General features: G+C 38.9%; 1 protein-coding gene across 1 annotated transcript; it reads left to right on the top strand.

Moving 5' to 3' along the window:
* The first annotated feature begins 14,973 nt into the window (after positions 1-14,973).
* On the top strand, positions 14,974-51,672 carry RFX6 (regulatory factor X6). Its single transcript, XM_075708066.1, has 19 exons — positions 14,974-15,151; positions 15,624-15,780; positions 17,323-17,446; positions 18,999-19,060; positions 27,434-27,511; positions 30,613-30,640; positions 34,970-35,077; positions 37,461-37,538; positions 37,632-37,745; positions 39,145-39,194; positions 39,981-40,140; positions 41,607-41,751; positions 43,016-43,125; positions 45,164-45,281; positions 46,377-46,499; positions 47,897-48,106; positions 48,616-49,125; positions 50,120-50,338; positions 51,506-51,672. The coding sequence occupies exons 1-19, from the start codon at positions 14,974-14,976 to the stop codon at positions 51,670-51,672; spliced, it is 2,739 nt and encodes a 912-aa protein (XP_075564181.1).
* Positions 51,673-52,562: the final 890 nt, after the last annotated feature.

Raw genomic sequence — 52,562 nt, 5'->3', positions numbered from 1 at the left:
ATTTATTTATTTTGGTTTTCTTTTGAGATCTTAAAAGACCTCAGCTCACCTTACAAGGTTTAACTGATTGTGTTATAAAAGCAAACATACATCTGCAAAGAGAGTACAGGCAGAACAGGTGACACTCATAAAAATTCCTTTCAGATAAGGACAAGAACCCCAAACAGCAAACCTGCACAAGTCACTCTGGAGACTGACTTCAATCTTCAGAGTTAAAGACTGGGGTGGGGGGCGGAATCCACAAATTAAAACCATTGGGAATGGTTCCTGCTAAAAAGTTCACTCTTAAAATCTTGTAGAATAGCATATCACTCTACAAACTTCCTACTGAACATTGTGTGCTTTTGGTTAAGGAGAGCTTACATACACAAAAATACTGCAGTTTGGCTAATGAGAAAACAGGAAACAAGACTGTGCTTTAAGTTATTTGTGTTCCCTGACAAGAAATTTTCTTTGAAGACACACCACAAGAATGGATAAAATCATTAATCTGCAGTTACATCCCCAAGCATTCTGCTTATCCACATCTTTTAGAAATACAATACAAAGTAGTTAACAGTATATAAGCCCATGATTAATCTTAAGTTTGGTATTAAATCTCTTTGCAATCACACAGCATTTAATGCTGAGGGTGGTAGAACAGCTACCATTACCTTCATTAATTGGAAGAAGAAACAAGTTGTGTCAGCAGCTATCCAAAAAGACAGCAAGAATTGACTACAATCAGCTAAGGACAGAAAGAAAAAGGCATTAGCTATGTGAATTTTTCAGCTTTTATTTTACATCTCTGCAGAGCAGATTTTCAGGCATTCAATTTCCTGCAATTTTCAGGTACTCCCATTGTGACCTATGTTGATGAAATGGTTATTGCCACACTGCAAGACAGAAATTGCGTGATTTCATAGAAAAGCAATGAAGTTTTATTTGAAAAAGAAAAAAAAAAGTTAGCATTTTCCTAGAGGTATATTTAAATATCTGTATTTTTAAAAGGTTACTTTCTTTACCAGTATTTTCTGTTAAATGGACCCACTTTAAAATCTGAAAGGGTAAGCATAAAACCTTGTACCATAAAAAAACATAAACCCACAAGTTGCTCTAAAGATTTCCCATGCTTCAACAGCAAAAGGTTTTTATATCAGCTTTATAGTCCAGAGGGGCAGAGAGAAGAAAGAGCTTCAAGAGTCTGAGGCCAGTGCATGTAGTGTTTTCCCATGTTTTGTGGTTTCTTGTTTTAAATCAGTATGGTTTCCTTCTTTTCACACATCAACTTGTTTATGTAGATTTCCATCACTCACTGGGAAGTCCTGTTTTCACTTTACTCCTAGTGATAAGAAAAATCATATTTGTGAGGCACATCAGAAACCCAAAACATAAACTTAAAAAAAGTCTTGATTTAAAGGAAACAACAGCTGTGATTTCATAACCAACAGCTGCTGAAGTTGTACTGTGAACTAATAATAACTTTAATATCCAAGTCTTTCATCTACCACAAATACATTGAAATACAGATGTTCTTTTCTTTAAACCTATAGAATAAATGTTCTTGTTTCCATGGATGCAGAATTCTTTAACATATATTTGTCTAAGTAGTTATATGTGGCCAGCAGATTCTTAGACTCATAGAATGGTTCGGGTTGGAAGTGACCTTCAAAGATCATCTAGCCCACCCATGCCTGCCATGGGCAGGGACATCTTTCACTAGACCAGGTTGCTCAAAGCCCCATCCAATCTGACCTTGAACACTTCCAGGGATGGGGCCTCCACAACTTCTCTGGCAATCTGTTCCAGTGTCTCACCACCCTCATTGTAAAAAATTTCTTCCGTATATCCAATCTAAATCTACCCTCTTACAATTTAAAACCATTGCCCCTTGTCCTATCACTACAGGCCTTGGCAAAAAGTCCTTCTCCATCTTTCTTGTAAGCCCCCTTTATATATTGAAAGATTGCACAAATGTTCTCATTGTTCTTGAGACTACATTTCGTTTTTAAAAGGTAATGTCATTATTTCTGCATCCAAGCATTCATAAATCATCAACCAGACACAATAAAAACGTGATTATGATGATGATGATGACGATGATGATGATGATAGGTAGCATTTCCATTAGTTCTCATTAGAGTCTGAATGTATCTATAGGTTAATGAAAGGTGATTCATAATTACATGATTCCAAGAAGTGAGGCAGTAAGAAAGGTCTCTGCATAGGTACCACATCTAGTCCTATCTCATTAGTGAGAAATTAGGAAACAGAAAACTAGATTATTTTCTGAATTACACCAGAGTAATTCACAGCTTAATTCTGCAGAGGTGTCTTGGCTACACTAGACTTATCTATGCTCTCCAGGACTGAACCATGACAGATCTCCAGATTAACTGTGAGACTACCACATTTAGGGATGCACCAACTTACCTTCAAATTCAAAACACTATGCAACCTGTTCACTACCAAGGTCTTTGGAGACAGTATTTTTAATATATGGCAATGTAACATGTGCATTACATTAAGATAAAAATGTTAGTGGAAGAATGAAAGAAATGAAAGTAGCTCATCTGCAAGAAATACTAGCTTTGTATGTGCATCCAAATAGCAAACAAAAAAAAAGCAGCTAGAACAAGGAAAACAATTACAGAATTATTTTTGTCATGAGTATGACTGTCTATTATATTATAGTATTCCTGACACATTGTTCAGTATATGTATGTCTAACAGTTCCTTACCCCTCCCATCCTCTGTCCTTGCATGGATCATGCATTTTGATCAAGGCTAATATTCAATTCTTGCTGGCAGACTGATTCAAAACATAAAGTAGTAGAGCAGTAGACAATGAGATGTCAAGTTTGAATGCCAGTGGAAGACTACTACTATTTGTTGTATTTAAGTATTCCAAGACTATGATGGCACCATTATTGTTTCTTATGCACAAAAAAGCAAAGCCCAAAAGAACACCAAAAAAATTCAACTATAATAGCAGGTGAATCTTCTTAGCAATTATTATACAGCCTTTATCTGGATGCCTAAATGACTAGTGTCATTTCCCTGTCAAATGGCAGGCAAAACAAATGCCCTTCCCTACCAGTACTGACAAGAAGTGCTTTAAGAATTAAATGGACTTGTTAATGACAGAACTCTTTTAAATAGTGCAGTCTTTGAAGGGAGGTAGAATGAAGAGATGGATGAACATGTGAACTTCATCTGATTTTTTCCTAATTTCCCAACATGACACTAGATACCACTGAGCCAGACAATGATTGTTGTATCACCTATCCTGCCTCTTATCAACAACAGCAAAACTCCTTCATAATAGGATAAGAAAAAGCAGCACTTATCTTGGGCCTGTTCACCTCTGGACAGTGATCTACGCTAAGAAGAGTGAAATTCTCTATAGCGGTTTTGCGCAGAAAATCCCGAACTCTGGCCCCTGGAGATTGCCCATAGTTGCGCTTCTCTAGGCTTGGAGTCATCCTGTATTTTCTGGCATAATAACCATGCAGTAATCAGAAAATACAAATTAAGGAGACATTCAAAATTAAAGGGGAATCTATTCAAACAATTATTCACTGTAAAAATAATTTTATTCTGTGAGATAAGTGAAGAGGATAAAAGGAAAACATCACTGGTTTGTGTTCACTAATTGGAAAATTATGTTTCAGAAGATTTAACACAGATGCACCATCACTGGCAATCTCTATCCTAACCCCTTTTGCACATAAGTACACAGCTTCCTCTATGCTCACATTACAGATAATATCCTTGGTTGAAGACTAACTTAGGCACAGAAATTTTAAAAGTACTTCTTCAAACTGCCTTTCCAGGACTTCATTAATGGAGGATTTGAGGAAGTTGCTGCTGTTTCAGTAGCCAGTAATGTACGTGTTGTGAGCTATATAAAATACCAGAGAAAAAAAAACATTCTTAAATGCATGTGTAGGTGCTCAACAAAAGTTTCACATGTGAATTTTAGGGTCAGAATTGTTTAATCCCATCAATCCAACACAAAGTGTTTTGAAGGAACATAATCTCCAGAGTTTCTCATTATTACTTTCATTCCCATGAGAGATCTCCTGTTCTCCCCAGGTCTAGCCCTTACTCAGTCTGTTTTATTTATGTTATTTCCCATTTGTAAACAGTGCATGTCCAAGTGCCTTGTTTTTAATGAAGTGTGGCAGTAGCATTTGATTGGAATTTAGATAAATGAGTATATAAATCCACGCCTATTTTCTGCAAGTTTATGTGCATATATATGAAAAGTTAAAAATGTAGCCAGATAAATACCAAAGGCTGTCTTTGTTACCACGGCTTATAATTTTTCACCCCAAAATAGAAAGTATTATGGGATCAACAAACTTCTTTATGGGATTCCCATTGCTGTTGAAATAAAAGTGTTATGAGATAATATTTTGTGGAGTCCTTATAAAGAATAGTAGGAGGGTTGCATGAAAAAGTCAGAAAAAACTATGCCTATAAAAAATTAAGAACTTCTTTGTGTTGTGCAAGATAATTGTAATGGCCCTTTTCATAAATATCAGCATATACTATTACTGGTAATATTTCATTTGTTTGAGACTATAAGCATATATATCATACTAGGCACTACACATGATATGAAACAGTTCTTTCCCCAAAAGATTTGCATGCTAACTGAATGCAAGGAACCACTTAATTTTATTTTACAGAAAGAGCAGGTGACTTTTCCAAGGGCAAAGCAGACATGCTGGAATCAAGCAATAAGACCTGTCTCTTACAGCACCCTTTACTGAGTACCATTATAATAACCCACCCATCACTTCGGTACACTATTAAATCGAGCACTCATTAGTTCAGATTGCAGCAGGATGTACTGCTAAATCCTCCACAAATGTTCTGTTCACTTATTCTGTTGATAAGAGACACAGCAAAGACCTTTCTGATGTTTTCAAAACACGTAGCAGGTTGAACAGGTGGTGTTGAAGGTGTTCTGGGTGAAGGAAAGGACTAGCTGAGGCTGGCTGGGGCTGAGGAGATACTCAACCTCCTTTGGCTTGGTGTGTTAAATGGAGTAGGAAATAAGCAAGCTTGCTTATTTAATGCCAGTGGTTTGGAAAGCGCCTTGCCCACCAGGAACCTGCCCATTACTGAACGGATCTAGTATCCCTTTACCAAGCAACCCGTATCAATGCTGATCTCTCAGTACTCTGCAGTGCGTGAGGCTTCATGCTGCACCCTCGCCAGGGCACGGCTGGATTTCTGTCCACTATCCCAGGTATCCCAAGGATCTTGTCTTTGGCCAGTATTTACGCTCAGCTGCTCTGAAAGCAATGTGACCACTTTGTGGCTGGAGATAAGAAATCTTTGACAATAAGCAACATCACTTCTCTGACACGGGTATCAGCGTCCATTTTCCTCCTGAGCAGATTCCAGAATCTGTTACCGGCAAGAATCTGTGGTTTCACTTAGAGCACAATACTTCTGTGACTGTGTACATGCGACAAACTAAACTTTTTGTTTACTTAGCAAATAGGGACCTAATCAACAGCCCATTGAGGGCAGTGGGCAGACTGCTAATGCCTTCAGATCAGACACTGAATTGCTCTGACATTGTCTGTCACTAAGTATAATATATATAAAAAATGCTTTAAAAAATATTGTCCAAATATACTATGTAGAAAAATGCCATAATTTTTTCTTCTGTCCCAGTATTTAAAAATAACTGGCTATAATATATCAATTTCTGGCAAGCACCATTGTGTCAGTGACAATCAGGGAGAGGTGACTGCAAACACTTGGTTCCCAACCTTATAAAACTCTTGCTGGAATTGTTATAACTCAGAGACTAGTGAGTGCCTGAATCTCTCTCCGCCCTTACTCCTGCAGCTCAATACAGACAATACACTACAAATGGGAATATGCAAAAGGGCAGACAGTAGTTTTGTTTCCAGATTAACTGAGGGCCTGAGCAACTTCCAAGTGAAAGCATTGTCTGTCCCTGAGACTTTCTGTAAACTGTGGCTAACCAATCTCAAGAAAAAAAGATTTTCCGGAGTGAAAAAAACAGAATTATCCAAAGCAACAGAACACCAGAGTCTTATACACCCAGTCATAGCACTTAGTAGATTCCTAGAGCAGCACACTTCTGTTCAGGCCTAGCAGGAAGAACATTGATAATACTCTATAAAAGATGGAAAGCCAAGCCTGGGATTAAAAAAAAAAAAAAAAAAAAAAGGAGGAGGTTAGTTATACATTACAGAACTGTAATGTTGCACAGTATCTGTGTGAGATCATTTGTTTAATAAAGGCTGCATAAATCTAATAAGCATCTTTTGCCAGATGCATATCACCTATGACAACAATGAATAGGTCTGCAGTTCCACACGCATTTCACCAGGGCTGACAGGTTATTGCTGCAGGACTGAGGACATCTTGCTCCCCTCCATTCTCACATTCTCTCCCTCCTCTACCCTACCCAGTCCTCCTTCCCTTTCTCTTAGTCCCAGTTGTACCACCACTGCCCGCCCCCCTCCCTCCCCCCCCCATATTCTGGCTCTCATCACACTCCCTGGCTGATTTAACTCATTGAAATGTCAGAAAGCCATTCATTGGGCTTTTCCTGGTCTTGTTTTCTGATATTTCAGTGACTTAAACTGACACAGAAGTGTTTGACAAGTGCTGAAGCTGGCACAAAGTTAGTAGCAGGAGTGTGTGGCAAGTAATAAGGTGGACAGAGAGACACAGAAGGGGAAAACAACCTGTTTTCAGCAATGGTGAGTTGTCTGTGAAATGCAGCGCTCTGGGGAGCTGTACCAAACTGTTAGTGGAGCCTTGAGGACTCAGCTTTACATAAATAGTCCCTTGACTTTAATGGTTTGCTTCTGTTAACACCTATTTAGCTGTTATTTGCAGATAGGCTACATATACAGGAACAAGTGTTGCTAATAGAGCTGTTTGGAGTATCTGCAGAAACTCTCAAAACCACTTTGTCAAGGGTGAACATATTCTCTAACCTCAGGTCTATTCTTGGATCATGGAGAAGAACACTGGAGATGTTTGTATAGCTGCCCAGTGAAAAACTCGGCTGGCTTCCTTACTTTTCTTTCCTGGACGCTGTCCACCAAAGCACAGTGCAAATACATGAATGGTGAAGTGGCTGTTCAGTCTGTAAGCTTGTAGGAGCATGTACTTATATGAATACAAACATTTTCTCCCAATTTGGCAGAGGAAAAAAGAATATGTACTGAAAAATGGCATTTTAAAATCGAGATAAGCAACCTGAGATAACTGTCTAACATCAACTTGAGAGAGAGGTAGTCATGGGAAATTACTAATTCCATGTAGCTACATAAGGTCAGACTATGAAGTCCCCACCTGCAGTTTACCTCAACCACCTACAGACTGTAGAGTTTCTCTGTGTTTGTAAAGGATGGAGACACGTGAACTGTGAAAGGGTTACTGTAATACAGATATATAATGTTAGTTTATTTATTTATTTTGAAATTTGCTCTTTGGGGAGAAAAACAGAAGCGTCCACTTATACAAAACAGAATGGTTTTTCATTTAAAGATCGTAAGAACAGGAGATAAGTAAAATACCCAAATATAAAGAGACAGACAGACATGTCTGGCTTCATCAGCTGGAGACAGAGCAGGAAATATATTATTAAACATCACCATCTACTGGATGCCAGCATTTGTTCCTTACAAAGGGAACTCTAAGCTTCTATGGTGAATTAACTTGTCAGACAAGCCTCTACTTTCACAGATCTGACCCTGCTCATATAGTTATTGGGAGGCCAAGGTTTGTGGGCCTTTTCAGCACCAGGTTGGGAAAAGATTTTCAGCATTATGAAAACAAACACAAAAAGTTCCGTGTGATATTGTACAGGCTGTGAAATTGTTAATAGGCCACAATGGGAACTTAAAAAAAGAAGGTGGGGGTAGTCAGGCATGGGGGCAGTAGTAATCAGTTTATTTGATTTGGGTAATCGGTTGGGTGATTTGGGTAATCAATTTATTTACTTGTGGTATGTTTGTGTAGACACACGCACAGACATGCATAACACAGAGCTGCACAGCTGTCCCCCTGGGTAGCACATGATGGCTTCAGTTCCATAGCTTTGAACATTATATGCTCACTCTCTTGGCTGCACAGATAATACTGAACCGTGTTTGTGTGATTTTACAGCACTGGAACTAGCAGCAGGGCTCACAGAGCTTGCTGAGGGCAAAAGACACTGGTGCAGGTTGCACTCCCCTGCTGCAGCTGCTGGGCTGGCCCTGCTGGGCAGTGAATGATGCTCCTTCCCTCTCCACTGAGGACAGAAGTTCCTGGCCCCACAGTTAAGGATGGCTTTTAAGGATGGCAGTTAAGGATTCTTTGCCTGTTGCCCCGCCTTTGCATCTCTCCCCACCTCCTTTTCTCTTCAAACTTCAGAGAAGTCACAGCACTGTGTGGCAGCAAGGGATGATACGTGTATCCTCCTCCGCCACCAGCACTAAATAAACTCTTTAGAGAAATTATTTTGAAAATATTGTTGAGGTATAAGCGCCTTGGGAAGGGTTCAGGAAAAAGCTGCAATAAATGTGTAAAGGCAAAGAAATTTTTCTTACAGTGAGTGATGATCTAAAGCCATCATTACAATTAGTTTATCAAAAGGAATGATTAGATAACTATTGGAAACAATAAACCTAAGATTATGGAGGATGATTCAATGCTTTGACCCTTTAATTCATAGATAGATATTTCCCTAAAGAAATTTGTGTGATTAAAAAGCTCCTTCCTGGTTATATCTTTTCAAAAAGCATTGGCAGTGACAGATCTATATGCACAGGGGCTTTTAGCTTAGTGCACTGATTCTGTTTTACTCAAGAGCAAAATACTCACAAAATGTAAACACTGAAATGTGGCAAGGACCAAAAAAAATGGGAAAGCTGTCTTGTTTGAAGTGTTGGTAGTTAAAACTGTTCCTTGTAATGAGTCACGGGAAATGAGAAATAGAGCTTTGGAAAGAGCTAGATCCATTCTATATCAAGGCAGAGAGAACAACAAAGACTGATGATAATAAGAAATCATTATTTCCTTGTGGAATACTGGTATGTACCATACTGTACTGTTGTTGTACTGGCAGCATATTTGGAAAGAAATAGGTGTTAGAGTCTACCAAATAGTCCTGACATCAACACTGTACCAGAGCTTCTATGTAGTTCATTTGTCTGGGGAGGATATGAAGTGAAACAGTTTCCAACACTTAGGTAAACATCATGAAATTACACAGGAACAGATCAATAACAAATTGTGTTTCTATTGCTGCATTTATCTTCCAGACCTTTTTTCGGTTCAACACACAGAATCCCTCAAGTAAATTGTTGCTACCAGCAAGTCACACTGATACAAGTAAAGTTGAAAACATTTTGTTTCAATGTGCTGTGTTGGCAACAAGAAAAAGGAATGTTGCAGCAAGATGACATGGTGCAATACCTGAGTGCCAATATAAAAGGTATTTCACATGTAAATTATGAACAATTCTACTGTGCTGCAGAGCACATGTATCTGAGCATTCACTCCAAGATGTATAACTGAATCTGTTGAATTTTGGTGGGATTACACCACTACCAAATTCACCTAAAACTAAGCAAAACTTCCTAGGCTCTCAGTACAGACAAGGAAGAGAAACAGATTTGCAAGAGGATGATTTGTTTCAGTAGGTAATGTGCCCAGTATGAATTATCCCTGGGAGACACCTTTTCTTCTCTACTGACTGTCAAGGGAGACTGAGGTGACCAGATTAAACGCAGAGAACTAACTCTGAGACAAAGTTAGACAAGATGTATCCCATGCTTCATGTCCAGGGACAAATGCCATGATTGCAATTAACATATATATAGAAGTGCAATTTTTGAATAGGAAAATAATAAACAGATATATGCGAATATATGTTTTAACAGTTCTGCTTCACCATTTCGATCTTACTCAGTAATGAGTAATATTGATAGGATTCCAATTCTCAATGGACACACCACCAAATGATAATAAAAATTCCTAGGCACTATCAGCGCTGTAATGTCCGTGGTACTTACAACTCCAGCTAGCCCAACTCTGCATCTGCCCCCTCCCTTCTGTCTCCCAAAGGCTGAGATCATACTTTTTGGGTGGACTGTCCACTCCAGCAGCAGGGGGTTCAAACGGTGGGTAGGATTGCCCACCTGCCTTAGCTTTTTGTGTCCCTCCTTTGCTCCAGCAAAGAGCTGAAGCGCACACAGCTGTTGCTTAGAAAGGGTGTGGTGTGTGGATCCCAAAAGAGGATTGAGGTAGGGAGAGGCTGTGTGCTGGAATAGTCAGTCTCTGAATCCCAAGAACAGAAGTGGACGTGGAGATCCCAGTGCCCTCCGGCTCACTTTATTCTGCAGCCTGAACCAAACAATAAAGTCACCAAGAACTCAAATGTGGAGTTAATGATCAGAAAAAGAAAATTATAACCCAGGCCAACACAAGCCACCCTGAGCCTCCCTGGCCTCATCTCCAAACAGTTCAGCAGTGCACAGTACTGCCTGATTCTAGTGTCAGGAAATGTTGAAACAGTGTTTCCCATCCCGGTGTCTAAGGCACTGCTTAGCAGAAACCAGCCTCTTGACTAATACAGGATGGGAGCCATGTTCCCAGATTCCCGGGAAACTTGAAACCTACCTCTTCTCAACTGTGGCAGCAAGTGTTCAAAACACAGATGAGAAGCAGATTTAGCCTTTGGGAAAGGCTATTCTTTCTTATGACATTACTAGCTTAAATTTTTTTTTAGGCAAAATATGAAATATCATGCTCTAAAATTACTGCTGCTTTGATTCCTAACACACCTATAGAACATCTACCTGTAATCAACTGAAATAAGGGGATATTCTCCTCACCTGCTGCATTATTTGTTAGATGCCGCTGTGTTGATTCGCACACAGTGCAGGGAGAAAAGCAGTCCCTGCTGCAGGAGGGTTAGTCCAAGAGTCCATTCTTCCAAGAACATCGAGGCTATAGATGGACAACAGCTTAAAACTTAAGTTAGATCCTGAAGATTCCTTTCTAACATGGAACCCATTTTGAACATTTTGGGTTTGCAGCCCAGAGATGTTTGCTAAAAAGTACTCGGAGCACTTTTTTAGCCTTGAAAGAGAGTACAAGGATAAGAACGCTAAGCGATAATGAAAGCAGCATGTTTTGTTTATATGAAATATGACCTTTCCATCAGGATGAACGCTTCTGAGATTATATCAAACAACAGAAGACTAGGAATTAACTCCTTGAGGTAAAAAGAGTGTGCTAGTTATTTTTTAAGAGACCTTTTCAGCTGCCTCAAATTAACACCTTCAATAGGTGGGTGTGAGTACTTCTCACATTTAAGGTCCAGTAAACAGAAGATGAACTCGTGTTGATTTGCTTATGCTGGAATAGGTACTTCAGAATGCATTAGTGAGGCAAAGGCTCTAGGGAAGTCAGACAAATAAACAAAAATAATAGCAAAAATGTCACTGAAGGCAGAGATGGTCTGGCTCAACAGACTGGTAAATGGACTTGAAAATGGAAGCAACATGGTACAAAGAGAATAGTAGGAACAGGATGGAAGTAGGAATGGTCTGAAAGAAGATAATGAGGGATGAAATAAGTAAGATAAGATGAAGACCAAAGGCTAAGGCAATTTTTTTAGTTCCAAGAGTGTGAAGGTATCATGATTTTTAAGGAAGTTAAAATTGCGAAGTGGCGAAGAAAATTACTTAAGGCGGCAAACCTGTGGACAGCTCCCTAGGCTGTTTTGCTGGGTTTGGCAGTCCCTCTTGGGAGTTCCGTGGTGCCAGTAAAATGCCACAGATGTACCATGCAGGTACCAGAAATACGACAATTTGAACTACTCTGAGAACTCCCTGACAGCAAAGCACGTCATGGTGACTGCTGAATAATGGAAAAGACTCTGAGGAATGGTAAAGAAATATTCCACGGTGACACAAAAAGGCAAAAATAAGTTCAAGCAAAGCAAAAAAGTAAGTCGAAAAGAGTTGGGAGGCAAGAGCAACACTGGAAGACACAAGGAGATGCAAGAAACTGGTACAGCCAATTGAATCGTACTGGTTTGTTTTTAGTAATGAAATGAGAGAGAGTCAGAGAGGAGACATGACAACAGTCCTCAAATACTAAAAAAGTGATGAAAATAGAACAAGAGTAATTATGTTCTTAGACAGAAAAAAGAAGCAATGGACACAAGCTAAAGGGAGATAGCTTGACACTAATAAACATTTTTCATTGACAGATGATCTGGGTATGATGTGACCCTTCATCACCATAGATCTTTAAGAACAAGCGAGACAAAGTTTTGGGAATCACATAGGTATAACGATACCTGTCTGTAATCCTGCTTTGTTTCCGACCTCCAACTATGGAAAAAAATTTCTATAAAGCAAAAGGATTTGTCTGTTTTATTGCTGCATGGGTGAACAGTTCAAACACCACAATTTCCCTTTGCTTGCCAGAATTAATCTTTCCATCCTGTAAATTACTTTAATTGCCATTGATTTCATATAGAACCTTTTTAAAACAATTTGAGTTTATTAAAGAGCACTGTCTGTCCCCTCTCAGAGGACAATATTTTGTTTAATTTATTATATGTTACTTATTAAAAAAACCCCTTATTTCTATTAATTATAGAGTAGATATGTTTGCTCACATATTGGCACTGGATGATGTACCTGTTCTTGTGCATGCTTTAAACGTTATGTGTTTACTTAGGAGTGCTGGCCTATCCACTTTTCTTTCTTTACTACTGCAAACATAAGCTTAGTTTTATGCAAAGCTGGTAACACCACACAACAATCTTTCACTGGCTTTGAAAGAACAAGTAAGGGACAGTTTGTATGAGCCAGAAAAGTTTACTAGGTCCAAGGAGAACTTCTGTTTACTGAAAAAGCTCTGAAAATCATCATCAGTTTTAAGCAAAGGTAATTAAATCAGTGCCTGGCTCTCAGAAGGGACAAAAAGGGACTACAAATGGTTGCTGCCCCAGGGTGGAAACTAGCTGGTCCCTGGACCGGACCCCTCACTCAGTTAATCCCTGTGTTGATGGTGGCTAGAATTCATTAGTGTCACTGAGGATATTGTGATATCATAGCAAAGGTGAATCCTGTTCTTACACAATAAATATCGACATTTAGCTCCATATTACTAAAAAGACAATGGCACACTGGATTTTGCTCACAAAAGATTCAACACAACAATTAGTAGCTGGAAGGTTTTATTATACCATAGAAATACTGATCCTCATGGGCTAAATTCTGAAGTACTTGGGTCAGCCAAAAGTCACAGAGAAGTCTAAGGGTCAAATGCAATTTTACCGTAACCTCAAACCAAAGCCATTGAAACCAGAAGCTGAACTGTCGCAGTGAGTTATGCTAAGAACTGATGCACTGACAAGGTCGTATATAGACATAGGCATATGGATGAAGTCATGTATAGCATCACATATGAAGTAAGAAGGGGATATGGGAGCATGGAAGAAATGTGTGAATAGAGTAACCAGTAAGGAAGGAAATATATTTTACACGGTTAAGGGAAGAGGTGTAAGTAGAAGCAGCAGAAAGTTCAGGCTAAATGTCATTTTTGACTCTGGGACTCTCTCACACATCTTCCTCGTTTCTGAAGTCCATCATTCATACTTGTGATGCAGTTTTGGGCCTTTTGGCAGATATGGGGCTTTGTTAAATACAGATGCAATAGGTAATAGCTGGTCTGATAATGCATCTGTGCAGGAGTGGAAGTGGTAATATTCTGCTTCTTTGTACTGCTGGTGGGATCAATGACTTGAGGTGCAACAAAAGATTGGAAAAGAGTAGAAGGAAGAACAGCTCTTCACAAGCTTTGTGTCTGTGACTACTTGACGGTTAGAAGAATGCCTCAGACATTCATCTGATACAGCGTTTCAGGGCTGCTTGCCACCACAAGCCATACTACAACTTTCCAGCCCTTACCTGGGAGGAGCACAGTGCCCAAGATTTTGCTTTAATGAGGACACATTAAAAGAGTGGATGTTGCAGCGATGAGGCTAATTTTCCATCCTATTGACAACCTCGCTCTCTGGAAAAAGCAGGGACCATCTTTCTGTGATCGTCCCCCACCACCTCTCTCGCTCAGCGCGCTGAAATGGAGCAAAGCAAAGACACGTCCGCCAGATCGACGTGATTTATTCGTGCACAACCAAGACGTTTTGTTCCAACACCCACACAATGACCCTAGGAAATAACAAAATACCGACGGTAACAGGCGGTGCCCGGGAGGGTCCCGCAGCCTGCCAGCCACCGCCGGCTGCCCGCCTCGGCCTGGAGGCTGCTGCGAGGAGCCGAGCGCCCGTGGGCCACCCCTGGCCCTCCGCCGGCGGGGATGAGGGGAGCCCCGCGGCCGCCCCCTCGCCTCCGCCGCGGCGGGCCCGGAGCTGCCCCCCGGCACAAGCGGGAGCCGCCGCCGGCCGGAGTTAATCATTAAGTCCCCGGCAGATCCGCTGCGGGCCGGCTCACCTGAGCCTCCCGGGCCGCCAGCCGTGCCCCGTCCCCTCCCGGCCAGCCGCCGCCAGCCTGCCTGAGCGCCGCGGCGGGCGGGGAGGCGGGAGGCAGGGACGGGGAGACCTCACCCGACGGACCCCGTGCCAGGCGGAGCCCCCTCCGGCGAGCTGCCGCGGGGAGGGAGTGGCGCCCACCGGGCCCGGCCGCCTCTGCCCGCCCGCACGGCGGCCATGCAGCCTCCCTGGAAGGCGCCCTAGGGCACACCTGCCCCCGCCGCCGCCCCCGCACCGCCTCTCCTCCCCTCACGCTGCCGGCGCCTGGGCTGACAGCGTCTCCGGGCGGGGTGCCGCAGCCCCGCACAAAGGGCCGGCGCCCCCCGCCGCCCTAAGGCCGCCGCGCCCGCCCCGTCCCGTCCCCTCCCGCCGCCCATGGGCGCCGCCTGCGCCGCGGCGGGGCAGAGGAGGCGCCGGTGAGGAGCATGGCCACGGCACCCGAGCCAGAGGACGCCTTCCTGCAGCTGCCGGCCGCGCAGGAGGATCGCGACGCCGACTTGGCGGGGCGAGGCTTGCCGCCCTGCGCCGAGGAGGGGCTGCGCGCCGCGGCGGGCGCCCAGCGGGGGCTGCCGGAGCCGGCGCTGCCCGCCGGCATCAAGGCAGGTGAGAGGCGGGGTGCCGGCAGCCTTCCCTGTTCCCGCCCGCCCGCAGGGCAGGTGCGGGCAGCCGGGGCGAGGCGCGGCAGGCGCCCGAAGGGCGGCTCGGGAGCCGGCGGGGACGCCAGGTAAGGCGGCTGCGGCGGCCGGGCCCGCCCGATCCCTCAGGCGGCGGCGGCGGGCAGGGCGGCCGGGCCCGCCCGATCCCTCAGGCGGCGGCGGCGGGCAGGGCGGCCGGGCCCGCCCGATCCCTCAGGCGGCGGCGGCGGGCAGGGCGGCCGGGCCCGCCCGATCCCTCAGGCGGCGGCGGCGGCGGCGGGCAGGGCGGCCGGGCCCGCCCGCCCGCCCGTCCGTCCTCTCAGGGCGGCCCGGTTACCCGGGCGGCTGCGGGGCCGCAGAGGCGTCGTGAGGAGGCGGCGTCCTGCCTGGCGGCAACCGTGCCCTCGGGTTTCTCTTCTTGTTCCCCCGCCGGCGCTCAGAAACGCACTTTAACAGCGAAGCCCTCTCCTCGGAAGAAGAGGATGCGGACAGCGGCGGCGGGGCGCTGAAAGCGGCGGAGCGGAGCCCGTCTGCCCAGAAGAGCATCACGCAGATCATGAAGGACAAGAAGAAGCAGACGCAGCTCACCCTGCAATGGTAGGGCTCCGGCGGCGAGACCCCGCCGCCCGCCCCCGCCCCGGAGGGTTACACCTCACAGCCTTTTTAGAAATACTTGTCGTTTTTGGGTTTGGTGGGGTTTTGGGGTTTTTTTTTTTGTTTGGTTGGCTTTTGGGGTCCCCCTCCCAGGTAAGCTTCATCTACAAATGAGGATACCCACCCACAAATTTCTCATTTTTTAAATTAGCAGAGGTTTGTCAGTTAACAGAAATCTATATCAGAGTCTCGCAACTGTTGATGAAATGTAGAAAATTGATGAAATGTATCAAAAAAGGTTAGAAATGAAACATTGCTTAAGAATGACGTTTCTGAATGGATGTTTTAATTGTCCTTTAAGGCTATGAATGTTAGATTTTCACTGTCTTATAATGGTTTTTTTGTGGTTTTTTTTTTTTTTTTATATTACATTCTACCATCCATAGAAGCCCTAACTTTACTTCGTTCTATCTGGGCAAAAAAATTAACCAAATAAGAGGTCAAATTCTGTAGACATTAATTGATAAATGTTTCTATTAAAGCACACTTGAAATTAGGGAGGAGTGCTGTTGAATTAAATGGGAACTTAGTTACCAAATGCAAATCTAGATAATTTTTTTTTTCCTTCTGACTGAAAAATGAGAGTAATCCAAATTTCCCGGTTTCTTGGTCTAGTTTACATCTGACTTCTGAGGACAAATTGTAAGGATTTGACTCTGATGAGTCAGTGCAAAATTATTCAGTATGCAGCATTTACTACACAGTATTTTCTTGCAGATTTGTTTAATTTGACAAATAAATTTATTGCACATCGTCCCAGGAGTAGCAAGTAATGTAGACTGATAAAGAAAAGAAACAGGACAACAGTGAAATGCCCAGCTGTTACCAAGAGTTCAGTTCAAGTGAAGACAACTGGTTTTTTACTTCAGTTTTTAAAATTTTACTTTAATGACAGTCACTAGGCACTTGTATTCTGTAAACTGATTGGGAAGCTACATAAAAATGTATCCCCTTTAGAAAAAGCCAGTTCTTTGCTTTTCAGTATGGTTTTGTCAAGAAACAATTTCAGGTCCAGCATGGAAATTAAAAAGCAAAAATAGGAAGAATAGAGACATTAGTCCAGATTCAGTGGGACAGAAGATGCAAGTTCAAGCCCCTGCTCTGTTCGAAGGACAGACTTAAACCCAAGTCTTTCACAGTGTAGTTAGTGCTCTTATTTTCAGAGCAAGGCTGGCTCTTAGGTGATGATCATTTAATCATTTATAGAAAGCAGAAAAGTCCAGCCATTGAAAAAAGACTCATTAGGAAAAGGGACCTGTCCCCAGGTTTTCTGTATTCTGCAGCTACCCTAAGTACCAAGTGTGGAGTCAGTCTGTAGTGTCTGTCTTGTTCCATAGAAACTCATCTGTGTGCTCTCATGGAAATCTGCAGTAAAATTAAAAAAAAAAAAAAAAAAAAGAGGGCAGTACCAAAACCCAGAAGAAAACTAAAATGCAGAGACGTGGCATGTTGCTTCTTACTCTGCCGGTTTCTTTCTCTATGCAGGCTGGAAGAAAACTACATTGTCTGTGAAGGAGTTTGTTTACCAAGATGCATCCTTTATGCACACTATTTAGACTTCTGCAGAAAAGAGAAGCTGGAACCTGCCTGTGCTGCAACTTTTGGGAAGGTAAAGAGTAAATGTCTTCAGAATTTGTTAGCCTAATTCTTTGATAGAATGACAATTTAGTACACCTGTGTCAAAATGCATCTCAAATTCACATGTTTTCTACTGCTAACGTATATGGAATCAAGCTAACTACACTCTTCCGTATGAAGGGATTTCATGACACCACCTTATAGGAGAGTGAAGCTGAAATTCCCTTTGATTTATTGTTATTTCATTTAAAAAAAAAAAAAAAAAACAACTTCCCCCCCCCCCCCCTTTTCCCTTCTTTTTGACAATGACATTAATAGGGTTCTTTCCACAAAACCAGATCTGATATAGAAGACACTTTTAATTATACTAAAGGCAGTGTAAAGTGAGATGTGACACAAGAAGCAATACAAGAAGGGGAATAAAAATTAATAACACAAAGAGCTCCTGAATGAAAAAATTGTTGATTCATCCTCTTTTCTACCCTTCCTTACAATTAATCCTGAAATCATTTAATGAAAGGGAGATGTGAACTCTCCAAATTAAATCCTGAGTAGTTAGTGAAACAGGAAACCAAAAATGCTTCAAGGATCATCTTTTTTTAAACACTGCTGATCTAGTCATTGTTCATACATAGCAAAATGCATTAATTTAATTAAATAATAATAATGGATTTAAAATCCAGTTCATAAAATGTTCACTTACTTATTCTTTTCCTCTTGAATTTGATATACTGAGAAAGTGTATGCCTAATTTTCATTACACAGTTTCAGTATAAATGAGGAAAACAATAGCTTTCCACTTAAATGTTGTTTTGACAGTGATCTATTAGATGTATCTATTGGATCTACCTCTATTACTGAATTACTTTTTTACCTAATAAACCTTTTGCCTTAAGCATCATTCTTTACAGGAAAGGTAGGATGTTTTTAGGGCACTAATCTCAATCTCTGGAGTCCAGTGACAGAATGTTTTGCTTGACTTGGATTAAATCACATAACATGAATTCTTTATGTGCAACATATAACTAACAGAAGCTTTCATAAGTTTTCAGTGAGCATAAATAAGTTTAAGACTGTCCAGCACTTTGGTAGTGGAGGACACAGAAATACCTGCAAGACAAATATTTGCTTGCTTTCAGATCACACTTTTCAAATAAAAAATCAACTTATTTTTAGTTGTTTGACTTTGAAAACAGAATAGCTAGAGGGAAGATCTTTCCCTGGTTCTGTTTAGATCTCTGAAGCAAAACACACTGTTGTGCTTTAAAGACATGAATGAAACAGGATCCTGGTGAAGAAAATTAGATTTTAAGTTGTAGAGTGAAAACAGAAAGGAAGAACAGGTGGGAAGAGTGCGAATGAGTTTATGGATGGGAAAACTGGAGATACACAGAAAGATGGACAAGGATGGAAGGACCCCTGCAGTGTAAAACATGCTTAATTGTTTATGTTTTGACATAAGTATCACGATTATTTATTCATGGGCTACATTAGACCATATATTTACACTACGATTTTTCTATGAACAGATTGCCAAGAAAGTATACTGGTGTTAGAAATTAATACAGTTATTTTCTCTTTAGACCATTCGCCAGAAATTCCCTCTCCTTACCACAAGGCGGCTTGGAACAAGGGGACATTCAAAGTAAGGCACAATTATTTGTGTATCCACTTACAGAATACATTCTAGGAATTGCATGTATTTCCATGTCTCCATAATATATACTAATTGGCAGGGGGGTTTATTCAGGTGACAAGCTGCAAGTGATAATTTTCATGTACTTGATGAAACTGATATGGAGTTTGAGTTTGAAAACATTACTGCAGGCATAATTTCTAAAATTAAACTAATTAAGCTTCTAAAACTTGTCGTTATATTCATAAAGCCATGCATTTGTTGCAAATGTCAAAATGTTATATATAAAACCCATTATATAATACATATATCTTTGTTACAGCTGTTCCTCTTTCTATAAATAATGTGCAATTTAACTGTGATTTTATTTGCCTTTTGCAAATATAACAACTTCCATTGTGTTCTCTATGTAACCATATGGGTCAATTTAAAGACCCTAGAAAAAAGCATTGTCTTAAATTGAGAAGAAGGTACAAGGCTGCTGTTTGTTGTGAGTAGTTTATAAAAAGTCTGAAAAGTACACAATCTACAGTGCAGTCATTTCTTAAGTAATGTATCCAATTAATTTGTATATTTGATCTGTGGAATATTAGGCTGTGGGAATAGATCCCAGATAATTATATATCAACTGTCGTGAATTTTTTATTCATTCTGCTTCTGGCACTATGCTTTTGGCCATGATAAAGTTATTGTAAAACTGTGGTGAACAGTGGCAACAACATATTCCCTTACATCCACCCTCCCTCCTATGTCCTGATTCCAAGACTGCTGAGGAAGGACTGACGAATTGTACCCAATCTGATTTTGTTTTTTAATAAGGGAATGCTACTTCTTAAGGAAATGAAAAACTGTGTGGTGTATCGATGTAAAGAATGTAGAGAAGTCAAAATAATGCTGTAGGATATTGCTAGTGTCAAGCTATGAGTTAGGTAATTCTAGGAAACTTCTATCCCTGTTTGGGGAATCACAAATACAACAGTTGTCTGTATTGCCTGAAACCAAGACTGGCTCTGAGCATTGTGATTTAAACTGTTATTTCAGTGTTTATCAATATCAATTATCAATAAAAATATTTAAACCTAAATAACATGCCCATACCATTCTACATAAAATAAGATTAGTTAAATAATTTTGTTCTTTTAAAGTAACTATCAAAAAACTTAATGGTTTTCAATCCTAAATCAAATTTAGACCAGATCCTTATCTGTATATTTCTATTGATTTCAAAACAGGTTTTCCTAAAAATAAGACATTGCTATGAGGAGCAAATTAGGATAGATATTGTGTCCAGCTTTCTGTGTATACACAGAAATTAAACATTTATTATTAATGCCTATATTTTAGGAGATGCCTACCTTTATGTGAGTAGCCCTAGGATTTTTCTCATGCTGTCGTGGTTTAGCCCCAGCCAGCAACTAAGCACCACGCAGCCGCTCGCTCACTCCCCCTACCCCGATGGGATGGGGGAGAGAATTGGAGGAGTAAGAGTGAGAAACACTCCTGGGCTGAGATAAGAACAGTTTAATAATTGAAATAAAGTAAAATAGTAATGCTAATAGTAACAGTATAATAAAGATAATAATAACAATGATACACGAAGCAAGTGATGCACAATGCAATTGCTCACCACCCGCCGACCGATACCCAGACAGTTCCCGAGCAGCGATCGCTGCTCCCCGGCCAACCCCCCCCAGTTTATATACTGAGCATGACGTCATATGGTATGGAATAGCCCTTTGGTCAGTTTGGATCAACTCTTCTGGCTGTGCCCCCTCCCAGTTTCTTGTGCGCCTGGCAGAGCATGGGAAGCTGAAAAAGTCCTTGACTAGCATAAGCAGTACTCAGCAACAACTAAAAACATCAGCGTGTTATCAACATTCTTCTCCTACTAAATCCAAAACACAGCACTATGCCTGCTGCTAGGAAGAAAATTAACTCTATCCCAGCCGAAACCAGGACACATGCTTAAAATTACAAATGTGTTTGTGTACTTACTGAATAAGATTCATGGAACTATCCTTGACTTATAGAAGAAAGAACAAAGAGTTGATGGTTTACTGAAACAAAACTAAACCCCGGAAAATAATCAAAGAAATATTTTGCTAATGAATAAGATAGAAAACCAGAATACTGGTAGGAACAGAAGAAACTCAAATTCTGTTTGTTTGGGAAAAATCTTTATTTTAAACAACTTAGCCTTGAAAGACAAAGTTACTCTTGTCTTTCAGTAATTTGTAAGCAAAACTCAAAACAGAAGGAGACTGAAAAGGAAAAAAGCCTACAAGACTGTGGTTTTGTTAAGTGCTTTGCAATACATTAAGAATGTCTGAAAGATGCATTGTTTACTACTTTAATTCTGGAGGGTTGTTTCATGTTATACTTGGGTTTCTTCCTGTCTTAGAAATATAAGAAATAGCCAGTTGATTCCACCTCAGTTTTGGTAAGAATGCACAGGAGACATCATTTGTGAATTTTAGGTTTTGTTGCAGTATAAACAAAGGTGGGGAAGAATTTCAATTCAGATATTTACAGAGATTCTATTTCTTGAGTATGTCTCAAGTATTTATTTTAAATAATCATTAATAAAAATAAATTCCAAAGGTAATAAAGCCTGTGTAGAATATTTTTCCTTTTTTAACAGGGAACAGTTCTTGCATAGTTTCTGCCGCAATCTTCCAAATTTGTAATCCATTGATTTTTTTCCAGAGAGAGTATACAATCTGTATTGTATAGAGAAAAACTGGAACTGAAGTTCATTTATCTTTTGTAGATAACCTATAGATGCTGAATAGAGGGGTCTTGAGGAGAGTTACTATTAAAAAGGGTATTTATAGGGGAAAAGAGGGGTTTCATGTATTGTCTGCTGTGGTGAAGTTCAGCTATGGTTACAGGCATAAGCTGATATAGACTTAGCTTCACAGAGGGACGTTTGCTGCTGGTGTTGTGTTTAAGTTTTTAGGAGATCTGGCATTCACAATCTGTGCAGGAATATTTGACAACCTACTAATTCATCAATGCCTTTGTTAAGTAAGTCTTAGTCAGGTTCATAACCTAACATGTTTGGACAATCACTTTCAAGTTATAATGAATGAGAGAATACAGTTGGAAAAGTCTCTCAAATGCTCATTATATCCTTGATTTGACACATCTAATAAATTGACAAGATCCAATCAGGATCCAAACTTCCAAAATGTATCATGTATCTGCATAATTTAAAGCACAGTAAGTCATCATCTATTGAGTAAAGGGGTATATTTCAAATCTAGTTTCTGACATGAGAATCTAGCTACAAAATCGTGTTGGGATATGTGTCATTACATGGCCATTTTCTCTATGACATTTAACAGTATTAGCAGAGAAATACCTCATGCCTAGCATTTCTTCAGCAGATCCCATATCTCTACTGACCTTGGTGGTATTATGTGCCATATTTTCATATGGATTAACTGTTCTTGAACAATTTCCTCAAAGGGATGAGGCATCAGCAAGTTTTGTTTGAACATCTGGCATTTGTTCTTATTTTTTTTTCATCGGAGTTTTCTTTCTTGCAGACTTTTCCTCTGCAATTGTCATTTCCACCAAGGTACATTTACATTGTTCTTTCTGTGCAAAAAAGGGCCTCACAAGAGGCACAGGTGACAGTATCTCCAGTTCAGAGACTTAAATCAGCAGCAAGTAGTCATAGAGAAGTGGTAGTATAAAATAAAAATCTCTGATTATTATTTACCTGTCTCTGATGTTGTGGAACCATACTCCCCTCAGAACCACAGTCTCACTGAGGAGCAAATTCATTTCTGCCTTCACCAGGTAGGAGTTAGTCACACAAGTATCACTTACAGAAGTATTTCCATTAAATTAATAAGGAAATTAAGGGACTGTTCATCAGTTGCAGTAAATTATTAGTTACCCTCTGCTTTATGTCAGCATGGACTCTAAATGTTGTAAGCTGTTTCTGTGTGGAACAAAGCTGGGTTACTGGGGCTGGTAAGAGACACTTCTTACTAGCAATTAAATCCTATTTTTTTAAGCATGGTAACGTAGTAACATTGTTTTATTTCTGCTGTTGCTATCATTATTTCAATATAATGTTAATAGGAGCAGTAACAGTACTAACTATTCCTGACAGTGATACTTTTGTACTGTGGTATTGCCTAGGGGCTCTGATCATTGTTCAGGGCTCTACTGAGCCAGATGCTGCAAAAGCATGAAAGGAAAAAGACAATTCCTCTCCAATGGAAGCATTGTTCTTACATTGCAAAGAAAGGCTAACTCCCCAGGAATAGACTTCCTTGCTGCACACTGCATGCATACACAGTAATGTACTGATAGAGCCTGGCTGTGGTCAGAAGAAAGGAAAGAAAATCTGTTCCCTTTTCCATTATCTTCAAGGTGACAGAAGTTGTTTTTCTCCCACACCGATACAAGGCCAAGCACTTTCTAGTGTTCTCATGAGCATGAATTGGATTTGAGAAAGAACTTCTGCTCTAAGGTGTGGGATGCAGGTGCTACTCTGAGGTGTGACATACAGAAATGTTAGTTCCTCTGATTCCAAGCAGCATTTGTCATCTCCTGTTCTGGGCAAAGAAGAGACTTAAAAAGGGGTCTAGTAAATCCTAGAACTTTGAGTCAGAGTCTTTCTCCCTCTGTGTTTACATCCAACAACCCATTTGTACAAAAGTGTCAATACTAAGACACTCATTTAAACATTTGGCCAAGAAGGTACAACACATTGGACAGAATTTTGTTAACAAAGTTCATTCATCTCTCATGCCCTTGCTAATCACTCCAGATTGCTGATTGTAGGGGAAGTTGTCTATATTCCTGCTGAGTGGAAGAAGACCCAGCACAATAAATACTGCACACTGCTATCTTAGGTTAGTATTTCATAAACAACAGTTGTCTATGCAGCAGGTTCTAAATCCACTTTTTGCATAGGTAATGTTGAACATACTATGGTCACTGCTAGAATTCAGTTATAATCTTCACACTACATGAATTACCTGGAGCAGCTATTCGGGAAAACGTATACACTGCTCAGTCCATACACACAGAAGACTGTTTGAGCTTAAGTTACAATTTAATTTCTTTGTAGACTTTGATCAATGATGAATCTTAGCTTTTATCCATCATGTCTGAAAACTATTATCTTATTTATTAGGAGTGATTTAGTGGGTTAATAAAACTGATATGGCAGCTGGCCCCATGATAACAAGTTATTGCAAGTCCCTGAACAGCTTAAGCCTATCATTTCCTTATCAGCTATCATTTGTGTCAGTGTATGCTAAAATCAGGGCCACTAGTTGTGTAGGAACATATGTTACAACAAATCAGTGAAATTAAAAGAGGAAAGCAGTTCAGCTTGTTTTTTAAAAGTTTTGTTTCAAAAATTGAGAATAAGTTTCTTATGATGACTTGTTTAATTTTATTAATTATACAATAGAAATATAAATAGTAAAATACATATATACTGTACATACACATAGAGATATGCATATAAAGAGACAGAAAGAAGGTACTTGAAGTTGTAGGTTAAAGATGTTATCAGTGTGTCTGGAATGGGTATACTACTCTCAACAAAGAGTCCAAAATAAGCTGTTCAGCTAATTACTTTGGCTTGTAAGATAATAAAAATCCTTATACATTATTACTCTATGAAATAAGTCAGAGCTTGAAAAGTACAGATTATATTTTTTTTTTATTGCTTCTGTGTCATGACTGGAAAGCTGTATTTTTTAGTACCAAAAATTCAACTACACAAATCGCTGAAGGAAATCAGAATGATAACTGCTATGCCTTTAAGACACACTGAATAGGTACTGAAAATATCTATTCTCTACATAACAAAATGTTACAATGGTAAATTGTGATATCTTGGGACATTCCAGAGCAGGAACTGTAGTATACTGCCTACCACTGGAAACCTGAGAATCCAAATCATGCAATAATTCCTGTTTCTGGCTCAAATATGTTGATATTGAATTAGATGTTGAATAATCTAGACATTGAATCCTAATTTTTTAAAGAAGTAATGCTTTTCCTTGCCTCTGGCCCTCTCCAAATTTAGCAGGAGGGAATTCCACATTTGTGGTGAAAGTGTCAAGTTGTATTTTTAGAACTTAAAAAATGGCATGTGATTGAAACTGGAGAATTTAGTGTGTTGGAATGAGATGTAGACAACTGCTTTCTTACATGGACAATGACAAATGTGCAGATAACATTGTTAAAGAAGCGGTCACAGCTCTATTTTGTTTTTCATCCTGTTCAATGCACAACCTTTGCAATGTCAAGATTAAGTAAATGCTGTTATTTCAAAGAATCTGTACATGTGTATTTTAAATACCTCTTGTGTCACATCTAAAATTACTTAATTTTCATGAAAGAATTAAAAATGTTCATGCCTTTAGCATTTGTGTCGGAACTCTTTCAAATATTAGAGTTTCCAGATCCAGGTCTTTGGCCCAAGGTTATCTGTTTAATACTCCTAAAGCAAAAGTAGTGGCTGAAAACCTTCAGGACTTTAATTCACAACGCAGGTGACACAGTACTGTATGTGAAATGGAGGACAACTGTCTAGCATTATGACAGTTAATGAAAGGTCCCTCTGGACACCTTGAGGTGTCACTTTGCTTTGATCAGCCAACTCTGACTTTAATGGATAAAAAGGGAACTGTTATGAGCAGACAGTCCTATGTCTGAGCTTCTGAGTATTAACAGGTCTTTAAAAATGGTCAGTTCACCACATCACCATCCCTCAGACAAATACACTTACAGGGCAAGAAAACTAACAATAAAGAAATAGGTGAGAAACTTTTGGCCTTCCTATGGATCGCCAGGTACTACTGTGTTCTAGTGGTGTTGTGTAGACTCATCACTTTCAGGCAAACAGTAAAAGCTATGACATTTAACAGCAGCCACTTTCTGTCACATTTCTTGGCTGTAAAATCCTGAATGCACACAACAGTCCGTCCAGAAACAGAATTACTATTTCTGATGAGATTTTCAAAGCTACCTAGGCTAAGCAAATATATCATCCTAATGAGCATTTTCTTAAATATCATTTGTATCTAATGCCTTTTGTCAGCTTTGTAAATATAAAGCATTTGAGGGTTTTGTTCTTATCTGTGACTGTCCCATACATGAACCAACAGTAAGATTGTATTTTTTTTTTTTTTTAATGGGCATCACCAGAAACAGAAGAGATAAGCTGAAAACTTTTGTTTATGTGTTCTATGAACTATTTGCTGGGGACTTTGTGTCTTAAGAGTGCATTTCTTCAAGCTTTTGAGAAGTTTCAGTGAAATTAGTGCAAAGTGTTGCGAAGTGTTACCTCTATGTTAGGCTTGGTTTACATGCAATGTACTTGAACTTCAAATGTTACTTTGAGGCAGATCAGTTAAACCAGCTGCCATGGTGTTTTCAAGCTAAGTTTAATAAAAACCAAATGATTGTGAGTATACTGTCCATAACATGCTTAGACAAATTTGGTTTAACACAATCACTTTTTAAATCTATTGAGTGGAATTTATAAGACAGGGCCTATCACCTTTGATAGATGAACTCAAGCAAACTTTGCTATGATCAGTAAAGAAAGAGCTGCCCCCAGCTTGCTCTCCTGCCCTTCTCCTGAAGGTCACTTCTTTTGTAGCAAAACCAGTGGAAGGTAGTAAGTATCTACTGCTTAGCCAGTTTTCTTAGCACCAAGCTCCCCACTTTAGTGTCTTTGGTTAAGATGTTGGGCTCAGCACTTGCAGAGGCTGAGCAATAGGCATGTATTTCCTTCTTTCAGCTCTGTTTGGGAGCAATAATTTCCAGTAGAGCAGCAAGGGATACAAATGTGGGTAAGAACTGCTTAAGCAGCTAAATAATTCATCAGAGTTGGTCACCCTCGAACTTGAGAGAAGAATGAATGAATGACATGTTAGAATTTTTAGTCATAAGAGGTTGAACACTAATTTATAGGGTACACTGGAGAGTTATTTTCAACTGAAAAGTGCCCTGTGAGAGTGTCTGAATATAACAGTGATAAAACAGCCTGATAAAATAAACCTGGTGGATCAAACCTAGCACTCTTTCAACAAGTGAAGTAAAATGAAAGAGAATGCACATTAGGGAAAAGAGATGTAACACGTGGCTAGGAGATCTGCTGTTCCAGCTACATTCTTGTAAGAAAGTAAGTGTTTTAAATTTAAAGAAGATCCCAGCCTTGAATTTTGGATCAAATCATGACAATACTGTTTTCTGTAAGACCAGATTTTGTCCCATGTCAGTGAAAGGTACTGGTAGACACTGTTAAGAAAAGTTTTCAGAAAGCATTGAAAATCAATTTGACAGTTTGCTTTACTTGACACGTCACTCATAAACACTCCTCTTTTTTTTCCACAGGTATCACTATTATGGAATTGGCATTAAAGAAAGTAGTGCGTATTACCACTCTGTGTATTCTGGAAAAGGCTTAACCAGGTACAGTAACGTAACTTCTGAGACAGTCGGTGAAGGTCTAACTTTAACCTTTTCTTAGGAAGGTATTTATAGGATAGTAATTGTTGTTGATACCAGAACTAGCGTTGCTGCAAATCTCAATGTCTGGCATTCCCAGATTTAGGTAGCAGTTTTCTCCCTGAAGACATCGATTTTCTTTTAACAAGTTGATCTAGATCTTTTGCTAGTATCATCCAGTATGGCCTCACCTCAATCAGTGTAGAGCTGCATCAACTTATATCAGCAGAGGATTTGTTCGAGTTAGTGTAAGGCAGCAAAATACCATTTCCAGAACACTTGTCTCATTTTGTTTGCTTGTGTGTCACCCTCTGAGTTCTTTGCCCAGGACAGCTTCGCATTATGAAACGTCTGGAGAATGGTGTGAAGCTGGCACCTGTGGGCAGGAGGGAGGGGTCAGTGTAGATTAATATTTACAGGTCCTTTGACTGGCTAATATCAGTTTAAACCTAACCCAGGAAGCTCTAATTATATTTATTTAAGGGACAGCTAGCAGGATCAATACGTTACGATAGCTGCCTGTTGGTTTGCCAAAGATTAATAGTTCGTAAAACAAATGTCTCTGTTCACATATGGCTTGAATGACGGCTTTCATTGTCTATGGCAGTATACCTGTATAAGTGGGGACTCTGAGAAAGGAAAGGAATAAATGAGTTTATAATCACACATAGAATATTCAACTGCTGGCAGATTTAAGTTATATCCAAAGAGACATTTTCCAAACAATAAGAGAAGTGTAAAAATCGAGGGTAATGTTGCCAATGATGCTTAAAAGGAGGGATCTCTCCACTGCAGGACTTAAGGTATAATAGACTGGAATATGTCACTTCCTTGTCCAGAAATGACTTTTGTCCAGAAATGGCATTTATCCAAAGCTGTGGAGGTGTTGCTGGTACACAGCGAGATGAGGTTCTTTCATAATACGGAATTATCTTGAACAAATTGCTCATTTAATTGACTAAAGGACAGTTATTTTCATTTAAGGGAATAAAACTACTCTTAGTCCTCAGCTTTATGTCAGCCAGTGCCCTTTTCATGTAAAGCTCTGTCCTTGCACAATCTAGCAGCAACGAATGCAAAGAAAGTGCAGGTTCTGCAAAATTCCCCACGGCTGGATTTCCAACGATACATGCTCACATAAGGATGGCATAGATAGTCTCTCAGATTTTCAGGAGTACTCACTCAATTCACTAGTTAGGAACCTTTTCTTTGTGTTAGGACTTGTGCTCTCATGTATGAGATGTTGAATTTTCAGGGTCCATCCCTAGCTGATTTAGAACAGAAGCTCAAATGCTCATTTTGCACAGTCTGGGCCATCACTGTGGTTGGATTTGTCTGTGTGAAGAGAATGACGCAGTAGCCTGGGGTTAAGAACAAGCTTCTGGGTAAGGAAAGAGTCAGGCAGTGTAGGGATTCAAAATTGAGAGTGAATCTCCTGGTTGCTGGCTGTTGCATATAATGACCCATCATAAAATCTGTCCTTTGTCTGATGTCTGTTCTGGTAGATGAGCTGTAAAAATGGTTCCTGGATCAAGCTTGGGGAAGAAATAGGCAGGGAAAATATATGGGTTGATAATGGTATCAGATCACACCATGCCTATGCACAAATATAGGCATATGGAGGCCTTTACCACAAGGCTTGCATGTTAGATGGTAGCTTGTTAAAAGACTAGAAGGGGCAATGGACCTCAGCTTAGTTGCCTAAATATAGATGTCTACTGCCATTTCAAATTTAATTGGCATTCATGTATTAATATTTAGGTAATTCAGCTGAGTACAATAGTCCTTAAATGCAGGGTTGCAGATGTCTGAATCCTTAAATTCCACTGTAGATCTGGCCTTCTGGTTCCTTTAAATATCAAGCCTTGCACTGTGAAAGAAGCATACTTAACACCAAAAATCATTAGTATCCACAGCACTCTGTGAAGGGTAGATTTAGCTGGCAATTAAGGCTCTGGAGGAGCAATGCTAGCAGATGCTGCCTTGTGTTTTTGCTGTACATTCTGTGTACATTTTGCTGCATATGTGGAAATCCATAGTCCATAACAAATACATCCAGCTATGAAGCTAATATCTCCACATTGTAATCAACTGAGTGGTGCCTTCTTTCATACTTATCTATTAACAACTAAGGGAACTCTGTAGGTAACATATGTTGAATAATCATGTGATGGGAACTGTCAGACACCTCTGCCTGGCCTGGGCAGGAGGAATTCCACAACCACTCAGCCTCTGGTTGTCTGTCCTACCAGCAGAGCATCTCAACAGCATGAAATCACAATATTGCCTGTAATAATTATAAGACTTCATGTCGCCCACAGTATCTTATCAGTTGGCAGCTAGCAGAACAGGAAATAACAAGAATCAAACAACTTTTATCATTATACTGATCCATTAGAAACTCTATAATTATATATTCTCTAGTTTAGTAGTTATAATTTAAAATGTGTGCTTTCTAGTTTCTGCACTAAAGAGTTGCCTGATAGTCCAATGACTTCGCTGGCAATCTCTCAATTGGACTTTTAATAGGACATTCAGTATACTGCAACACATTTTTGACATTTAATGAATCTTTGATCACAGAAATGCATTTCACCTGTGTCAAAATAATACTGTGGTGAAAAAGAATGGAAAATCACTTCATTTTCCTGAGGAGTGTAAATTCTAGATATATTTTTTTCTCCTCTGAATTTATCCAGGTGTATCAAAAACTTTATGTATTTCCTGGTAAAGACCTTATGGACTTGCACCTATGCTGCCCTTTTGATATTTGTGAAGTTGCAAAGATCCAAAGAAAAAACTGAAACTGGATTTTATACTTTACTGTTTGGTCAATGATCTGAATCTTCATGTCTTAGAAGACATGAAGCAGGTTTCCTGATATCCTCAGGCACTTGCAAACCAATGGAAGAAGTTAAGAAAAAAGCGTAATTTTTATTATAATTACATTTGGAGAAATGTGATAATTTTTCTAATTGATCTATTTTCTATGTATAGCTATATATATACAAATTCTAAAAAAGTTCTGCTTATGAAAAAATAATCAAATGTGTTTATTTTCAAAGGTTCTCTGGAAGCAAGTTAAAGAATGAGGTAAGTCCTGTAGTCTGTTTCCTTTCACTTCTGTTATAATCCAAATATTATATGACCTGTGGTTTTCCTCACATTATTTTCTTTGAAAATTACAGCAATATTTTTCATTAAAGATTAGACTGCATAACTTTTTTTCTGAACTGAAGCTGAGTATTTGCTCCTTTAAATATTCAAAGGAAAATAAGATCGGAAGGCACCTTCTGGAGTTCCTGTTCCAATCCATTTCCCTATAACCACAGATGATCATAATAGACCCTCTTAATCAAAGGATCAAGCTCTAGCTTAATTTTTTGCATTCATTACTTTTGCAGGAGGGCTTTTTCAGAATCTCATTTGTCTGATTGGAAGACAAAAGATGTTTTTTTTTAATAAACTGAATTTTATACCTCCTGGTCAGGATTGTCTTTCTCTATTTTTTGCTCTTTGTGACATTTGCGTGTGATATGTCTTTTCACTGCTTTTGGTTGCTAGATGAACAAGCAGCAGCTTTTAGTCACTTCTGATTAGCCTTATAGCCTTTCACTGTACTTGTTCTGATTTAAATATCTTTATAGAAAAAGAAAACATAAAGTCTTGTAAATGGTGTGTCTCCAATTTATATTAGAAATATCCCTTCTGATGAACCCTAGAACTGTATTTGGTTTTTGTTTGGGATTTTTTTTCCCCACGGGTAGCCTACATTTTCACTACTATATACTATGGTATAGTCACTGTCATTCTGGTCACATTTTTACTAGAAAATTATGGGTTATTGTACATTAAGGATTAAGGATTGCTCCCAAGATTGTTCTTTGACACTGAGTTCAACTGGCATGGAATAGTCTGCATCCATATTATTAAACTCCTGAACCTACAAAACAACATAGGCACATCTCAGCCACATTGCCACAGAGAAAAGTCCCTAGCATGTAGTAACTGTTGAAGCACAACTAGGAATTCTTTGGGATACTGCTCATTGACATGGGTCAAAAGAATGATAGGGGCCATTCTGAATAGTACAGTTCCAGTATTGCCTGGGAATGTTTCCTGACACCATTTAATTTACCAGACTAAATATACCCTCTGTGATCAACTGATACACAGCAAGTATTTCTCCTTTTTCATTTCCAGATAAGCAACTCCTAGCTGATAGCAGAAAATCTTATTGGTCCCTGAGAGTGTAGCTTTGCTCTATTGATTTTCATCCCCTTTATTGCCATTATCTCAAAGCCATCTAGATCTTTCTACATGACCTCTTGGTCTTCCTCTTTATTGATGATTTCATTAGTTCATGTCAGCCAATTTAATCTATGAAATGTTCAGTGAGATCAGCCCCAAGTCTGATCTTTGAGAATCTTCACTTCAATCCCTTTTCAGCCCAGTGGTTTCCCTGTCAACACAACTTGTTAGCATTTCAGCTGGAGTCAGTTTCTTAAACATTTTACATTCTTGTACTAATCCCCATTCTCACCAGCATAACTAATCATTTCCCATGGTGACACTACGTCAAGTATTTAGTGAGGTTCAGATAGATCTGCTGCATTTTCCCTGTTCAGATAATCAGCTATCTTATCAAAAAAAGATAGTGCTATGCCATGGGATATCCCCAACATACTCAGGGATTCATGAGCACTGCTACAGCATTCATTCTTTCAGAGTTTTGGGTTGGAAAATTGCTGGTTCCCTTGGTATAAACATTTATGACATTTACTTCCATCTCTGATGTGTCATTTGGGAATTGACAGTCCCATAAACCTGTCTTGTTTCTGCTCTGAAGTTGAATACCTTCATCCTCCCAGAAAAAGAATCACAGAGAAGTCGGTGGAAATAAGTGAGAAAGAGCACATCAGTATGAGTTTTTGATTGTCTATCTCTGCATTGTCTGATATTATTCAGGCAGGTCTTAAAAGAAAAAAACAGCTTTCATGGCCAAAACTGATTTTTAACAATCTCGGCATACTGAAAATTTGGCATCATACTTTCCATTAAAGTGAACAGGTGATATATCCATATTCATTTGCTTGAAAGTACATGCAATTAGGTATTCCAGAAAGATTTACAATGATTGTATAAAGTGTAATTCTCAGTAGGAACATAAAGACATTGAAAAGATGTTAAAGCACTGATTACCTAAATATACTGAGTAAATGGCATTTGAATGAACACTTATTGAGTGCCAGGGACACTGTTTACTTCTGGTATGTTTTATCACATTTTCTAGTATTCTCTCTGTAGGGGGAGATATCAGCAAATTCTTTTATCTAAACCAGTTAGTGCACCATTAGAGTCTGCATGGTTAATTAGGCAGATAATATTACTGTCATTATCTTAATGTTAAATGGCCATTAGAAACAGATGGCATTAAATTGAGAGGGCAAGTGGCAGTGAGTTAAAATATTAAGCCTAGAACTGAGGCACAGTCATATAAGTCCATTAGCAAGGTAAAAAACATTGCAGATTATCTTCTCTTAAACCTCCCACCACCATCACTGCCTTCTTTTAAATGAACTAAACCCTTTTAATCAGAGCTTTTAATATATTTCATGGGTAATTGCATAATAAAGTCATTGAGATTATTCCTGTTACGAAAAAAACCAAACCTCCCGATACTGATAGGCAATTATAAAACTGCAAAGGTATTGACATGAAGAAGTACTAATGTTTCTAAATTTCTACAATTTCTTTGAATTAGAGCTTTATATGTATTTGAATAGTAGATAGCACAGGCAAAGTATGTTTGCATAATGTATGCTTTCATTCCTTGCTGTCTGTTTTGGCAGACATATCACCCTATAAAAATAGGGAGATATATATGGTGAATAAGTTAGTTACAGCTATAGTTTTCTGAATTCAGTATTTGAGAGAGTTTCAGTTGGAACTTCATGAGTCAACTTTTATAGGAAAATACTCCCTTTTGCACACTTTTACACTATATGTTATACTATATACCTACTATTCCCAATTCAGTGAAATCTGACTGTATACAAAGGGGTAGGAAAAGGCCATGTCAAGTAGCATTCAAATGCCTTGTGCATCGTCACAAATTCCATCCATTAGTACAAAGGGAATCTGCAGGTCTGCTCAAGGCTTCATACACTGCCTTGACATAACGACTGGGTGGACTAAAACGGAAAAAAGGGTTTCAGCCAAATAGTCTTCTCTAAGTTTGAATGCAATCCTATGAGATTCAGTCAGTAAGGACAGAATCATAATACAGATTTTATTGCTTCTCTTGAGGATGAGGGTTTCATCTTAATTGTACCATTTGAGAGCTTAATAAGCGTAATGTGGTGTGCATTATGAATATAAGGATAGTAACACTATATCACCATAGAATGTTACTCCTCAGCTTTACTGAGTAGACTAAATCAGATTTTGTGACAGTATTAGGTTATGATTCTAAACAAGGGTTGATTTACCATATATTGCTTCATGGTCAGTACCCACATATACAAGGCTGCTTGTTTCATCCTTCAATCCCATCTCTCCAAAGGCTAGCATGTAATAATTTTTCAAGATCTTTTCTCAGTCTGTAACTAGTACCAGATGTGTCTACGATATTTCAGATGTCACAAGCTTAAGTGCTGAGAACTGAAAGAAACTCTCAGATCAGCAGAATTCAGCATAATTCAGGAGGGATTTATCTTGTCTCTAGGTCAGCATTGACCGTGTCTCAAGAAAGTAACTGGAGAATGCTAAACAGCTGGAAATACTGAGATACAAAACTGGGGCTTCAAGTCAAGTCTGCCACAATCACAGAGAGCTATATAATACATACTTAGTTCAGAAGTGTCCATAGACCCCACATACCATCACATCCATAACACCATAAAACATTATCAAACTTTATGATAAACTAAAGTAGTGGTTACCATAGTAAAATAGCAGAAATCACTATTGCTGTGCTATCAGAGCAGGAAGAGAGCAGGGGAGAACAGTAATAGCTCCAGTACCCTAGATCCTTGCACTAGAAAGATACAGATTAAATAAAACTTAGGGTCTCCAGGAGGATATCGCAGCCCATACTGTAGAGGAGAGTAGTACTCTAGTTTTTAAACACAGATTAAATCCAAAGCTTGCAGAATTCCATGAAGTAATGTGGATCAAAGGCTGCATCGCTCTGAAAGCTGTATTTGGTGGAGTTTAGATCTAGGCACATATTTAATTACCTTCCTGAGCTGGAATCCAGATCTGGGTAAGCATCAGTATTTTGGAAGGATTATCTGAATGTAAATATTCTGGAACATTGAGAGATTCATGAGATAATATGCAAGTTTAGCATAAATTGTTGGTTTCAGTCAAATCTGTATTAGCTATTTCAATGTTCCTGTTTTTTCCCTTCTGTTTCAGGGTGGTTTCACTCGTAAATATTCTCTGAGTTCCAAAACTGGAACTCTCCTCCCAGAGTTTCCGAGTGCTCAACACCTTTTGCTTCAAGGGTGCCTTTCTAAAGACAAGGTAAAATGTGAGCTACTTCCTTTCTGACTTACAGATCAAAAATTGCCACAGAATGTTTCTTCATATCTTAGCCTTTGAGGTATTGACATGAAAGAGCCAGAAATGTCCATAATCAAACAGAGGTGACTGATTTATAGAGGGGGCAAACCTTTACTAACACCGATTAACTGGCTTTCCACTGGAAAGGTGGTTGAATTATTTACCTATTAACTGACCTAGTATTTTACAAACTGATGGTATGTAAGACGGGGAGAGCAAAACAAACAAATAACTGAGAGTTGTATTCATTCCAAATGCCTTTGTATTTAAGGTAAATTTTGTTCTGATTGGATCAGAACAAATAATTCACAACAAATAATTAGATGAACTTTACTCTCTTTCATTAATTGTTTGAAAAGAGACTGTGAAAATCTGAGGGTTTTTCTTTTTTTAATTAGTAAAATCGTATTCCTCAAGTCAATACCCAGGATTGCTTGTCCTAAGGGTAACTGTTCAGTTGGAAGCATTGCTGGCATATATTTTATGTCTTTTAGCTCCTTGCCTATATGTTACATCTGTGTTGTTTCTGGTCACATTACAGGCTGCTACATCCTTGAACTGTGCTAGAAACCTTTAGGTACGCATTGTGAACTCTCCAGTTTAGCCTCTGGTACAGGTCATGATGGTGGCTGTCTTGAGATACGTTGTTTTAAAACTTTTTGGTTTATAAGCCCTTCCTCTTAAGTTTGTTCTGTGAAAGCAATGAAGCCTAGGATTCCTGTTGTGAGGAGCTAAACAAAAGTAGCCATCTGTAGTACAGAGATCTTAGCTGGAAATCTTACAGTTCCTAAAGAAAGCCCAAGAACTGGTGTACTCAGTGTGCATCACCTGCTGCTATAGTCTCCATCAGTGAATTGACATCTCATATATACAACATTCTCATAACATTTAAATCCAAAGAGCATTTGAGGTTCCTTGCAGACCTAGCACAGCAGCATAAGCAAAACTGGGTTTTACCACTCCAACAATGAAGAAAAAGATGCAACTCATTTTATCTTCATTTTTGGGTCAGCAACATGTTGGGCTCTGATGTTGGGACCAGATGATGGGAGGGCCCAGCAGGGCTTTGTGGATGATTCTGTCTGGGGACAGAGTCATGGAGTTATGAGGAGACTGTGGGAAGAGATATGAATTTCTGTCTCTTTCCTTGCTGCTCTTTCCTCATTCCTAGTTCTCTTATTTCCCATTTTCTTTCCTTACTGTCTTTCCCTTCCTTCAGCTTATCTGATGAAGGGTTATTGAACCTAAGATATTTAGGTACTGTGTTGAAAAGAACCTGTACATGAAGTTTGACTCTTACATTAAAAAGTCCTAAGAAATTGTATACAACTGAAATTTCTGGAGAGTCCATAAATGTAGCAGTCTGCAACAAAATAGATTGATAATTTCTGCATTTTCTGTTTCTGAAGAAAACTTACCCAAACTTTAAACTTTCATCAACCTCTTCCAAAAAAAAAAAATCTTTAAAGTGTTCCTGAATCTCACCCTTTGCCATTGTTTTTCAAAGACATATAGTTACAGAAGCAGTTCTGAAAGTCAGCAAGGTCCGTTTTCAAAGAAATCTGTATGCTAAACCTATTGAAATAAGGTGGCACTAGGTTCATTCAAAACCTGATATTGGTCTGCCAGAGAAGTTCACAAGCTGTAACAAACTTTCTGCAACTCTGGACCATAAGAATGGTTTTGCTAGCATTTTTGTTTCCTTAAAATACTTCACAAAATTCTTGTTTTATGATTTGCTACAAATTTTGAAATTTGCTACCATTTTTTACAAAGTCTTGTAATACCTCTGCACAGTTATTAAAATATGGGAACACTCCACTCAGATAAATTAGCCTGATGAGATGAAAGGGAGTTCTGCTTTTTAAAGTTCAGTTCTTGTAAGGCAGTGATTAAACTTTGACCAAATGACTGGCAGCTATTTTCTCATTTGTCCAACTAGATGATGTTTCAGAACACTCATAGACGCCTATAGTAGCCTAATGATTAACTTGCACTACTCTTTGGGATTAATCTTAGCTTCAGAAAGGTGAATTTACTTTACCATCCGACTGGCTAATCTAGCTATTGCCTTACTTGATATCCACATTTTCACAGTGTATACAGATTCAGATGCTATATTTCTGACAACAGCATTGAGACTTAAAGATGTCAATAAAAAGTAGAGATGAGTGACCTCCTCATCACTTCTGGATATACAGACTGCCTACTTGTAAATATGCATTGTTATACAGTTTATATTCTATATTTAAATATTAGCTACAGAAAGCAGAAACCTAGATCACTATAGCAGTAAAGGAGAGAGCTAAGAAACTCTATTTAATCTTTCTTTCTTCCAAAATAGGTAGATACTCTTATCATGATGTACAAAACACACTGTCAGTGTGTCCTTGACAATGCAATTAATGGGAACTTTGAAGAGGTAAGGTTGTTTGAACATACTTTCTTGGTATATATGCACAGGGAGCCAAGAAAGCATTATTTATGTCAATGAATCTGGTTCCTACTCCTTTAGATTCAGCATTTCTTACTACATTTTTGGCAAGGAATGCCTGACCATCTTCTTCCCCTGCTTGAAAATCCCATCATTGTTGACATCTTCTGTGTTTGCGACTCAATACTGTATAAGGTAAGTTAAGCATTTAGCTACATGGATAATCTCAACCACGTTACAGGTTTTGCTTGTGTAAAAACAGTGTTGAAGTTAGAATCACAGGATGCCAAGGCTGCTCTCTGCTTCTTACCTGTATAAATCAGCAAGGATTGCATTGAAATCAAGAACATAAAACTGGCACATGTAAGAGCTGAACTCCAGTCTCAGCTCTGCTGCACACTTGATGTGTGACTGCAGGCAGCACACTAATGGTGAAATCCTGACCTACTTGTTTGAATGCAGCTAAAAGAAATGCTTGTGTGCTTCACTGACAAAGCTAAGTTAAGCCTGGATGAAAACTGAAGCCTTGGTTTTTACTTAAAAGATTATTGCAATTTCTACCAGCAGAGTCTGTGGCAGATCAGCGAGGTGATTCCACACGCGAATCTGCTACTCACAGGTTATGTCAGGCCATGGTTTCATGTTACAGAGCTGGAATAATGCTAGGTTAAGATATTCCTGCCTCTTCTGTCTGCTACACTTCATTTCTGTTCCTGTGCTGCTAGATGTACCAGCAAAACTGCTGCACTCTGAACTGGTTTGGGTTTAAGAACAAATCTCAGGAACATCTGTTTTGCAGAGATTTTGTGCCATATGAGTTCTTTGATCTAGTTCACAGCATGATCACACAAATAGTCAAAACTAAGTGAAAGCAAGGAGTATTGCAAGGTCAGGATTAAGTGAGAGAACACTGAGGAAAAAATGAAGTAATGCATGCCTTCAAAGTTTCCTGAGTTTTTAATTTGGAAAATCAGAACGGATCATTAATTAATAGCTGCAAAGTACTTTAAGTTCCTCTGATAGGACATGCCATATAAATACAAAAGGATTGTCATCCTCTCTCTAACACATTTCACAACCACATACCAATGGAAGAAATAACTATTGGCATAACAGTAAACACTAAGCAGTCAAAGCAAGAGACTTGAGGCTGTTTAGCACTGAGTGCCTTATTGTCATCTATTTGTCATTCTTTACTGTACAAAAATATGGGGGGAAATAAAAAAAAGATGAAAATATGTATTTCTTAGCAACATATCAAGCTGTAAAGTGAGAAGAGATGTTTTAGTTAGCAGAGTGAAGTAAAGGAGATTAGCATCAGCGATCATAATTACTACCCTGGAGATGAGCCATTAAGCCTCATTTACTTGCAGAGGTTATATTGTATCTTGAGTTTATGAGTTTTTTCCTGTTCAAAACATGCTGTCCCAATAGATCCAATATTAACTTTATTTATAATAAATATTTAATTTGACAGAAGAAGAAATACTACAGCAACACTAAATTATAAATTGAATAAGACAATTTTTCAAAAGTTCATTAATTTACTATTGTGCCTTTTTTTTGTTTCTCACTATTTCTCACTTCTTTGAAGGTCCTTACAGATGTACTCATCCCTGCAACAATGCAAGAAATGCCAGAAAGGTATGTATTTGACAATAATAATGCTACATTCTGTTTGTTAGGTATATTCCAGATAAACAGCAGAAATTCTATATCCTAGAGGAATTTTCTCACAATATTTATGCTCATTTTTAGAACAGTATAGTATGTATGGCAAAATGCTGTCAGCTCTGAGGACAGCTAGAGAACAGCCTTAAAATATTACACCATATTTTCATATCCCATTTTACTGGCTTGTTGGATATTTTGAAATAGGTTTCTTCTACACTAAAACCCTAGAAGATCAAAAACGAAACAAATGTACTTGTGTTGTTTAAGGAAAAATAATTATTACCTTTTTCTCAGAATGCTTTTCAGGTTTGTATCCTATGCATCACCAAAATATCTAAGCATTTTCTCAACAAGACATTAATAAGAGGATTATTACAAGTTACCTTTGAATCTTCTCATCTTTCCTTTCCCTTGAAGGGCATCTTGTTTGGTGTTTTATGTCTGACTAAGGTCTTTAGCTTCAGATATCTCTAATGGTTCTTGGATTTCTTGTGATTTATTCTTAAAGCTAGTGTTTTTCAATCTATTTCAACTGGCAGATGGCTTACAATTTTTCTCAGAGGAGGTACAGATCAATATATAGTCAATTTTAGCCTTTTGATGATTGGCCATTTCCTGTTTCCTTTTGGTGACACTTGAGGAGTAATTCACAGATATATCCAGGAGTCTGTTAATCGTAGACTGAAACCCAATTCTTCAAACTAATGCAAGACAATTTTGATTGATGTTTCTCTAAAACACATTTTTTCCTTCTAGTTTACTGGCAGATATAAGAAATTTTGCAAAAAATTGGGAACAGTGGGTTGTTTCCTCTTTGGAAAATCTACCAGAAAACCTGACAGATAAGAAACTGCCTATTGCACGAAGATTTGTTTCCTCCTTGAAACGACAGACATCATTCCTACACCTAGCACAGGTAAACAGAATAAGACTATACATCAAAAAAAATGTCAGTTACATTCAGTGCACCTTGCTGGCTGTGGGATACAATGCATTATTTTTTCAAGGTTCAACTTCAGCCATGGAAGACTTGCATCTTGTAGTTTTAACCATGCATGAAGGAAGCAGCATAGATCTGACCAAAACTTCAAATTTTTGTAGTAGAAAAGAGAGAAAAGACCATAGTTATAATGAACTACTATCATAGGAACTTTTGGCAATCAAATTAAGTGAAATACATGGGTATTTGTTTTAGTTCCAAATTGGAAAATATCAGATGGTCCTTCTTGACTAGCAAAGGTTTACTGTCTTGTCCATGGTGTCCTTTAATGAGCTTATTTCTTTTTGAGTTTTGACTGAAAGGAGAACATGTGAGTGACAGGTAGCTGAGGGCTCCAAGGTTGTTTTGGCAGGATATAGGTATCTGCAATTAGGAGGCACCTCCATGTGCTGGTTTGGTAGATTATACAAAAGGATAGAATGCCTTTCGGGGAACTTAAGTGCTAACAGCTTGGGCTTTGAGGTGGTAGTCCTCATGAATAACCATATATTCATCTTGATTTAGTTTTCTCTTTCATAAATATTAAGACAGAAGTAGCGTGTGGGTGACATTGTGAAGATGATCTGACAGGAAGGCACATTAGAAGAGCATTAGAAGTCTAATGGAAGGGAAACACTGTCTCATCTGATCTATGAAAAACCCAGCCATGATAAGAAAATTAAACAGAATATAATTCTTCTCTGAGGAGTTATTCAGGTCATCCCCAAGTGTGGGTCTGTGCTAGTTTTAGCTGGGATAGAGTTAATTTTTTTCACAGCAGCTAGTATGGGGCTATGTTTTGGATTTGTGCTGGAAACAGTGTTGATAATTCTGGGATGTTTTCATTATTGCTGAGCAGTGCTTATACAGAGTCAAGGCCTTTTCTGCTTGTCACACCACCCTGCCAGCAAGTAGGTTGGAGGTGCACAAAAAGTTGGGAGGGGACACAGCTGGGATAGCTGATCCCAACTGACCAGAGGGTTATTCCATACCATATGACATCATGCTTGGCAATAAAACTAGGAGGGAGGTTGGGGCGGGGAGGGTGGGCTGCTCAGGGACTGACTGGGCATCAGTCTGTTGGTGGTGAGCAATTGTTTTCATTTGCATCATTTGTCTTTCTTGGGTTGTATTTTTCTCTCTGTTTTTTTTTTTTTCCTTTTCCTTATTGTTGTTGTTATTATTATTGTTACTATTATTATTTTTATTATTATTATTTCTTTTTAAAAAATTATTAAACTGTAGTTATTGCAGCCCAAGAGTTTTCTCACTTTTACACGTCCAATTCTTTCCCCCATCCCAGCGGCGGGTGGGGAGTGAGTGAGCAGCTGTGTGGTGCTTAGTCACCAGCTGGGGTTAATCCATGACAGGGTCTCAGCATTTTACCTTGCCTTCTCTTACAGATTGCTCGGCCAGCTCTTTTTGATCAGCATGTGGTGAATTCCATGGTGTCGGATATTGAAAAAGTTGATTTGAATAGTATTGGCTCTCAGGCACTCCTTGCAGTCTCAGGGAGCACAGACTCTGATGGGGAGGTCTACAGTGAATGTAAGTCCATGGTGATATATTTGTATCATTAAAAGTAATTCACTCTTTCATTCCATGCCACACTAGTCTACTTGGAGATGGACGGAGAAAAGGCACACATAGGCACTGCATTCTGTAATCTAGCTCAGTGGTAACTTCAGTAGCTTAAGAAAGCCAATTGGTTGCCCTAGCATGTCCTACAAGAACAGAAGCTTATGCTGGGAAGTCATCCCAGCTAGATGACCTTAAATGGTAGCTGAAAAAATCATTCACATGTCAGTTGCTAAGTGTAATAAAATCTTTTTGAAGTTTTGTCCTAATCATATGGGGATATTAGCACAGATCAATTCTTGAAAGATATCTCAAAAAACCCATATCATTATGGCTTAATTTAATGGATAGTTGAGATAGTTTATTTTTTTGGTATGAACAGATTTTTTTTACTGGAAGTTGATCTTTAAAAAAATATATAATTTTCTATAAAGTGTAACAACTATTTTCATACACAGAATAGTGGAGTAAAGTACAAATTTTGAGGGTGTTAATTTTCATATACATGACATTGAAAAAAGATACAGACATTTTCTCTATCAAAAAGATAACTTTTGTCATAGGTATCATGTTGATCAGAGTTTGGAGAGCTGAAAAAAGAGCAATAGCAATGTGTTGTCTTCTAAATATTGTTACTTTGATCACAAAAGGTTGTTCTTTTTAATGGTTCACAATCCTATTCACATTTTCATTTGAGGTGTCTGTTTCCTACTTTTTGTGTAATTTGTTTCTATTTTGTTCTTTGTCTTCTTTCACACTGGTCATAAAAAGAAAAGGAGAAGAGAAATAACTAGTCAGGCACTTTTTAAAAAATGTGAATTGGGGAAGTTAGCTTTACCTTTTATTTTGAGAAACTTGTAAAATATAAGGGAAACCTAAGACAGTATACAAGTCTGCCACATTACAGATAAAGCTTTACTACTAAACTTAGTAGTAGAAAGGTTTTCAAGGCTGAATCTTAAAATTAATGGAAAATATAAGAATTTTTTTTGCTTTTATTTTCTTGTAAAACTCCGTTGTCTCACTACCTGTATCACTGTAATGCTTAAGTAATTAAAATATGTATGTGTGATGGATGTGTGTCTGCTTGCTTTGCTGGGGAATTGCTCATTTCTTCACTCTCTAATTCTTTGCTTTTCCTTTCCATGCTACAATATTGTCATATGGCTGGTGAGTGGCTTTTTCTCATGTTCAGAATAGCATGCAATGATATGTTCTCCTTTTTACATGGTAGATGACTCTATTACAGTGTTCCAAGAACTCAAGGACCTTCTAAAGAAGAATGCCACTGTGGAATCATTTATTGAATGGTTGGATACTGTGGTTGAGCAAAGGGTTATCAAGGTACCTTTCAAATGTTCTGCCTGACTCAAGACCAAATCCTTCTCCCATTACTCCTTACACAGTTCCTTATTTATGCATTCCCATTGGTTTCCCACATGGGATTCTTATCTCTGCTGCCATCTCCTTATTGTAAGAGGGGAGTTCTTCATTTGGTGTGAAGGGTTCCAGTTCTGTTAGTTCTAATTAATCATGTTGAGTGCTGTTGAACAGTCTTACGTGTGTGACAAACAAAGAAGTATTTTAACTAAAACATTAAAATCAGCACTGTCATGAACTGTATGTGAAAGAAACCCATCCACCTTATCTGTGCATGCAGAATCACAGGGGTGTTGCCCAATGAATAAGGTGAACAAAAGTTGTTCCTTAGAGAAGCAATTCTTTCTTTCATGGTATTTGGATAGTGCTGTATGTGGTATAAGTTAATGTAGCAGCTGGATTCAGAAGTAGCTAACCTGTAGAAGGATTTCTACAGAACAGGATGGAAGATGCAGTTCTGTAGCTTTATAAGGTGCTTAACTCGGTAATTGATGGTTTTGATGGGATTTTTTCCCCCGATTTACAAGATGCTTTATAATCATAAGTATTTTATATGCAAGTAGTTATACAGGAATGATTATACTATAGTTCAGAACAAAATAATTGAGTTCTGAGTTACAGCTCAAGTAAGAGAGATTTACCCAGTTTGTGACTCTAATGAATGTAAACTAGCAGAATAAAATGTTACATATTAAGTGCTAGTAGCTAAACATTGGTGTTCTCATCAGGTCATGTTCTATCTGGAAATGCAATATCTTATCCATCATTTTAGGGATCATCTTGATATGAATGGATGCAAGAGGAGGAGACAGTGCAGTTAGATTTGACTGGCTTGCAGAAGAGTGATTGCCACTTACAGAATAACCATGGGCGTGTCATTTTTCCTTTCTTCACCTGTTTCCCCAAATTTCAATAGAGACAGTGATATTTTCTTTCTTTTTAAAGCACTCTGAGTTTCCTAACATTTGCTGTCATATGTGAGCAGCACAGTGAGGAGCTTTGGATGATTCAGGGCAGCAGAGCCAAAGCAAGTCCTCATACACGCTTACCTCGACACAAAACTCCCACGGAAGCTGAGCAATCAGAACTTATTTTAGAACTGAATTATTATAGTCTCAAATTGATTCCACAATTTCAGAAGACAATTCCTGATAAACAAGCCAGGCAGAAAAGGTGAAGCACTCTCCCATTCAGCATCTACTATGTGATACTGTATTATTAAAGTTAACAGGTATGGTTCCTAGCGTTGTTTTTCCTGTAGTTAGGGGTAAGAAATACATGTAAGTCCTGATATGCAGCTAGGTCAACTAAGCAGAAGCTAATAATTTACAGAACATGTAATCCTTCCATTGCTGTCTGCCTTCTGTTCATGCTAAAGTGTGGTTACTGTCAAACTCACACAACAGCTCCTTTCTGTTTGCTGTTTGAGAAAGCAACAGGGCATACGTTACCACATGAACAAATCACTGCCAGAGCAAAGCAAAGTGACAGTATGAAATGAGCAGCATTAAAAGCATCAATGTTAGGGTAGTGAACATACCATTTTGTAAGAGAAAGTCTCCCAGTGTTATACAGATTACATTAAAGTACAAAGACTAATTTCTATTCTTTGTTTATGTGGAATAACATAGTGCCAGAGGGTGGGGTATTTTTCTTTCTGCCAGTATATTTACAGAATAGTTTGGCACCTTTAAGAGTAGAATATGAGCTAATTTATATACCTTCAGGGCACAGCAGAGCCCAAGCAGTAAGCAAGATGCTTTATCTAACATTGTCAGAGCTCTACTCTGGTTGCACTGAAAAGAGTGAATGCTGCTGCTCTTTGTCAATTTAGGACACACATTATGAAGACAGTTTGAATCAGGCAGTTTGATCCACCCTGCCACATCAGCCTGAGTCAAGGACTCCTTGAACTCTCAAGGATATTCAGTTGTCCTTTCTTTTCTCCTGTATGCAGAAAGCAAGTTAGCATACTTAACAGTATTTTACTATTCTCTTTCAGGCAAGCAAGCAAAATGGGAGGTCATTAAAGAAGAGAGCTCAAGACTTCCTTCTCAAATGGAGTTTTTTCGGTGCTCGAGTGATGCATAACCTAACCCTAAACAACGCTTCAAGTTTTGGTACTTGGGCTTTGTAAAAACACTTATATTATATGCATATGGGCTAGCACTTACCAGCTTTCCACGATTTCCTCAGCAGAGGAACCTGTCCTAGTCTAAAGATTCTTTGATCAAAGCCACAAATGCTGTGTAGAGTGTTTTTCAAACTAACGTTTCACAGTAAATGCTAGCAATATTTTGCTGGTGACCTGTGTCACATATTCATTTTTCAAAGGTATTTTTCTTTTCAATTGCTGTTTGATACTGCTTTGCCATTTAAGAGCTAGAAGCTCTGTTTTGTTATAGCAATGGAAGTGCAACTGTGTATCTCAGTGTAGGAGACAGAAGATTTAAATTATTAGTTTTACATGTGGATCAGTTTGGTAAAAAATGCTGCTGTATAGGAGTTCTTGTGCATGGTATGTTTTCATAAAAGCAAAAGGAATTTGGCAGATCACCACTCATTTAATTCTGGGATCAGCAGACAGTAAATTCAACAGTGTTTGTGGCTTTTAAAAATTAAGGTTCACATGTTCATCTTTAGAAATGTTTACGTTTTTTGGGACTCTCAGAAAGAATCTTTTATAAAGTAGAAGATGGTAGAGCAAGCGAAACTCACTTTAAATCTAATACATAATTTCCTAAGTTTAGTTGTAGGTACATTGTTATCTAAAATTCAGAGGGTATTTGAAATGGCTGTAACAGAGACACACACTTTTAATGTGATATATCCTTGAAATAAGGTCAAAGACTTCACCAGTTATTGTCTGGTTATTTAGCACAAGGCAAACAGAAATAGAGCAGAGGCATTCTAGCAGACTTCGGCCTTATCTAGCTCCACTGTGTGCCCTCTTCAAGTATAAAGCATGTCTCACTTTCATCAGTATTTTTCTTTGATGTAATTAGTGGTCAAATAGCCTACAGGACAGTAAACAATTGAGCTAGGTGGGCCAGTGCAAAGAGAGATTAGAGCTAGAAGTTAGGCACTATTCCTTGTTGGTCTTGCCAGGTCATTTAAAGTCCACAATTATTTGTTTGTTTCACTTGCTTCTTGTAGAGTGCTGAGAGATGGTCACAAAGATAACTTAGTTTCTCTCTCTCTTTCTCCTCCAAAAGGTTCTTTTCATTTGATCCGCATGCTACTAGATGAGTACATCCTGCTTGCCATGGAGACACAGTTCAACAATGACAAAGAACAAGAACTCCAGAACCTACTGGACAAATACATGAAGAATTTAGGTAACTAGAGTTTCTTTTGAATGTACTGTTGTATTTTTAGAAATTGACATATTTGTTTAACTTTAAACAGAAGCAGACTTACTATCTTCTCCTGAAGTTATAGTTACATGCAACATTGTCAAATTCACCTGAAAAGCTTGTGACCATTCACTCACCATTCATTCCCACCTTCCTACCATAGTTCACTTAATAACATTTTGTGGGAATGTGAATACACTGAATCACTGAAATGATCTTGGATGCAACAAATACTTGTAGGTACATCTGAAGGGCCACATGCTGAAGTGTGAAAAGAGGTAAAAGTAGCAGAAAGGGCAGGAATTCCTAATCCAGTTTTTCTGCCAAAGCCTAAATATGTAATTACACCTTGAACTAGGAATGTATTAAATGTTACCAAAATGCAAATATCCCTGCAAGGCTGGAACACAAGTTTGGAGCCCTGTGTAGCATCTGGCCGAGGTATTACTATGTGGAAGGGAAACAAAATTAATTTAAAACAGTATCCTTAATATTTTCCATCTACCAGGCTTCTTCAAGGTTAGACAGTTTGAAGTCATATGCTGCAGGTCCTTTGCTATAAAATGAATGAAGATTGACTTGGATCAAATACTGGTCCAAGTTAATCCTTAAAAATCCAGTGAAACTCAACTGGGTTTTGCTGAATTATTTTTAATGAACATTAGCACCAGCAATCAATCTTTAACTTTTTGGTTGTTGTTCCTCTAAATCTGCACTTTGCTGCAAGAAACTTGCATAGAATTTGTCTGAGAGTAGCTGCCATTCTTTTTCTTTTAATTCAACCTTCAGGAAAAAAGCTTGTCCTATGTAGCAGTTGCCTTATCCTTGGATACTTAGGTGAAGTACTTGAAACCATAAGGTAAAGTCATGGTTTCCACTGAAGAATAGCAAAACTTCCCCTGACTTTATCAATAGTCTGCAGAAAACTGAAGAACTACTGAGTATAACAAATGCTTTTCTCTAGATATCAGTATGAAAATAGAGTTCAAGCATTCTAAAATTCCCATTGTTAATTCTTCAGGATGACGTTTTCTGAGCCTGATTCACTCTTAGTGCAATTTACTTGCTGACATTTTCTTCAAAGGAATAAATCTGATTCATACCTTCACTATGATGGCTTCGGTAAGGAGCTGGCACTCTGTGATGTAGATCTGTGGTCAGGGAATATGATATAAATGGTTCCACTGGGAAGATCAAGACTAGAGCAATATTTGTATTTATTGGCTACATGCAAAATAAGGAGGCTTCACTGGGTTATAAAATAAGCAATCAAAGATATGAACAAATTGGGCAGCTCATATGCTGTCTATATACTAGTGGTAAATTTATGTGCAATGAGCATACATAACAGCCGTCAAGAGTTTTCATTACTCTTCCAGATGCAAGCAAAGCCACCTTTACCGCATCACCAAGCTCTTGCTTCCTAGCAAATCGTAATAAAGCTGCTCCTCTGCCCAGTGACACTTCAGTCAAAAATGAGTGTCTAGCAGAGCAAACCTATGCGACCTTGTCAGCTAGCCAGCCCAGCAGTGTACCTTCTGGTCTGAATGCCTTTCCCGCAGGAGACAGTGAGAATATGCAGCTGACAGGTATGTATCTGTTCTAGTTTCTCCTTCTTTTATTTGCTTGTTAGTCTTTCAGTCCACAGTAACATGTTGCTGTAGGAGGAGCAATGACCATATGCATTTATAAAGACCTCTAGTAAATTAGTCATGACCTCTGCCTCTGTGCTGATTTACAGTAGGCAGCAACTGTAGAGCCCTGCCAGTAACAGATCCTCTTGGAACAATGGTAAAACTGTCCTACACCTCTCGGCTTGGTAAGGTTCTTGTGAGGAGAGAATGAACAGTAATGCCTGGAGCACATGAGGCTTGTAACTGCTGGAATTTCCAGCTGAATGTGGCAGCCTCCAAGCTGGAGAATGAAAGCGGGAAGCTTTATAGCCTGAAGCCATGGATTAAAGAACTGTGTGTTGTATAGTTGGGGGCCAATGCATATCCTTTGCACTTCACCAGAGGGTTAGTGTCTTAACAGATCTGCTCTATTCAGCAGTACTGCAGTGTGAATGCGAATCACGGCTAATGCTTATTTATTCCAGGTCAGATGGAGCTGTCTCAAAGCACTGGTCACCTGATGACTCCACCCATTTCACCAGCCATGGTCAGCCGAGGAAGTGTTATCAACCAGGGGCCGATGGCTGTGAGACCTCCAAGTGTAGGTCCAGTGTTATCCACACATTTACAGTGCTCTTCCTACTCAGAACCCATTTATCAGACTTTGTCACAAACTAATCAGAATTACTATGGAAACAATTCCAATTACCAGGCTATGTTCAGAGCTCCGGCCCATTCCACCTCAGGAGTTTACCACCACAGAGCAGAGCACAGCCGATTCAATGCCTTGAGTGAACAGCAGTTCTCCAGAGACTACTTCAGCAACAGTTGTGCTGTGTCACCATACAGTGCTAGATCTCCTTCCAGCTATGGTCCCTCATCCATGTCTCAGGACACACACAATATGCAGTTTCTGAATACTGGGAGTTTCAATTTCTTGAGCAACTCAGTGTCTGCATGCCCAGGAGCAGCATATCCCGCTAATGCTTCCAACGGTATTAATATGTATTTTCTTTTTCCCTTCTGTTTCTGTTTCCTTGCTGGAGTAAAACACTTTTTCTCTGCTTTTTTTCTATGGAAGATGTTTTCCAGCTCTTATTTATAACTTCCTGTTTTCCACTTCTCTGATGACACACAGAGATTGTAAAGCAGCTTAACAAGCTACTTAAGGATTTGTTTTCCTCTGGTGAATCCTCTGTTGACATCAGATGCATCTGCTGCACCTATGCTAATCTTCCTTTGGCACCATCACCATATCTTGCACAAAGGAAGCAAAAACCAGGATGTCCTTGTGATTTAACAACCTCTTGAAAAGCCCCCAAAACATCTACTATGAAATAGAGCAGGCATAAGATAGCTTACCTCTGGGATCAGCGTAATGGACCATTCCGGTCACAGGGTCAGGATGGTGAAATGAAGTATAAAAATGTGCATTAGCATTAGTTTTAGACTTTGGCCCTAATATTTCTTATACTTCAAACGTAAAGTTACTGTCACAATCTGCTTCAGAGATATAGTCAGCAAAAACACCTCCCTTTTCTGGAGGAAAGACACATGGAAATTGCTTTTCTATGGATTTGTATATGCAGTAAGTATGTATTACCATGCAGATTTTCTTTCCAGGTATATTATCCTTGATTGTGAGCTTCAGAAGGGAGCACTGAACTGTGGATAGGAGTCCCCATGGTATCTCCACTGATTGCAGGCTACTGTTTGATTCTGAACTTAGAATGGAAGGGCAATTCTGTATACTGAAGGCACGACTGAACTCTTAGGATCTTTTTGCTCCCTTGTTTTGTTGTGTCTTTTGGGTCAGTCATTGCACATGTTACTAATGTTACTAGGCTGTATGTGTACATAAACAATCTTATTCTCAAGGGACTCAGCTGGTAACAATTACCTTTTGTCCGAGGTTATCACAGGTTCCTACTCTACCCTTTCTCTTCAACAGTAGTTTCACTCTGCTTTTTTCCAATCTCCTGTCAATAGGATATTATGGAAACAATATAAATTATCCAGAATCTGACAGACTTGGAACAATGGTGGATCAACATGTTTCTGTAATCAGCAGTGTAAGCAGCATTCGATCATTGCCATCATACAATGATATACACGATCCACTGAATATTTTGGATGACAGCGGAAGAAAACAAACAGGCTCATACTACACAGAAACCTCACCTTCAATTGTCTGTCGGACTCCTATGCGTAAGTATAGCTAACGACTGAGGACGAGCTATGAACTTTTTAGCATCCTAACAGGTGCTGAGTATTAAACTATAGCTATATACATATAGTATATGAGATGCAATATAGTGATGAAATAGCTCGGTACCTAGGAAGTGTCATAAGTTGTGTTTTCCTTAAAATTGCAGGACAGTAGGTTTAATAACCCTTCGCTCCCATAAGGAGGACTATGATCCATTGTCCATGAGGAGTGGAATGACTGGCCTGAACTGCAGAAAAATCCATATTAGGAAACACTTTCTAACTATTAAGTAAGCTAATAATGGACTGGGCTCTTCTAAGGGCTCTTCAAGATCCTCACTGTCAAACAGATCAAATGAACCCTGGGTCAGGGATGTCTAGATATATACTTCCTGTGGTATGGTCCCTTCCTGTTCTATGCTTCAACAACTGTGTGTGTTAGGCAAAGCTCCCACTGACAGTGAATTTTAGGTGAAATTACCTAACCACAAAGGGTTTGTTCTGGTATATGCATTAAACATATTGCAGTTGAGTTTGGTCTCACATTCCAAAAAAGGTTGAATGGAAGATATAAAACTAAGGCACCATTTCTCCACAAGATTACCTCTTCCTACTACTTACCTGTTAACCTTGCACAGAAGATCAGACATTACTTGCCTCATTAAGGCTTTGCAAGAATTCAGTGCTCAATTCTTTAAAGGACGCTAAAGAGGGGGAAAAAAACTCAGCACCACCACACAGGGACTGTGCCCGTCAAGTATCTTCTGTATTGATATGTGCCAGGTGGTTGCAGTGGTACCACCAGTCAATATGGACCTGAATGGTATAAGATACGGAAAGACGAACATAGTGCACATAAACAGCTTTGCACAATTTTCATAGCAGATGGCTCATATGTAAGCCGTAAACTTCAGGCCCGTAGCTGGATTTTCAGCAGAGCTCAGTTATACATCGGTTTTGACCTATTCCCTGATGGTGTAAGGAGCCACTGAAGAAAAGTTATAGAAGCATAGGTAAAATGAGTGAAGTATAGAAGTGTTGGCGTTTCCATCCTTCAGATGGTGTGTTTGGTAGATAAGGGTTTCCATCAGATGAAATTGGGTCGTGTTTTTTATGAAATTCAATAGATAGAAACCTTGCAATGATGGTAACTTTTTTTTCCCACAGCTTCAAACATGCAAACCACATCTTCTTCCCAGTGTATGTATGGAACATCTGGTCAGTTCCCTTCTCAGGAAAATCTGGACTCCCATGGCCCACCAAGCAGAGATATGGTGTCATCTTTACCACCAATCAATACTGTCTTTATGGGAGCAGCTGCTGGAGGAACCTGAACTGGGAGAGACATGTCAGTGCCTTAAGCTTACTTTCCAAATCCAGACATTAAGGCTATGATGACAATCCCCTTCAAGTTGGTGGAATAGAAAAGTATTACATATAGGTGTTAAAGGAGCCATTTTAGAGATATTAGCAGCCCTCCACACACAAAGAAAAAAGCTATATTCAGATTGGGTCCTGCTTGTGAATCACTTGGCATTGTTTCATTCAGAAATTCATTGTGAGCAGAAAGAACTAGTGATTCTTGCAAGCAAGATTAAGTTGTAAAGAAATGATTACATCTATTCCTAATTTATTAAAAATGCTATTTTAGTCTTTCACTTGTATCTTTTTGTATAAAAATGTTTATTTAATGCCCGTGTTGCTCATTATTTATTAGGATCACAGAGTAACTGTTTACTTTCTCTTATTTGACAGATTGTCAAATGTATGCATCCTACCTCCTATGGAAATGTTTACAAGGTCAATTTTTACTGTTTTAAATGAAACTAAGCCAAATTCTTAAGTTTTTTAACTGTTGTGCTCTGGAAAGTCAATTTCAAATGTTTAGTGCCTACTTGTGTAAGTGAAAGTCCTCAGGAAATAAATAAAACATATCGTGGGGATTTTTTTTTTCTTTTAAAATAAACCACTTTCTCTTAAAATAAAACCAATGAAACCTGCAAATGTCATAAGCCAACTAATTGCAGTAGCCTGCTACTGTAGCTGGACAACTGAAACAAATGAAACTATGTCACAAAATGTCATGAGATTTCAAAATTACTTGTGGTATGAGCCCAAGATTTCTACTGGTGGAAATCCACAAAAAGATGTCCATCAGCTTGCATGGGTTTAGGGCAACTGTGTATACTGAGACCAAAAGTTTTAAAGATGATTAAAAAATATT

Source organism: Pelecanus crispus, chromosome 3, assembly GCF_030463565.1.
Source record: "Pelecanus crispus isolate bPelCri1 chromosome 3, bPelCri1.pri, whole genome shotgun sequence".
Taxonomy (NCBI): Eukaryota; Metazoa; Chordata; class Aves; order Pelecaniformes; family Pelecanidae; genus Pelecanus; species Pelecanus crispus.
This window is presented reverse-complemented; position numbering and strand designations above follow the sequence as displayed.

Coding starts and splice junctions, on each gene's coding strand:
- RFX6 (XM_075708066.1), top strand. CDS start 14,974: ATGGCCACGGCACCCGAGCCAGAGGACGCCTTCCTGCAGCTGCCGGCC. Junction 45,282..46,376: donor AAACAACGCTTCAAGTTTTG/GTACTTGGGCTT, acceptor CTCCTCCAAAAG/GTTCTTTTCATTTGATCCGC. Junction 49,126..50,119: donor TCCCGCTAATGCTTCCAACG/GTATTAATATGT, acceptor TCCTGTCAATAG/GATATTATGGAAACAATATA.